The 72,089-nt window shown below is 40.4% G+C and overlaps 1 protein-coding gene and 1 pseudogene across 1 annotated transcript; both read left to right on the plus strand.

The window, feature by feature from the left end:
* The first annotated feature begins 10,752 nt into the window (after nucleotides 1-10,752).
* LOC110221476 (RAD9, HUS1, RAD1-interacting nuclear orphan protein 1 pseudogene) lies at nucleotides 10,753-11,519 on the plus strand (annotated as a pseudogene).
* A 7,167-nt stretch (nucleotides 11,520-18,686) lies between these two features.
* BMS1 (BMS1 ribosome biogenesis factor) lies at nucleotides 18,687-55,929 on the plus strand. The gene is given in 24 exon segments (XM_021006128.2): nucleotides 18,687-18,825; nucleotides 22,791-22,992; nucleotides 23,605-23,795; nucleotides 28,291-28,370; nucleotides 30,049-30,237; nucleotides 30,781-30,923; nucleotides 31,747-31,868; nucleotides 32,230-32,426; nucleotides 32,816-32,955; nucleotides 33,830-34,314; nucleotides 34,317-34,622; nucleotides 34,781-34,882; nucleotides 35,446-35,603; nucleotides 38,518-38,599; nucleotides 39,820-39,914; nucleotides 46,162-46,320; nucleotides 48,844-49,032; nucleotides 50,519-50,699; nucleotides 51,146-51,204; nucleotides 51,932-52,054; nucleotides 53,167-53,314; nucleotides 53,830-54,005; nucleotides 54,439-54,600; nucleotides 55,401-55,929. Coding segments are annotated over 23 exon segments (3,903 nt in total). The 5' UTR covers nucleotides 18,687-18,825; nucleotides 22,791-22,816; the 3' UTR covers nucleotides 55,641-55,929.
* Nucleotides 55,930-72,089: the final 16,160 nt, after the last annotated feature.

The raw sequence follows: 72,089 nt of genomic DNA on the forward strand, positions 1-72,089 counted from the left end.
TTCACAGCCGTCTGGTGTTTTTTGGCAGATTCTAGAGGGGTTTGCCATTTCCTTCTCAAGCTCATTTTACAGATGAGGAAACTGAGGCAAACAGGGTTGAGTGTGACTTGCCCAAGGCCACACAGCTAGTAAGTGTTTGAGGCCAGATTTGAATCCAGAAAAATGAGTCTTCCTGACTCCAGGTCCTGCCCTCTATCCATTTGGCCATCCAGCTGCCCCAAGTCAACTTCCCTTCTTAGCAAATCTTGTTTCAGTTGTTGGGTGGGGGGGCCACAACCAAAGTCCAAGTTAACACCTACTTTTCTTGAGTACTTAGATAAGAGGTCCCGCCCTTCCATGCCTACCTTGGTTTGGTCTACCTATAGACTTAGTCCTTTGTAGGAAGTACTTATTCCTACAGAAAATAAAAGGAGGCAGGGCTCTTGGTTTCCTCTGGGTTGGATCTTGAAGAGACAGTATAAACCTCCCAAGCCTCAGTGCTCCTCCATTACTTCTTACCATTTGGATCTGCTCTTTTGACTCTCCAAGGAAGATGGCCGACAACCCACCACCAGAGGAGAAGAAGCTGGATTCCTTCAGTAAGTAACATGCTTTGTCCTCAAAGTCTGGCTGAAATTCACTTAGTTTTCAACAGGGATGATGAGAAAGCTTCTGTATGGTATAACTATGATTTGAATGAATTTTGCACATCATTCCTTCAATTGAGGGGATAGTTTTAGGGTTAGTTTTAAAAGACTTTTGCTAGTTCAAATTTCCCCTCAGCTTCTGCTCTAGTTTACAGTACCATGTTCTTGGTCCTTGGAAAAAGGGCCATTGAATGAATGGATGAGCTGTCTCTTGCTAAGTTTATTGTACAGTTAATTGTGAAACAGTATATTGAGATTCACTATAAACTGGAATCAATCTCTCCCCTCTCTTCTGCTTTATTAATACCCTCTCCCTTCTCAAAATTACACAGGACATGCTTACCAATATGCATATCACATCCCCTAAGGAGAATGCAGACCCCTAAAAGAAAGAGCTGGTTAAGGTTAGGGAGAGATTGGGGGCAGGAGGGAGGGGGCTTTCTTCCCCTTAGGGTTGAGCTCAGTGTCTTGAAGTTGGCAATAAATTCATTATTAAAGGAACATAAATGTTTGGAAACATTTAAAAAAGATTGTTAAAGCAGTCATTATTGATGAGAGACTAGACCTGAGGGATTTTCTTTTCCTGGTGGCTTGAAAGAGTTATATCCTGTTACTCCAGTTTAGTGGAATACTTTTCTGCAATCTTGTGGGATGGGTTGACATTGTTTTTCAGAGATTTTATAACAGATTAGGACAGTAATGGAACACATTGATCTCCCCAGAGGAAGGGGGAACAGAAGGCCTCAGTGGACATAGAGCTGATTCCAGGGCTAGGAAGACCTGAGTTAATTAAAACCTGCCTCTAAAATACATGGTCTGGGGTAGAGAAAGTACCAACCTCAAACATCAAGGTGGCACAGTGAAAAGTGCTAAATTTGGGAAGATCTGAGTTGCCACTTTGTCCCTAACATTCAACTTTTGTTTTGTGACTCTAGGCAAGTGACTTTACTTCAGTCTGCCATTTGTAAAATGAGGATAATAATAGCACCCAAGATTTTGGTGAAAGTAAACTGAGGTATTATTTACAAAGTACTTTGCAAATCTTTAGCTAACTATGGAAATGCTAGATATTATAATGTTTTTTTTATTATTATTGATAGAGAGATTTTCCTCAGGAGTTTTCTACCACACCAATGTAGTCACAGGGACTTTAGGACACTGGCTATGTGTGCTTAATAATGGAGTAGTTTGTTAAGGAGAAATTTCAAAGTTTCCTTAAGTGGCTTAAATATACCAAATTTGTATTGATCTGTATTCCACCATGACCTAACACAATGTAGTGGGTACTTAAGAAATGTGGAATTTAGAAGCTAGTTCAAATGTTGAGAGGCAAGCCTGGCGTCATGAGTAAAGAGCTGCCCTGGGAGTCCTAAGACCTGGGTTCTAGTTCTGCCTGTGACATAGCCCAGCTGTGTGACCCTGAGCCAGTCTTTGAAGCTCTCAGAGCTCTAGGAAAATCAGCCTCGGTCTCCTGGGAGGAGTCCTTTGATTGGCTGTTGTTTTTAAGTTGGCCTTGTGATTTAATCAGTGGAGGGATCTGCCCACTCAGCCCAGAGAAGAAAGGAAGAGTGAGGGGCAGGATCTAAATCCCCATCTTCCCACCTCCAGGGGCAGCTGCCTCCCAGCATCTGTACCAGCCTTTTCAATTCTGTAGCTTCTTCTTAGGCACCTCCACCTCTTGGCTAAGTTGCAGGTGGGACACAGATAAATACAACATGGAGCTACCTAATGCCTATTCAGTTCAATAAGTATCATGGACAAGTTCTCCACAAGGTACTTTGCTAGGTAATCTGTAAACTAAAACAAAATATCCCTCCCCTTAAGGAGCCTGTAGGTTCCCAGTGTAAAACACAGGCTTATACATTTAAGCAGAAGGGATGTGACAAGCCATTGAGGGCACTGCCCTCATTTGATCAAGGAGGAAACTGAGGCCTCAGAGAGAGGAAGCCACCCAGGTAGGAAGTATCATAGTCTGGTCTGCACCTGAGCTCCTCTGATTCCAGAACCAGGTTGTACTCCGTGGGGCCATGCTTCCAGGACATAGAGAGGTAAACACAAAGTCATGTCAAGAGGTAGAGTATAACCAGTGTGATAGTATGGCTGTATGGCAGCAGAGGTCTTGAGGAAGAGATATGGTACCTAAGCTGTCTTTGGAAAGAAGCCAGGGAGTCTAGGAAGCAGAGATGAAAGGGGACTGTAACTCATACCTAGGGGAAAACTTGACTGAGGGAAAGGAGGCAGAAGGTATAACACATGGAAACAAACTCAATATGAACTAGGATTGGGAGCTAGAAGAGACCTTAATGGTCACTCAGGCCAATCCCACCATGTTAGAAATGAGGGAACCTATGCTATAACTGATAACTGATAAAACATGGTATAAATATGGCATAACCAAAGGGGGGGGGAAATGAGGCCTGAGTAAGTGAAAATCATTGCCAATCAGGAGTGGGATGGGGGAGAAGGCAGTCATCACGGAGGAGACAGAAAATGAGGCAGGATGTCAAACCCCAATCCAGGAAGGAGGGGATTTCATGTATAGGGAATTCCTAAGCAAAGTCATGAGACTGGTTATTCAACTTGAGAATGCAGGAGAAAACTGGAAAGGTAGGTTGGTTTGAAGATGTTTAGAGCTTTGGTGAAGAAACTTGGTGAGAACATCATCATAGATGGAGAGATGGAAAGAACTTTGGAGGTCAGCTAATCCTACTCCTTTCTACAAAAGAAGAAACTGAGGGCACAGCAGTAAAGTGATTTGCTACCAGGTTTGGAGGCCATTTGACTCCAGATGCACTACGATTCCTTTCCTCCCTTTTCTCTGCAGGCAATGAGGGATGAAATGTTCCTAGAATTTTTTTTGGAGGGGTGGGGAAGGAAAAGGGAAGACTTAATTAAATTCTACTCTGACAGTGTCAAGCAGGGTATACTGGATAAATGTGGAGGCAGGGTATCTATGTAGGAGGGTCTTGTAATAGGAAAGTCAGAAGTAATGAAAAACTGGAATGACCTGGAAGTAGCAGGAATAGAAAAGAGGGAACAGACGCCAGGAACATTGTAGAAACTTGAGGACAGACTACTGCACAGAGTGCAGGATGAAGAAAAGGTAGAAGCAATGGGCAAAGGTAGGGAGAAAACCATGTTAGGGAAACCAAGGCAGGGTCGATTGAAAAAGGCTCAGTTGTGTCCATGTTTGCAAAGAGGCTGATTTGAAGGTTTAGTCACTTATTCCAAATCTGATCTAGTAAGGGACGAAAATGCTCCTGGTTCTATAATCTAACTCTCCAATTCTTTTCCTCCTTTGCCCTTAGATCACAATTCTGAGTCAACAACAAGAAGAAAAAGAACAGTGTTTACTAAAGAACAAATATATATTCTAAAGAACTATTATCAAAAGAACCCCTATCCTGGAATTGAAGAGAGAGAGGAACTTTCCAGCTTGACTAACATTCCTGAGGCTCGAATACATGCAAGTTGAGAATTAATGTCTACATGTTTTCTGATGTGTTTGTTGTGCTGTGTTCTGTGGAGTGCTTTGGAGGAGGGGGTCACGAGTCAAAGATTTCTTTTCTATAGAGTAAGGAAAGACAGGAGAACGGGGATGCTTTCAGGAAGAGTATGGAGTGCAGTGGGATCAAGCAGGTTGGGGTGGGGTGGGGATGCGGCCCTTGAGAAATGAAGTGCTTTTTTTTTTTAAGTTTATGTCTCCTGGAGGCTTTATTTTAATCAGATAAAGAAATCTGCCAAAAAGAGAAATGTTTCACCAACTTGTCCTACCAACCTGCCCTCAAGTTAAGAGTGATACTATTTTAAAGAAACCAAAACTTACCCCCTTTTTATGACAAGGTAAAAATATAATTGAAAGGGGCAGCTAGTGGCTCAGTGGATAGAGCACCGACCCTGGAGTCAAGAGGACCTGAGTTCAAATTCAGCCTTAGACACATAACACTTACTAGCTGTGTGACCTTGGGCAAGTCACTTAACCCCAATTGCCTCATTAATATGTGTGTATATATATGATTGAAGTCAGATTAGTGGACATCATTACATTTTTTCTTCTCCCGCTCAGGTATGGTTTCAAAATAGAAGAGCCAGACTATCTGCGCAACAAAAAAAGCTGGCACCTGGGGTTTCCACCACCTTAAGACAGGTGTGCCTGGAAGATGTTTCTTTAGGTACATTTCTGGAAGAGAACTCTGAACAAGAACTTGCAGCACCCAATGCCTCCAGGTGCCCTTCCTGGGCAGGTGAGCCTAGTCAGAAACCTAGCCCAAGGAGTAGCTGCTCCTTTGAAAGGAGGAGGGCAGCTTCAACCACTGAGGATGCTTGTTTATATGGACATGGAATTTCCCAAAGTCATCGCTTTGGCCCCTCCCAAACCATGGAACCATCAACTGAACTTCACCCTTGTGCCCTCCCCAGGCCAATGTCCCAGGGAAGCCCCAGCCAGTGGACATCTTCCTGGGCCCCACAGGGAACCCAAGGGCCAGAGAACTATAATACACAAACTTCCTTTTATGGACAAGTGAAGCCACCACTGCAAAGTGAAGAGCAAGACTGGACAGTGGAACAGCTATACTCCAATCACCCACTGCCTTTTGAGTGTGCAGAGGAGGCCCCACATCAGTTGCAGCAGCCACATCCCCAACAAAACTGCCCCCAACAACCCCACCCTCAGCAGAACTATTCCCACCAGCCATCAGCCCTGCAGCCCTTGGTGCCCCAGACCCCCAGGTTTCAGGTACAACCGCTGGCCTCATCTCAACCTCAGCCGCAGGAGCTTCAAGACCAGACACTGCCACTACCATGGGCGAAGGAGGAAGAGCATTCATGTGAATCATTCTCTTCTTTTAGCCAAGAACTACATTGCACAGATGTATCCAAGGGAACTGTTGGGCTTGGATCCACACTGCTTCTTCCTGATGGACATCCAGTTGTCCCCAAGGGAACTTGTGCTCCCCAGGAACATCTTCCTGCCCCACAGGGACATCTGGCTGACCCCCTGGGAAATCAGGCTGACCACCAGAGACACCTGACTGACACCCAGGGACAGTTCTGCCCCTCCAGGGCCATCTGGCTGATCCCCATGGACACCTAGATGACACCATCAGCAACCTAGCTGACATCCTGGGTGTTCTGACTGAGACACCCAATGCCAGATCCAAGAATCTGAGGTTTCTAGACACCTGATTGTCTGACCTGACTGTCAGAAAAACCTGGAAAGACTTGAATGAACTAATGCTGCTTAGTGAAGTGAGCAGAACCAGGAGAACATAACACACAGTAACAGCCACATTGTGCAATGACTAACTTTGATAGACTTAGCTCTTCTCAGAGATTCATGATGGAAAATGCTATCCACATCTAGAGAAAGAACTATTGAGTCCAAATGCTGATTGAAGCATACTATTTTTTGTATTTTTTTTCTTTCTCATGGTTTTCCCCTTTGGTTGTAATTCTTTGCAATATGACTAATGTAGAAATATATTTTAATATGATTGTACATGTATGGCCTATATCAGATTGCATGCTCTCTTGGCAAGGGGGAGGAAGGGAGGGGAAGAAAATTTAAAACTCAAAATCTTATAAAAGTGAATGTTAAACTAAAAATAACTAAGTAGATTTAAATATATATATATATATATATATATATATAGTTATATATTATATTTATATTACATATATATAAATAATTAAAAAGGAAAAAAAATGGCATTTGTGTTGGCCAGACTGGGGGCTACCAACAGGCTCCACTAACCCAGCCCTCAAAAAGAAGACCTGATCTCTGACATGGACTATCTGTGTGACCCTGGCCAAGTCATCTCTCATGACTGAACAATAATATAAATAGGAAACTTGGGGGTGAGAAGGTAAGGGAAGTGCCAGCTTGTGTTGCTAGAGGGAGCTTCCTCACCCAGGAGTTCCTGATACCAGTGAAGTCACAGGTCTCATCTCCAACATTAGGTTGAAGGTGAGCTCCTTCAGCAACAAAGATCATTCCTTCAAGGCAAAACTTACTCTCTGCACTCCCAGTAGTTAGCCCAGGGCCTGGCACACAGGGAGCTCTTTCCTAAATGATTATTGACTGACTGCTATGTGCCTACACTAGGTTAGGGGGAATCCAGCACAAAACTAAAGTCTCCCTCCTCTAATTGCTTATATACGTTGCATTACTTGCATGGAAGTTTTCTCTTGACTGATTCCAATAGAATGGAACCACCTGAAGGATATGAAATTTAATTTGTGGGCACACAGAAAAGTCCCTTAACCTTGTAAATCCTGATGAAGCAGTTAAGCTTCTGCACTTAAGCACTGCCCAAAGCTTCTTGTACTGGGGGCCAGGGGCCTGGTCACTGGCTTTCTACTCTGGGGCCTGAGGTGCTGGCAGTTTGCCCACTGAGCTGGGGTGGCCTGGCCTAGTTGCCCCTGTTGTGCCCTGGGTTTTGGGGTTGGTGTGCTGTGCCACTAGCCTGCTGAGCCAGGACCTCCATGGTCCTGGATGCAATTAGCATAAATAATAGTAATGCTTTGATTTCATTAATATTGCAACAAACTATTTATCCTGGCACCCAAAAGTATTGTACAAACCTCATACTTACTTCAAGGTCACGCTATGACCTATCACCAAGAAAAAATGCTGAGCAAAATTATTTGAAAATTTAAAGTTAAGTTTAACAACTAAAGCTTCCACAAAATAGAATGGGCTTCTTAGGAAGGCTGTAGGTTTCCCATCATTGGAGTTTTCCAAGCAGAGGTTCTGTGACTATTTATCACGTCTATTGAAGTGTGACAGGTTAAGAATAAACACTGACATATTACTTTAAAGTTTGTAGAGCACTTTGTATACCTAACACCTTTGAGGGGTACTCCATAACTCTCCCTTGCAGTTTTTCAGATTGGTTTCCCAGGGGAAGCATCTGCCCTAGCTTCTAGAGGTATCCCAGAGGTATCCCATCTAAAACCATTGAGCCCCAACAGATGTCCTCATAAACAATCAGCCCGTAGACATAATGAGATTTTAGTAAAAGTATTTATAAAGATGAAATGGTAAGAACAAAAGATGCCTCACATGAAACTGGGTTGCACCCTCATATACATACAAACAACATCTTTGGGAAGAACGGGCTCAAAAATAAAGTACAAGGATAGGGAGGCATACATATATGAAAGACTTGTAGCAAAGGAAGAGTCAGAACACTTAGTTCTGAAGAACCTGGAATTCCTTTCTCTCTTCAATGAATCCTCACACACTTTCCCTCGGGGGTAGTGTCACTACAGAGGCAGTTGCTTAGCTGGGATTCCAGGGTCTTTTCTTCTGCAAAGCTTGCCTGGATTGCCAGAGTTTTCTTTCTCTTGAGTCAATAGCTTACTCTCTTCTATGCTTCCACGGATCCCGTTTGTTATCCCTAGGACTTAACACTATGTCACAGGAGGCTTAAAGAAAGGGTCAGTCACCCTTTGCCTGAAACTTCCTCCCAGCACTGGCAGCACATTGCATTTTTGAGGAGCTCTAATTGTCGCAAAGCTTACCCTGAAACTGAACTAAAACTGGCTTCCTTGTATTTGCCACCCATATAACAACTCTTCAAATAATGTAAATCAGTGTAAAACCAAATTTCATCTGCCTTCTTACTGAGCCAAGAATTCTGCATCTCTCTATGCTTTGCTTGCACTTTACTTTTGATGGAATTAAACACATACATTGTTAGAGACAGACAAACTATCTTGCTGGTAAACCCTACAGAGTTCTCCTTTTTTTTTTTTTTCATTTAGTAGCTTCTGAATTTCCCCATCATTCTCAACAAACCAGTCCTGATGTTTGTGAGTGGTCTGGCCCAGCTCAGTAAATGTGGTGTTATACACCATATCTCTGAAAGCTACCCACTCTTTTTCTGCTCCCTATGAAAGAACTATGCTACATAGAGATTTCTTCCTTGGTCACGATAGGAATTTTCAGGGAAAAATGTTTTTTTAAAAGAAACACTTTTGAGGAAATTTTTTACCTCTGAAGAAACATATTTGCTGCTTTATGACTTCAGGAATACTTTCTTCCCTTTTGCAAAAGCAGAAGCAAAGGGAGAAACTTCTTTCTCCAAAGTGTTTGATAGGCCTTTTAGAATAGGCAATCTTAACCTGGATATCTTACCTTGGAGAGGTTTCAGGTGGGTTCAGGAATTTAAATGGGGAGGAGGTGACATTTTCCTTTTCACTAACTTTTAGTTTTCTTTGTAATCCTATGTATTTTATCTTATGCATTTCAAAAACATTAGTCTGAGAAATGGTCCATTGGCTTCACCAGGATGCCAAAGGGGTTCTTGAAAGGGTAAAACTTAAGAACCTTGATTTAGATGAAAGGATAAAACACTTTAAGAATTGGGAGTAGGCAGAGGTTGAGCAGAAATCGAAGAAAAGAAGACTCTCCCTGAAAATAACAAAATCACACATCTCATAAAGTTATTCTAGCAATGCTCATTGTTTCTGGAGGTTTTCAATGGATAGAGATTACCTTAGATTGACAGGGCATTGGCAAATGCTCAACTGGTCAGAGATTGTACGCTGGATTAATGCAGAACCCCCTGAAGTAGTTTATTGAGGGAGGTCTCAATGCTTGCTATCTTGCTAAAGCCTTTGCTGACCTCCCTACCATTCCTCGAGTCCTGCCGATGAAGCACTTTGAGTATCTCATGCCTGTATTTTCATGTGTCTAGTTTTTTGTTTATAGCTCCAGCATGTTGTAGTGATTGCACTGATTTCCTGATTCCTCCACTCTTTCTTCCTCCAGAAAGTCCTAGTTATAATCTTGTAAAGGCACTGTGTTGACTATTTAAGTACAAATACACGTATCTCTGTCTCCCAAGTAGAATGGAAACTTCTAGAGGACAGAGTTTCCTCTTGGTTTTTATATCCCCCCTGTCTAGTATAGGGCCTTGGGAGTCACTTCATGTTCCCTGTTTTTGATCTCCTGTTTCACTCTGCTCTTGGGGGACAGAGGCTTAACTCATTTGTAAAATGAGGTTAATAGTCCTTTCTTACCTATTGTACTAAGTTGTTTGGAGGAAAACTCTTTGTAAAACTTAGAGAACTGCATAAATGTGAGCTGGCATGGCTAGTCTGTATGCTCCCTGCAGGCCCTTCTCTGTGTGTTTTCCTAACGGACTGCTTTGTGCTAGGTAAGCTTTTAAAAAATATTTCCCTGCATCACAGACTTAAGGACCAGATGGGACCCTAGTGATCATCATAAGTTCTTCAGTATAATCTTGGATAACTGTATTGCTGAGAAAAGCTAAGTCAGTCATAGTTCATTATTGCATAATGTTGCTGTTGCTGTCTATAACATTCTCCTGATCCTGCTCATTTCCTCTTTGCATCAGTTCATAGAAGGCTTCCCAGGTTTTTCTGAAACTATCCTGCTCATCATTTCTTATAGCACGATAATATTCCATCACAATCATATACCACAACTTGTTCAGCCATTCCCCAACTGATGGGCATCCCCTCAATTTCACCTTTCTTAGCATCTTTTCTTAGCTACCTATGTTTTAATCAATCAACCAATCAACAACCATTTATGAACCTCCTATTATATACCAGACACCATGCAGGCTTCTACTACCTTTAAGTACAGACTAGCCATACCAGCTCACATTTACCTACCACCTGCTTCAAAAGTCCAATGTCCCTCACAAGACTGCAAGATTCTGCCAGACCCGCTTTTTTTGTATCCTCTTTTGTATAAACCACACAGCAGTGGTTTAGTTAAAACTTATGGTAGCAACTCTCATAGCAGTCCTAGGCTCCCAGCCACTTTTCTTAACATTTGAATTACGATAGTCTGTGGTTGGGAGAACTGTTGAAGGTCTTTTAAAAAGTTTAGCTGCGGGCGGATTTCCGGGGGCTGGCTGAAGGGGCAGGGGCGCAGTGAGGCAGTGTGCCAGGTGTCCGGGTTCCTCTGTCCGAGTCCCGCTTCCCAGGATCCCCCTTATTCATGCGCGAGTTTTCATTCCAGGTACTTTCTTCATTGGAGAAGTTGCACTCACCCAGTGCATGGGTGAGGATCGTTGCCAGTCTCCTCGACGTATTACCCCAGGCAACACGAGGCTACTCATTGTCCTTCCCTCTTCCTCTGTTGATGCCTCCCAGGAAAAAACGCAAAAGCCAGTCCCGGAATCCCAACTGGCATTCCGAGAAGGGCCTGTGGAGGGACCCAAGCATCCCTATGGATACCCGCAGCCAGCTGCAGCCCTCCCAAGGCATGCTCCAGTCACACCAATAGACCACAAGACCATCATTTCTTGGATGTCTCCTCAGTTTGAGAATACAGGAGGCTGGTTGCCAGTCTACCAGAAAACAAAACCAAAACCAAAACCAAAACAAAACAAAACAAATCAAGAGCCTTACAATCTTTGGAATCTGCCAAAAAGTCGAAAAGCGACTAAGAATAGATTTCCACCTCTGTCCTTTGAGAGTTCAGTGTCTTCTTCCTGTGAAGCCGCTTTGGACAATCTCTCAGTTACGGACTTTCCTATGCAGTGTCCAAAGGACACTGCCAGAAGGTTCTTGATCCCTCTATTCAGTCCCCAAGGCTGTGGGAAATTGTCCTCTCATGACCTTCAAAATTCAGGTTACGTGGTTATCCCACCTGATATCCAGACCCCAGAATAGTCCCCTGTGAGGGATAGTAAGCATATTCCCACACACCAGAAGCAGCATATGAGAAGGAGGTGCCCTCTCCTAATGGATCCTCCTAAGAGCCCAGACCCTGGACTTATAGTGCTTTCAGGCACACCAGAGGAGAAATATGGGCTGAAGATAACTTGGAGATGATGATATCAACTTCTTACTTACCTCAGAGAGAAGGGAAAATCGAAAATGAGCCAGTTTCTTGGGAAGACATGAGAGGAACCTTGAAATATTTATCTCTTTTTACCAATAACTTGGGTCCAGAAGGGCAGAAATTTACATTGTCCCATGGATGGTTTTATGGTGCTGCTAATCCAATTTCTGGCCTTGAAGAGATCAAATCAACAGACTCAAGTATCATTTAGGACCCTTGTGGTCCTTCCTGTTGATTTAATAGGGAACCACAAGCCCCAGAATCATTATGTGAACTAAAGCTGAAGTTCCCTAGTATGTTTTTTGGTATTGCTAATTAGTGGCACAGCATACGCAGACCATTCTTTTTTATATTTTTCCTCCTGTTATTTATCCAGTTTAAAGGTAATTCATAGCAGTTAGAGGGGAAATAGTTACACAATATTTTCAACAAATTGTAAATATGCACTTAAGGGTGGGAAGACAACTTTTAGAAAATATTAAAAATGTTTACAAATAAATGCAGAAAACTATTAGTGAAAAAAGTTTAATTAGTTTCATTGGTTTTGTTGTTTAATTTAAAAATTAAATTTTACTTTTTTTAACAAGCAAAAATCCATTTCTCTCCCTCCTCCTTTCTTCCAGTTTTGAAAGAAAGAAAAACAAAACCACAGTTATAAATATGTATGATCAAGAAAAATACATTTCCGCATTGGTCACGTTAAAAAAAAGTTCTTCATTTTGTCCTCTGATTTTTTTACTTCTCTTATCAGTGGATGAACAGTATATTTTATTATTAATCTTTTAGAATTGTAGTTAGTTATCATACTGATTAGAGTTGCTAAATCTTTCAAAGTTGACTGATTGTACAATATTGTCTTTGTATAAATTGATCTTCTGGTTCTGTTTTCTTTACTCTGTATAAGTTTATACAAGTCTTCTCAGGTTTCTTTGAAACCATCCCCTCCCTTATTTTTTAATAGCATCATAATATTCCATTACATTTATGTATTATAACTTGTTCAGCCATTTTCCACTGAGAAAAAGTTCTATTCCTTTCTATTTCCATTCAGTTCTCTCCAGACATCAATCATATCTGGCTTATCTAAAATTGTATTCACTTCCTTAACTTCTTTCTTATTTATTTTTTGGTTAGATTTGTCTAATTCTGAGAGGGGAAGGTTAAAGACCCTCATTATTATAGTATTGCTTCTAATCACTACCTCCCTATTCCACACCTTTTTAAAGAATCTCTCTTTCATATTCTCTTCTATTTTTTCATTCTTTTTATCTTATTATTTCTTGGTCTCTTATAATGTCATTGGCTTCCCCTTGCCCAATTCTAGCTTTCAAGGAGTTGTTTCCTTCCTTAAGATTCTGTATCTCCTTTTCCAGTTGGTTGATTTTCTTTTCATAATCTTCTTGGTTTTCTTGGATTGTTCTTATTTTTTTTTCTAGTTTTTCCTCAATCTCTCTTATTTGATTATTAAAGTCTTTTTTAAGCTCTTCTAAGAATTCTTTTTGAATAGGCGACCATTTGACATTATTCTTCAGGGTAGGAGAGGCTTTTTTTTGCTTCAGTACCCTCCTCTGAAGATCAACCCCAATTTTCCTTTTCCCATAGTAGCTGTCCATGGTTGGGTTCCTTCTCTTTTGCTTGCTCATTTTTATTTTTATTTTTAAAATTTGTAATAGCTTATTCTTATAATCACTTCTAGTCCTGGGATATGAGGGATGGTGCCTCTGGCCTCAGGTGCTTCTTACTGTTATTTCTTGAGCTTTGTCCAGGTCCCAACCTCTTCACTCCTTTAACCCTTCAAGCCACAGCTAGGGTCCTCAGGTACACTATGCCAGAAATGCTCTTGCTCCCTGAGGACCCTCCAGTGGTTCTAACCTTCACTTCTCCCCTGTGACCTAGAACTGAAACCAAGAACTCAACTTTCTTGTAAGTGCCCACAGCCAGCATCTTCTCCACCCCACTGTTTCTGCACTCACCCTTTGGTCATGTGCTGGTTTCTTCTTACCTTCCACCACAGCCTGGGACTACTATCTCGGCAGCTAAGGTTCCTTCAATCTTCACTTGCTCAGATGTCTGACCCCTGACACTGTCTGTGAGGTGAGAATTCCTGTGGCTGAGGCTGAGGTTACTTCTCAACCTAGCTTCCCCAGGGCTTGTCTTATCGTTTCAGCAGAGATAGCCTGGAAGTGTTTGCACTTCATTCAGGCCAAATCTCAGTCCTGGGGTCTTTCCCCAAGTTTTCTCTAGTTGTTTCAGGAGGACTACTGCTCTGCCCCAACTCTTGTTTATTTTTACAGCTCTTCCTTCATCCTGAGGCAATGTTTTATCTTGTTTGTGGAGGAAATCTGGAGAGTTTGGGATTTTCCAAGTACTCTGACATCTTCACAGAATTCTCTCCCATTTTTCAATTTATGGGTACCCCCTTAGTTTTCAATTCTTTGCCACCTCAAAAAGAGCTATGAATATTTTTGTACATTCTTAATCAGAGGTTTTTGTGTTTGTTTTTGCATAGGATCAATCCCTTTTTTAATCTATCTTCCCTCTGATTCCCTATCCTACCTTATTTCTTTCCCCCCCCATTTCCATGTACTTCTGTACAGTCAAAATTAAAGTAGAGCAAGGCACAAAGTTCTGGGCATGATCAATTTATTAGCAAATGTGAATTTACCAATAAGTAAGATCTCAGCTTCCTCAGCAAAACTAAAACCCTGAGTGAAGGGGACAGTCTTCTTTTATAGTTTTAGGGAGCACAGAAAATAGAAAGGTTGTCATCATAGTTGCACAAGAATATAATTATTTGGAAATTGGGAATGAGGGCTAGCAACTACCCCGTCTTTCCCTCCTGTCACTAAGAAATGTTCAAAAAGACTCCAGCTTTTGGGATAAGAAATCACTATTTAGCAGAAACTGCTGGGAAAACTGGAAAAATGTATGGCAGGAACTAGGCATAGACCAACATCTTATACCCTATACCAAGGTAAAGTTAAAATAGATACATGATTTAGATATAAAGACTGTGACTATAAACAAACTAGAAGAGCAAGGAATAGTCTACCTTTCAGATCTGTGGGGAAATAAAAAAAATTATGACCAAACAAGAGATAGAGAACATTGTGAAATGCAAAATTGACAATTTTGATTACATTAAATTGAAAATTTTTTGCACAAATAAAGCCAATGCATCCAAGATTAGGAGGGAAGCAGAAAACTGGGAATGAATTTTTACAACCAGTGTCTCTGATAAAGGCCTCATTTCTAAAATTTATAGAGAAATGAGTTAAATTTATAAGAATACAAGTCATTCCTCAATTAATAAATGGTCAAAGGATATGAACAAGCAGTTCTCAGAGGAAGAAACTAAAGCCATCTACAGTCATACAAAAAAATACTCTAAATCACTATTGATTAGAGAAATGAAAATCAAAGCAACTTTGAGGTACCACATCAAACCTATCAGATTGGCTAACATGACAAAACAGGATAATGATAAATGTTGGAGAAGACGTGGGAAAATTGGAACACTAACACATTGTTGGTGAAGTTGTAAAATGATCCAACCATTTTTTTGGGGGGGGGAGGTTAGGCAATGGGATTAAGTGACTTGTCCAGGGTCACATAGCTAGTAAGTGCTATGAGTCTGAGACTGGATTAGAACTCAGGTACTCCTGAATCCAAGGCCTGTGCTCTATCACTGAGCCATTTAGCTGCCCCATGATCCAACCATTTCGGAGAGCAATCTGGAGCTATGCCCAAAGGGCTATAAAATTGTGCAGATTGTAAGCCATGGGGGGGGGAAGAAGAAGTGGGAGGGGTAGAAAATTTAAAACTCAAAATCTTATGGAAGTGAATGTTGAAAACTAAAAATAAATAAATTAAATTTTTTAAAAAAGAAATATTCATTGTTTGAGTCTAGCTGCATTTGCAAGATAGAGAGAGTAATCCAGACTTCTTTGGATAAGAAACCAGCTATCTTGAAGGACAGCTTCATGTTGTCAAGATACTAGATCAGACTTTCTGGTGTCTACCTGCCTCCTTCAAGGATAAAAGATTTCCTTGATATAAAAACAGAACAGTGATTAACAGGAGAACTGGATTTCTAAACCTAACTCATTATAGCACAGCTGAATTTCTGAACTAAGTACAGAGACAAAAAATCATGAGTTAGGCAGTTACAGGACAAAATCAATTAATTGTGGGGGCAGCTAGGAGGTGCAGTGGATAGAGTATTGGCTCTGGATTCAGGAGGATCTGAGCTCAAATCCAGCCTCAGGCACATAACACTTACTAGCTGTGTGACCCTGGGCAAGTCACTTAACCCCATTGCCTAGCCAAAAACAAAACAAAAATAAAAGAATCAATTAATTGTAAATAGGATCAATTAAAAAAGATACAGAATTGATCTGATTATTTCAATAGCCAATTATGTCTGTGTTTGTGCACATGTGTTTTTACAGACTTCTGCTTGAACACCCCAATTATATGAAACATTTTCCCTTAATATTCCCCTCTGTTCCCCTAGCTTATTCTTTTTCCTCTCCCTCTATTAACATAATCAAGGCATTAACAATCCACTTCTAGGCTTCAGTCTAATTAGGCTCCCTCTATGACCCCTAATGACAATAGGGTTTAGAGGAGACATGTGTATCATTTCCCTATATTAGAATGTAAACAATTTATCCTTGTTTAGTCCCTTAATATAGTTCATGCATATTTATCTTTTTATGTTTCTCTTAACTCCTGATTTGTACTTCAAAGTTTCCATACAGCTCTGGTCTTTTCATCAGAAATGCTTGGAAGTCCTTTACATCATTTAAAAGTCCTCTCTCTCCTTCTCCCTCCCATTAGAATATTCATTTTTGCTGAGTAAATTATTTTTGGCTGTAAGCCTACATCCTTTGCCTCTTGGAATACTGGCTTCCAAGCTCTGTGCTCCTTTAAAGTGGAGGCTGCTAAATTGTGTGTGATCCTGACTTTGGCTCCTTAGTACTTGAATTCTTTTTTTTTTTCTGACTGCTTGAAGTATATTTTTATTTGACCTGGAAGCTCTGGATTTTCTTAATTGTTTAAAGCTAATTCCATAATACATTATTTATTCTAAGAATATAATTTATAGATTGGCTGATAGAGTAGTTGGGAGTGAATGGACCTAGAGTTAAGAAGTCATGAGTTGAATTCAGCCTCAGACATTAACTATCTGGGTAACACTGGGCATATCTCTTAACTTGCTTGCGTCAGTTTCCTTATCTGTAAAATGGGGACATTACGCAATAGCATCTAACTCCCAGGGTTGTTGTGAAGATAAAGTAATATTTGCAAAGCGTTTAGGACAGCTCCTGCCACACAGTAAAGATCATATAAATGTTAGGTAGGAATAGTAGTAGTAGAATTAGTAGCAGTAGCAATAGTAGCAGTAACAATAGTAGTTAAATGCGTATAATAATAGCACCTACCTCCCAAGGTTGTTGAGAGGATAAAAAGAGATAATTGTAAAGTGGTCTATAAACTTTAAAATGTACCAATGGCAGCAATTATATTTATGGGAGGCATCATGGTGAAATAGAAGTAATGCTGGATTTGGACTCAGTGGAATTATGTCACCTTGGGCAAATTGCTTCACTTTTCTGGGTCTCAGTTTCCCCATCCATTTGAGGGGGTTAGAAAAGATGATCTTTAAGATTTCATCCAGCTCTGTCCCTCTGTAAGTGCCAAGTAAGTAGAAAGTGCTATATGGTTCCTACACTGTGGTCTGAGTACCCTTGGGGTTCTATGTATACCAAACATTTCCATTTTGCATTTTCTCAATCAATGGGGTTCTTAATCACATGGGGTTGTACTGTTGTGGTTTTATATACACATATATGGTTATATACACAAATATGTGAGCAGATAGGTGGCACAGTGGATAGAGTACTGGGCCTGGAGTCAGGAAGACCTGAGTTTAAATTTGACCTCAGACATTTATTGGCTGTATGACACTGGACAAGTCAATTAACCGTTTGCCTCAGTTTCCTCATCTGTAAAATGAGGAGCAGGAAATGGCAAACCACTCCAGTACCTTTGTCAAGAAAACCCCAGAGTCATGAAGAGTTGGACATGAGTATAAGTGAATAGTGACAAACACATATATGTATGTGATTATATACATATATCATTATATGTACATGTTATTTTATGTATACATATAGACACGGTTATATAGACATCATACACACACACACAAATATGTGTGTGTGTGTGTGTATGTATTGCTGTACTACCATGTGGGGTCCTCAAATGTTTTGCTATTAAGTGCAATTGATGGGGTGCTTGGGTGCTTGTACTTGGACCCCAATTTCTCCCTAGTCTCAGAAACACCCTCTCTGACAATTTCTCCCCAGTCCAAGGACACTGTGCCTACCAGTTACTCATGAGTGGACCCCAGCAAGACCCTTCTCTCTCTTCCTGGTGCAGCTACACCAAGCTGGGTGAAACAGGGCTGGGCTGCTCAGGCCCCAGCCTCCCAGTTCCTTAGTAAGCTCCTGTCTTGTGAGAAAACTTTCTCTTGTTGCACAGCATTCTCTAATCAGGACAGAGAAACGGGTGTCTCGTCTGGCCCAAGGAGCTCTGTCTTTGGCTGGCCCAGGGACGCTTCCTCCTGCCAAACTCCCAAGATCCGAGCCTCTGACATCTCCCTCCCTGTCTGCTATAGTCCCTCACTTTCCCATCCATAGCTCCTATAGACACCTGGACCTTTGGATTACCTAATCCGTATCCCTGGCATTCCTTTCCCATGCCCTTTTCCATATAAGCCCAGCTCCATCAATCTCTGGCAGGTTCCCTAAGAATCCTTGCCCGCTGAAAAGTGTAAGAATAAACTTTTTGCCGCCTTGACTTGACGAATGCTTGAGTCTGTAAATTCATTCCAGACGACCCCGCCCCGTACTACAGGCTTTGAGTGGTCTCAACCTCTCAGGCCGCAACAGAATCCCTCTGGTCAAAGGTTAGAAAAGATCTCATCCAAGGCTTCCTCCGTGGGTAAATGTATGACCCCCATGCCACACTTCAATGAGCCTCCTAAGACCCTTCGCTACCCCTTCTGATATCTCTGGAATCTGGTCTGACCACGCATGCACGCTCCTGACAGTGCGCATGCGTGCTCCGGCTCCGGCGCCAACCAATCAAATGCGTCTCAATCTCTGCGTCTCGGAAAAAGCCCTCCCTTCCTTTTTCTCCGGGCACTTGTTTCGAGGCCTTGGGGGAGGCGGGGAGGAAAGCGCAGAACAAGCGCAGAACGTACTTCCGCTTCCGGCGGTGTCCATGCGGAGAGGAGGTCGGTGATCACTGTGGGTGCCAGTAACGGCCGCTGGCGGACAGAAGAGAAGAGGAGGGAAGGTAGTTACAGGGCGAGGGAGAGTGGGAGGCCGACCAAGAGCGGCCGGGGGGCGGCGGCTGACTAGCCCGGGTCGCGGGCCGTGGAGAGTCCGACGGCCTCCTGGGGGCCATCGGGCCCCGGGGGCTGCCCGGCCGGATACCCCGGCCCTCCTGCTTTGCCCCTCCCCGCCCCTCCTTAGCCCACCCCGTCCTCGTGTCCGGCGCGGAAGTCTCTCCTCTTCCCCCAGCCTCGGGAGGGCTAACGGACGGATTCGGGTCCTCGGGTTCTAGGAAGTGGGAAGGGGAGTCGTCTGGGAATCGCTCCAGTTTAGTTCGCCCCTCGTGTGGCTCCTGCTCCCTAAGCGATTTACAGACGGGGAAACTGAGGGATAGGCTTCCCCGAGTAGTGCTGGTGCTGATGTTTGGGCCTCCAGGGCCTCTGTACGTCCTTCCTTTGCGTGCTGTGGGCTAAATCTCCACTGATCCATCCCTTTTTGGTTGGTAATCCGTTTTTAGTCGTGTCTGACTCTTCCGTGACCCCATTTGGGTTTTTTGTTTGTGATTTTGTTGTTTTTTTGGCAAAGACACTGAAGTGGTTCGCCGTTTCTTTCTCCAGCTCATTTTTTCAGATGAGGCAACTGAGGCAAACAGGCATAAGTGACTTGTCCGGGGTCACACAGCTAATAAGTGTCTGAGGCCAGATTTGAGCTCAGGAAGATGAGTCTTCCTGATTCCAAACTGAGTGCTTTTATCTGCTGCCATGCCTAGCTTCCTTGATCCTTCCCTGGACAAAGATAAATGGAGACCCTCCTGAATGCACTGGAGCTGGCTGTGGGACCTGGAAAATGCTGTGTTCTACAGGAAGCCTTCCTCAGTCCCTCTTAATTCCCATGCCTTCCCTCTGATTATCATCTCTTATTTATCCTGTATATATCTTGCTTTGAATATATTTGTTGGCATGTTGTATTCTGCCCCCCCCCCCCATATTGTAAGCTCTTTGAGGGTAGGGACTGTCTTTTCCTCTTTTCCCCAGGGCTTAGGGTGCCTGGCTTGTAGTAAGCACTTAATAAATGTTTATTGATTGATACTTATCAAAGATGCTTGATCCTCAAATTATGATTTGGATTGTGGAAATGATGAAGATTTGGAGAATCTGTGATTCTGGAGGGAGGGTACTTTCCCAATTCTCTTTCTCTTGTGACAGGACGTCTTGTCTCTAATTTCCATCTCTATTCTTACTCTTACTGGTTTGTTTTTCTGAACCTTTGCTGCCAAACAACTGGAAATGAAAAGTCAAGTACACTTTCTCTTCTTTGCCTTTGTTTGTGTCATATTTATTATACAGGGTTTCCATAGAGTCTTAGTGCCTTTTAAGACTTTTGGGATATCTTGTATTTACAGATGACAGAAGCAAAGAAGGGTAGTTCATGCACTGGAAAACAGACTCAGAATTTAGAAAACAATTTCAATTGGCCATAATGTTGGGCTGAATTGAATACCATAAAATTTAGTAGGGATAGATGTAAAGTTTTCTATTTGGTTTGAAAAAAATTGACTTCACAAGCATGAGTTTGGGATGGGAGTGGGCTGGGGCCAGGTGGGGAGAGGCTAAGGAACAGACCAAAAAGATTGAGGATTTTAGTGAATTTCAAATTTAATGTGGGTCAGTAGTGTGATGTGGCAATTTAGCAAGCTAATGAGATTTTAGACTGCCTAACAGAGTATATAATAGGTGATGCTGCTGCTGCACTTCTGCTTTGGGCACTCAGCTGGAGTATTCTGTTCAATTCTGGCTACTACTTTAAAAAAAAATATTGATAAGCCAAAGAATGCCCACAGGAATGTGACCAGGATGATAAAAATCCTTAAAATAATGCTTTATGACAATCATTTGATAGAAAAGGGATTTTTAGGTTTAAGAATAGGCTTAGGAGGTAAATGATAGCTATATTCAAGTATTTTGAAAGGTGCTTATGTGGAAGGAGGAGATTTTCTGTGCTCATTACAAAATGGTTGATCCAGAAACACTAGAATAGAAGCAGTTGCAAAGAGGAAGTCTTTTCTAACTCTGAAATTCTTTTTTTTGAACTATTTTTTCCAATTGCATGTAAAAACAATTTTTAAAATTCACTTTTAAATTTTTGAGTTCCAGGTTCTCTCCCTTCTGTTCTAATTTTACTCAGTTTTTTTATATATTTGGGAAATGAGGCCTTTATCAGAGAAATACAAAATTTCTCCCCAGTTTTCTGCTTTCCCTCTAATCTTTTTGTATTTGTTTTGATTGTACAGAAACTTTTAAATTTAATATAATAAAAATTAACCATTTTACATTCCATCATGCTCTCTATCTCTTGTTTGGTCATAAATTCTTCCCTTATTTATAGGTCTGACAGGTAGACTATTCCATGCTCCCCTAATTTGCTTATGGTATCACCCTTTATGTCCATTTATGTACCCATTTTGACCTTATCTTGATATATGGCATGCAATGTTGATCTGCTTTCCAGTTTTCCCAACAGTTTTTGTCAGATAGTGAGTTCTTGTCCTACAAGCTGGGATCTTTGCATTTATCAAATACTAGATTGCTATGTTCATTACCTACTGTATGTTGTCAAACTACCCAGTCTCTTCCACTGATCTGCCACTGTATTTCTTAGCCATGATCAGACTGTTTTGTTGATTACTGCCTTATAGTATAGGTTAAGATCTTGTACAGCTAGGCTACCTTCTTTCCCTTTTTTTTCCCATTAATTCCCTTGATATGCTTGACCTTTTGTTCTTCCAGATGAATTTTGATAATCATTTTTGCTAGCTCTGTAAAATAATTTTTGGTAGTTTGATTGGCATGGCACTGAATAAGTAAATTAATTTAGTTAGGATTGTCAGTTTTTTTATATTGGCCTACCCTTGAGCAATTAATATTTTTCCAGTTGTTTAGATCTTACTTTATTGTGAAAAGTGTTATGTAATTGTGTTCATATGGTTTCTGGGTTTGTCTTGGCAGATAGACTACCAAATATTTTATATTGTCTACAGTTATTTTAAATGGAATTTCTCTTTTCCTTTGTTGCTGCTAGACTAACTCCAAAATTATTGATTCTGTGATTCTGTTAGTTTTCCTACCCTCTGTTGTCATTTTCAGAACAGGAAATGAAAAATTTTGGCACCATCACTTTTGTCACGACTTATGGCATCTTTTTACCCGAAGCATCCTTTGCCATATATGTAGTCCTTACTCTCAAGACTAATTGTGATAGTGCTCCCTAAGGATTGTTGTCCTTTTAGGGGGCGTTCAGATTCATGCCTTAGGGGTCTGACTCTAGTTTCTGGAAGGAATGAGTATTACACAGGCCTCTTAGTTCTTTGGGGGCAAGTATGTTGGGTTTGTTCTGAAGAAAGCAGTAGTCTGTATGAGCTTGATGAATCAATGAGTGTGCTGTTTAGAGCATTCATTGAACTGAGTGAAGATTTTTGTTTTCTTTTTAGCTTATTTCCAAGTGCATGACATGCTTCCTTTGTCTTCACTGTTTTGCTGAGATATTTGTAGCATAATTATAAATGAAGGGACAATTTTCTGTTCTCAGTAGACCGTGATTTCATGGAATTATAGGATTTAGGAGTCTAAATGATGCTTATTTCTTTATGTCTTAAATAGTTATTTAGCTATTAAAGTGTGGGATGTAGAGTCAGGGAGTGGTCTTAATTCAAATTCTGCCTCTGACATTTATTAGCTTTGTGACCAGGGGAAAGTTATTTAACTTTTCTAACCCTTAGTTTCTTTATTTTTAAAATTGGAGGATTGGACCAGACCTTTTATGTAGACTTTATGGGAGAGTAAAGTTGGGAATAATTTTTAGTACCTCTTTTCTGTCCTTGTTAAATGATCAAACACATTATCTTTGCATACAGATAGGGTTTTTTCCCCACTGGTTGGTTGGTCACATCCAGAATGGTGAAAAATGATTGCTAATTGTCTTTTGATATAGGTGATAGCTGATTGCTAAAAATCACCATGGAGGACAAGGATCAGAAAAGACATAGGAAGAAAAACAGTGGGCCAAAAGCAGAGAAGAAAAAGAAACGTCACCTGAAGGATCTAGGACTTGGAGATGAGGAAGATGCTTGGAAGAGGAACCCACGGGCCTTTGCTGTACAGTCAGCTGTTCGGATGGCACGGTCCTTCCACAGGTATGGGCAACTTTTTTTTTTAGTCTTGTGGCTTTCTTGTTTTACGTAGTGAACACCATGGGATGGGATAATTTAATTTTAGAGCTGTAAAAGACCTGGAATTGGTTTTATTTTGAGTGAAATAATGTCCCCCATGTAATTATGGAGCATTACTTTATTTAACACATGGAAAGGCTTTATCCTTGTCACTTAACAATAACATTATAGGAGACTTTCATTATGATGCAAACTTTGAATTGTCCTTTGGCATTTAATGATCTCTTTCCAAAATATTGATTCCATCTACTACAGGTAAGGGTTTTGTGCTTTTCTTTTCACCTATGTGCACATCTTTTGTTTTTCATTAAACATTTATAATGAATCCAGAAATATAAGTTTTAAAGTTTTTTAGTCTTATCTACATGACCAGTTGATAATACTACAGTTGATAATACTATTAACAGAAGACCATTACTTCTTGATCAAAAGGAAACAAGCAGGGCTTTGAGGTAGACTTGTCTACCTTAGAATAGAGCAGTCATCAGGTTTTCTTTTTATTTGTGATTATGTATGTATTTATGTATGTTTGTATGTATATGTATGAATTTCTTATTCTTACTCCTTTACATATAGAACTCAGGACTTGAAGACCAAAAAACATCACATTCCAGTGGTTGATCGAACTCCCATGGAACCTCCACCAGTGGTGGTTGTGGTAATGGGTCCTCCAAAAGTTGGGAAGAGCACTTTAATTCAGTGCCTTATTCGGAATTTCACAAGACAGAAACTGACAGAAATTAGGGGTCCTGTAACAATTGTGTCAGGTATGAATAGTGCTGATATGTTCTCACGTGTGCCTATTTCTTTGTTATGTTTTCTTATAGACATTGGATTTTAGATATAAGATATTATACTTCGTTTAATCTGGAAATGATGCAATTTGCGTGGAACTGAATTGTTTTGTGGTAGGGAAGATGATTTTAAACTGTTTGGAATAGGGTAAACTGTGTCACCTTTTACTACTTAGTAATTTTTAGAAATCACCACTTTGACATAAAACGAATCACTGTGCTTAGACTTTCACCTACCGATGAGAGTTTTATTTAGTAGTAGAATGTTAGAGTTGGAAGGGAACTGGGAGGTCCTCTAGTCTAACACCTACCACAAGTGGTCATCCAGTCTTTGCTTGAAGGCCTCCAGAGTTGGGAGAGCCCACTGCCCAGAGGCAGTTGTTTTGATTGCTCTGATTGTTAAAAAGTTTCTTCTTTGCCTCTTTACAACTTGTATCCATTGTTCTGCTTTCTCCTTCTGGATCCAAATTGAAGGCATCTTATCTACCTTCCACAGGGCAGCTCTTCAGATGCTTTGAGACAGCTCTGATGTACTTCTCACATTGCCTTCAGTCTGAACATCCCTCGTTTCTTCAACTGATTCTCTTCTGAATGGAGGCTTTTTCCCTGTGGTTTCCCTCCTAAAACATAGCCAGATACAGTACGTATCAGGCAGGGTCTGAAAAGGGTCAGGGACAGCTCTGCCACTTCTGGTTCTGGAAACTGCCTTTTCTTGCAGCTTACGATCTCATTAATTCTCTTTCCTACCACATCATACCTTTGTCACAGCAAGGTGATTTGACAGTCTACTAAAATTACCAGTCAGTCAGCCCTAAGTGTCAGACCCTATGTGAAAACAGTGGGCATACAAATGCAAAGAACAGAACAACCCTTTTGTTGGAGGAGTTTACATTTAGACAAGGAAGATAGCAAGTCCATCTTTAAGTTTGTACAGAAAGTGTTTAGATTCAAGGGTAGGGAGGACACTATTGGTTGGGGAGATTAGGAAAGGCTTTATGGACAGTGTGGTTCCTGATCTGTATTTTGGGTTGGGGTTCTGTGGGGTGAGGAACAGAGAAAGCCAGTTTGGTTGGATCACAGAGTAAAGTACTGGGAGTAATGTACAAGAAGACTGGAAAGCTAGGTTGAGGGCAGATTGTGAAGGGCTTTATAAGCTATACAGAGGACTTTATGTTTTATTCTGGGGCAACATGGGGTCACTGGAATTTGAGTGGGAACATGACATGTTCATGTCTGCACTTAAAATCATTTTAGCAATTGTAGAAACGTTGTACTCAAGTGTGTAGAGATTTGCATCAAGGAGAGACCATATAGAAAGCTGTCCCAATAATTATAGAAGAGTCAGTGAATTAAAGATGTTTGAATAGAGGGAAGGGAATGGATAGGAGAGTTGTGAAGATAGAAGTGGCAGGATCTGGCAGATGATTTCATATTTGTGGTGAAGTAGAGTGAGAATCTTTTTCAGACAAGATGCTATCTAACTATGTCTTCCTATTTTGCATTTTTGACGTTTTTTTTTAAGCCAAAATCTAAAATTTGACATTATCCCAATTAAATTTCATTTTATTCAGCCAAGTTTTCTAGCTGGTTATGGTGTTTCTGTGTCCTAAATTTGTCAGTCAGTTTGTTAACTTTGTATTATTCCAGCTTTATGTCACCTGAAAATTTATTGAAGATGATTGAAAAATATTAAACATCACAAAGCCAGTGCCAGATTTCTGGGTCACCCCAATGAAGACCTTATTACAAACTGACATACATCATTAAAGACTGTTCTTGAGTCTAGCCATTCAGCCAATTCTGAATACACCTAGTTTTCCTACTGTCCCATATTTATCTATAAGATCTTATAAACCAACGTAGGCTTTGGCTTCCATTTCATTTTGTTGCTTGCTGAAGAGGTTTCCAGTTTCTTTTGGTCTCTTCTTTGTGTTGACTGACATCAGAGAAATTTTGTTAGGAAATGATGAGTCTCAGTTGGTGTTGTTCCTACCTCTACAATATCTCTCCCATCTGTTTCCTCCTCTCTACTCACAGAACCACCATTCTTACCACATCTTGCCTAGACTGTTGAAATAGCCTTCTAGTTGATGTCTCTTATTCAGCCACACAGTTCTCAATGTCATTTTCTTAAGTGCATAAGTTCCTCTCTTTGGCTTTCAAATTGCTTCGTAACCTGGATCCAGTTTACCTCTCCAGCATCTTCAATCACGTGTTACTCTAACCCCTTCCTGAACAGTAAGAATTGTACATGATTCTCCCATCTTCTGCCTCTTTGCGAAGGATGTCATTCCCACGTCTTGTCCACCTCTTGGAATTCCTCATTTCCTTCATCGTTCTGCTCACTTCTCACCTTAAGTCTGAGACCTCTTGAGATCCCCTTAGCTACTTAGTGTCTTCGGTCCAATGTATTTTGAATCTTTTGGTATGTTTTGTAATACTTATTTATGCCTTTTGTTATCTCTTCTGATAGACTTTTGTGAGCTCGTTGAGAGCAGGAGCCATTTAATTTTTATCTTTATGTCTCCAGTGCATCACATATAATAGATACCTGATTACTGTCTTTTCTTTTGTCTGTTTCCTTTGGTGTTGTTATCAAAAGCTGGTTGAAATAGGTCGGGTTGGAGTTTCTTCAGAGTCAGATCTTCTGATTTTTATTCTTCTAGTTTGTTGTTGTTCAGTCTTTTAGGTCATGGTCAACTCTTCACGGTCTCTTTTTGGGGAGTTTTCTTGGCAAAGATACCAGAGTAGTTTGCCATTTCCTTCTCTGGCTCATTTTACAGATTAGCAACTGAGGCAAACAGGATTAAGTGACTTGCACAGGATCATACAGCTGTTAAGGGTCTGAGGCCAAATTTAAATGCAGGAAGATTCATCTTCTGACCCCAGGCCCAGCCCTCTATTTTCTGTACTACCTCCTTGCCTCCAGCTTGTTGCTGATTTTTATCCTTGCTCCAAAAAATTGATGATCCAGCCACATAGAAAGTTCATTTGGAAATGATTTTCCATAGTAACTAACCACTTCCTTTTGTGTTAGAAGATTATCAGTCACTTTTTGTGAATTTTTTTGGTGCTCGGGGTGTTCAGCACCTCTCGAGTCTCTTCCTGAAGAAAATATTCATGACTTGTAGTTATGAGATTTCTATATACTATACAAGCCTTTGATTCATTTTATTTCTTAATCCTGAACCATATTTTCAACATGCTTTTCACTGTCATCCCCTAGTTGCATTGAAGTCACCAAGTGTTAAAATTTAACTTAAAAGGCTGTCATAGGACTTACCATCTGTATCAGCAGTCGGTATATAGGCTGTCATTCTCTTCGTGATGTTCTCTGCAGGTAGTTGTCATGGCATGGCAGTGTGAGATGACCAGCTATCTAATAAAGTGATGTGTTTCTGGTTGCCTTTGGATACAAGATAAAACCAGCTCTGCCAACTTTATTTGCCTCTCCAAGGAGAATGTGTGATAGTTCTTTCCTTTAGTGGCAAAATTTTCTCCTGGGGAGTGGAGAGAGGAACAATCATTATTGAGTGTCAGTGTGCTATGCTAAGTGCTCTATGAATTTTATCTCATTACCTAAATATATGTATATCAAGATAGTCAATATAGTTATGTTTCACTTTTCTTATGGTATACTTATTTGTTACTGGACAGCGATCTCTTATTTAGTGTACCAGTAGCTAATGTTTATAGATGTTCCTATGGTTAATATATTTTATTTTTAACAGTTCTTTCCTAGAAAAACTTTGTTACAGACCATTGTATGTCAGTCTTTAAGAATACGTAGGTATTTGACGTTTTCCTCCATATTATTTCAATTATGCCATGGTATTTGAATATTTTTGTTAGATACATGTTTTTAAATTTTCAGTGATGCCTTTTGTTTACACATTATAGTTAAATACCTGGAAGTTCCCCTTATGTATCCCCCTTTTCCCACACCATTGAACATTACTTGGAATAAAAATAAAGAGTTAAGAAAAACCAATTGATGTAGCATCCATGGCCATAGATGCCCACCTTTTGATTGAGAAGAGGAAGCCGAGTCACTTATTCTTCAGAACTGAGATTGGTCATATTTAATGACTGCTATTTAGTGATGATTTCATTTACATTATTATAGTAGTTGTATATTTTGTTTTCTTGGTGTTCATTTAAAAACACGCTACTGTGTACATATCTATCCATATTTCTCTGAATTTATCACATTCACTTTTTCTAACAGTGCAATAAAATTCCATGAGACTCACATACCACAATTCCAGCCATCCCATTCAGTGGCCTCTCACTTGGTTTCTAAGTTTTTGCTGTCAACGGCCCCTCCCCCCAAAAAATAAAAAGAAACACCCCAGAAAAGAGCACTGTATTTTGGTAGACACTGTAGAAATATTTGAGTAAACCAGTTTACAAGGTAAATTATTTTAGGTGTTTTTAAAATGTAAGTTTTCTACATCTTTATTCTCAGGTAAAAAACGACGGCTCACCATCATTGAATGTGGATGTGACATTAACACAATGATTGATTTGGCAAAAGTGGCTGATTTGGTAAGTTATCAGGGAAAGCTTCAGTCTTTTTTGGACTCTGACATATCTAAAATAGAGTAATTCATTATCTTCTCCCCACTCAACTACCATCCAGACCCCAGTTTCAAAACTTCACAGTCATCCTTGACTCTTCACTCTCCTCATATATCCAGTCAGTTGCCAAATCTTGTGGTTTCTACTGCTACATCTCTTATACCTGTCCTTTCCCCTCTACTCCCATGGTCACCACCCTGGTGCAGACCTTCATCTCCTCTCACTTCTGTTGTTGAAATGGCTTATTAATTGTTCACCCTGCCTGAAGTATCTCCCCTTTTCGGTCTCTCTTCCACACAACAGACAAAGAGATTTTCCTCCAACAGACAAAGAGATTTTCCTCTTTACACCCAATACTCATCTTCTTTCTCCATGCCTTTGTAATAACTGGAATGCACTTTGTCTTCACTATTGCCTCGTAGAATTCCTAGTTTCTTTCGAAGATCAACTCTATTGCTACCTTCTACTTGAAGGCTTTCCTAGCCCTATCCTAGTGTTTTTTCAATACCCAAATAAAACGGGTTACCTTGTATGTGTTTATTTTTGAATGTGTGATCTCTCTCGATATAATGTAAGTTCATTGAAGGCATCGGCTATTTCATTTCTGGTAGCCAGGTGGTGTAATTCATAGAGCCTTGGACTTGGAGTCAGGAAGACCTAAGTTTGAGTGTGTTAACACTTGACCCTGGGAAAATTAGTTAATCTGAGTCTTCCTCTGTAAATTGGAGATAACACCTACCTCACAGGGATTTTATGAAGGTCAGCTGAGATAACATATAGGCAGTGCTTTGAAAATCTTAAAACACTAGATAAATGTTAGCTGCTCTTTATCTCTTCAGTTTCTGACACAGGGCCTACTAATTACTTGGTTAATCCTTATTGATTGAGACTTTATACTTTTATTGTATTCAGATGTATCTTGTTTTTGCTAACATTTAAAAGAAGAATGTAAAATGCATTTTAGTAATTTCCATTGTATCTTAAAAAGGTAGAGGATTTTGATATTTAAAGGACTCCTATATCCTCCATATAGGCGAAGAGCCCTTTTAAATCACCTCCAACATGTATCTGTATTGTAAATTTGAATGTGTTTGTATGTGTGGTGTGTTTTTGTAAAGAGGACCACCTGTATAAATTTTCAGTCTAATTTCTATGCTTTTTCAGATTACTTCCTGGGCCAGCTCTAATGGAACAGTTCTTAAACAGCTGGATGGGAAGTTATGGGAAGTCTGATAAGATAATTTCTTTAACAAAATTTGTTTCCCTCAAAGTGAGGTTGGAAAAAGGCATTTGGTTCTACATAGGATTCTGCATTCTATTAGTATTTTTTTTGATTGCCATTCTAGGTTGAATGGAAGGATGACTGCTTAGAGACCTATAGTTTATAAGTACTTTATAAAGGAATTGATTTTCTTAAAAGTAAAGAATCCTGGGAAGCTTCTGTTTTTATCTGTTTTTTCCTAATACATTCAGACTCTTGAGGTGAAAGATTGTGGCCCTTAGTTGATAACTGAGGTCCTTTGATAGCAAAACCAAAGTGTTTTCCTTGTCAGTGTGAGGCTCTAAGGAGAAACTTGAGTCAGAGGCTCGATTCCCTCGCTGGCTGATCAATTCCAAGGTAATTGGCTGCTGTTTTCTGTTTTAGGTTCTTATGCTTATTGATGCCAGCTTTGGGTTTGAAATGGAAACATTTGAATTTTTGAACATCTGTCAAGTACACGGATTCCCTAAAATCATGGGTATCCTCACACACCTCGACACCTTCAAGAATAACAAGCAGCTAAAGAAGACCAAGAAGAGATTAAAGCACAGGTTTTGGACAGAAGTCTATCCAGTAGGTGTCAAAGTCAAAATTTGGTGCCGATGTCACATATCTCTTTGAGCATCTTGACCCTTGTTCTTTCTAATTTCTCGAGGCTTTAGGACTCTTCCTTGTAAAATGAGGGAACTGGACTAGGTGACTTCTGAAATCTTAGCGTAGTGTCTGGCACAAGGTAGGCCTTTAGGAAATGCTTATTGTGGGGCAGCTAGGTGGTGCAGTGGATAAAGCACCGGTCCTGGAGTCAGGAGGACCTGAGTTCAAATGTGGCCTCAGACACTTGACACTTACTAGCTGTGTGACCCTGGGCAAGGTCAATTGCCCATTGCCTAGCCGAAAAAAAAAATGTTGATTGACTGACTTTTGACTCTACATATGTTATCTTGTATCCTTTTGAAGGAAAGCAGGCTCTAGTGCTGGAAGGACCTTTGAAATCATTTAGTCCATCCTCTTGTTTTACAGATGAGCAAGCTGGGGCCTAAAGAGTTAGCTCCGATGTCCTCATTTTAGCAGTTTGGGAAAGAGTGAAATACCATATCATGCCTTTGGTTTTTACAGGGTGCCAAGCTATTCTACCTCTCTGGAATGGTCCATGGTGAATATCAAAATCAGGAAATTCACAATCTGGGACGCTTTATCACAGTTATGAAGTTTCGGCCTCTCACGTGGCAAACCTCTCATCCTTATGTCTTAGCAGACAGGTAAAGGTACTTTTCAGTTAATCCATTTTGTCAGAAAGCAGGAACAATAACTAGCTTTGCTTGGTAAACAGTATAATTTAAAGGGAGATTGGTTAGAACCAGACTGTGATAATGATAATAGCTAGCTATTGTTTATGCATAAAGTTTTTTAAGGTTTAAAAAGTACTTTCTATGTGTTAGCTCATTTGATGTTTACAACAACCTTGTGAGTTCAGTGCTGTTATTCCCATTTTATAAATGAAAAAACTGAGGCTTAGAGAAGTTGTGGCTACCCCAGGATCACATAGCAAGTAAGTGTCTGAAGCTGGATTTGAATTCACATCTTCCTGACCGTCAGGTCCAGCCTTCTGTCCTCTGTGCCACCCAGCTGTCCAGATGTTTTATGCGCACTGATCTGTGAAGGAGAAATGGAACAGTGGGATCATAACTAGCGGGAATTCATTTTCATTTCCTATAGTACTGTTTAAAAGCATTTTGCCCTAGGTTTCTGGTGGGTAGAGAAAGAGCTCAGTCACTCTATTGTGGAAGCACTTGACAAAGGAGATTGGTGAAAGGTGGCACAATGCTTTGACCCCTTAGGAGCAGAAGGCTTGAAAGCAAAGAGCACCACAGAATTTGGAGTCAGATGTTTCTTTGAGAATGTCTAATATACCCTCTTCTCTCTGCAGAGAAGGACACTGCGGACTGTAGAGAAATTGATTAGCCCAAGGTAGTAAATAGGAGAACTAGGTTTAAGGTCTTTGACTGCCAAATTCTGTGCTCTTCCTATAACATCACTATACTCAGAAGAGGCATCCTAATCTTAATTTTTTTTCCCTCCCAGGATGGAAGATTTGACTAATCCAGAAGATATTCGAATGAATATCAAGTGTGACAGAAAGGTGTCTATTTATGGTTATTTAAGAGGAGCACACCTGAAAAATAAAAGCCAAATTCATATGCCAGGTACCCTGTCTTGCTCTATTGTAGTATTACTTTGAGAACACTTTGGGGCAAAATAATTTCTTAGGAAAACTAAAGATAATGATAAATAAATATCCCAAAACATAATGGGTGCTTAAAAACATTTGTTGAATTAGAATAGTCTTTCTGATGTTTGAAGAAAAAAATAATCTTAATTCAATGAAACTTTTTCTTCTGTACTTAATGACAGGCGGACCCTTTAACCTAGAAAAGGTTTTTTTCCTAGTGGTATTTATTACAATTGTTTTATCTGTTTGGCTTTTTAAAAGCACTTAAGTTTTGAGTGTAGACTGATTATTTTTTGTGTAAATGCTGGTGTCTTTCCTTTTGCTTTGTATCATAGGTGTAGGAGATTTTAATGTGAGTGATGTCAGTTTTTTGCCAGACCCTTGTGCTCTTCCAGACCACCAAAAAAAACGAGGTTTAAATGAGAAAGAGAAGTTGGTTTATGCACCTCTATCTGGAGTTGGTGGTGTGTTGTATGATAAGGATGCTGTTTATGTTGATCTTGGGGGCAGTCATGCTTTTCAGGATGAAGAGGTAAGGAAGGACTTTTGCTTTGAGTTTTTCCTCATTCTTTCAGGTGCCATTTTTAAGCAAAGTTTTGTGTTGTTTTGTTTTTAAGGAATTTCATATTTATCTTTTACTGTCTCAAGATGGAATTGTCTTTTTAGCTATTGCTCCTCCTTTGTTAAGCTTTCTTTATAGTTTTGAGGGGTAAAAGTTCTTTTTTTTTACTGCCCTTCCATTTTTTTTTTATCCTGGCTGAGGGGGAAATTAGGTTATGTATTATTTATTAGACAATAAACTTTTTGTGATTCAGTCATTTCTCATGTAATTCAAAAAGTTCTTTTAAACCAACAGAATTTTCTTTGTGATCACATGTGCTTTTTATAAAAGTAGTCTTCTGTTCTTGGTTTTATTGACAGGAGGAGTTGAGGCCAACTCACGAGCTGGTCCAGAGCCTTATTTCCACACATTCTACCATTGATGCCAAAATGGCTTCAAGTAAAGTGTCACTTTTCTCAGATTCCAAACCCTTAGGGTTAGAGGAAGTAGAAAACCAGGGGTAAGCTTTCCTTCTGTTTCTTTAGGAGATATATTCTTCTTGTGGCCAGAATAATTGTCAAAGTCTGATTGATTGAACTGTTGCATGATCCCATAAATTTTCTCAAACTTTCTGACCTTGTAGTTCTGTGATAATCAATTGGTGGTGTCGCAATACTTCCTGTGTGTGAATTTAGACACAGAGAATCAATGTGGCCTCGGACCCAAGAAGATCTTGGGTTCAGGTCCTTTCTCTGATATACACTGATTGTGTGTCACTCTGCAAGTGACTTAACTTCTCAGTGGGCTGGGCAGCTCTAGACAGGGGTTCTGAATGAGAGCCATGAACTTGCTTTTTTGTTGTTAATGTTTTTATAAGTTGTATTTCACTATAAATGAAGTAGTTTCTAATCCTATGTATTTTATTTTATGCATTTAAACATGTTATTCTGAGGAGTCCATGTGCTTCACCAAATTCTCAAAGTCCATGACACAGAAAATATTCAGAACCCCTGCTCTGATACTTTTACTTTTAGAGAATGTGCCAGCTGGCATTGGTAGAGTAAGTTTCTTCATTCAGGAGTTCCCTCTATGAATGAAATCCTAGGTCCAGGCCCTATCCTCTATCTCCTATCCCTATCCTGTGGATTTCAACTGTTGTGTTTCTTGTGAGAATCTGTGTTCATGGAGAGTTCAAAGTTTATTCTATTTGTGGAAGTTACTAGCTAAGTACAAGTCTATTGGCCTTAAGCCGATCATAAATCATTTTTATGTAGAAAGTGATGCATGATGTGGACTCACTAGTGCTGTTTATGCATGTTCATGGAAAGTGTTAACAGTTCCTATCTAACTAGTTCTGTGCAAATAAGTTGCTGTACACTTGCTTGGGAATACAGGTTTCTGATGCCAGAAGAAGAGAGACAAATAGACCCTCAAACTGGTCGAGTTCGTCGGAAAGCAATCTTTGGAGGTGAGGAAAATGAGGATGAAGATAGTGATGGCGATGATGATGATGATGGTGATGGTGAAGATGAAGAAATGCCTGAGGAGGAAACAGTGGGAAATGATTCTAGTGATGATGAAGAAAATGAGGAGGAATCTGATAATGAATTTCCCGGTAAAGAACAGACCATTAGGAGAATCAAACGTCCCAAGCTAGAGGAGATGGAAGAAGATGTGCAGATGGATCTGCCTGCATTTGCTGATAGTGATGATGACCTTGAGAGGAGCTCAGGTGAGGAAGGGGAATCTCAGGAAGCTGATGAAAGCAGTCAAGAAGAGGAGTCATCTGAAGAAGTAGAGAGTGATGAGGAACTCTCTGAGTCAAAGGCTGTCAGAGAGGCTGCTGATAAACTGTCCCCAGAAAGTCCCCAACTAACCAGAGTCTGGAGAAGGCTTCAGTTGTGAAAGCAGCCCTCACCACTACGGACTCCGGTCATTGTACAGCTGAAGAGGCATTTGCATCAGATGCAGAATCTGAAGAAGAGTCTTCTCTTGATTCACTGGAAGAAGGTTCAGGAACAGAACAAGGCGCTAAGAAAAGGCTTCTGAAGTGCCAGCATCGCCAAGGTGAGGGCGTTCACCAGATGGAGTCCAAGGACTTAAAAGATGAGAGTGTTGAGGTGGAAGATTTGTTGAAAGAAGAGGAAGAATATAATGAGGAGGTTGACTTTTCCACAGAAACTGCAGGTATGTTTGAGAAGTTTTTAATACTGAGCTTCCTTGTCTCATCTAATCAAATGAGAACTGGCTTTTGCTGGCCTTGTTGAGGATGAAAAGATGATGATCATACAAGCTTGGAGAGCCGAAGGCTGAAAGGACATTGACGGTTGTGTTTGTGCTTCTAGGTGCTCTCAAGTGGAAGGAAGATCTTTCCAGAAAGGCCGCTGAGGCCTTTTTGAGGCAACAGCAGGCAACTCCCAACCTTCGAAAGCTTATTTATGGGACAGGTACGGCAAAAAACCAAACAGCTGGTCAAGAGCCAGCAGTCTGTTAGCTTACTAGCATGTTGGCTTCCCAAAGTGGTGATGAGAAATGAGGCTGGAGTTTTGTTTTGGGGAGGGGTAGTTCATAACCATAGATACTGACTACTGGGTAAATTAGTGGCTTTTCATGATCTTTTTTCTGGTGTTTCATATTTGATAAATGGGTTAAAATGATTGCTGTCTTTTGTTTTCATACCACTTGCATTTCAGAATAGCCATTTCTCCTGCCACACACACACTTAGAATAGAAAAGAAGGGGAGAAGGAAAGCCCTTTTTTTATTTTTAAGTATTTTATAATCAACTCATAAGAATTATTTTTAGTGACATGAGATAGCATTTTCCAGGTGGCAGTTTTGAAGCAAAGAAAAAGTGAATGACTGGCTTGGATTTTAGGGCTGAAAATTCCCGGGAAAAATTAGAACTCAGAGCTTCTGGGTGTTTCACTTTTGTCTTACCTGTGGTAAGTTCTTGCCCTTGAAGGTGGTGACTATGGAGATGTAATGCTCTTCATACCTTTCCCCTTTAGTGGCCGAGGAGGATGATGATGAAGAAGGTGAGGAGAGTGAAGAGCTTGGAGGCTTGTTCCGTGTCAGCCGGCCAGACAAAGAGTCCAAGCGAAAGGCTGACTCTTTGGACTGTTCCAAGTTTCCCGTGGAAGCACCACAAGATTGGGATTTAGAGGAGGTAAGGCATATAGGAGGGCAGACCAGTCTCCGTACTTTGTTGTTGGAGACACCTGGCTCTTCCTGGAAATTGATTGGTTTGTACTCTGCTTAGTTGAACATGGATCCTTCTTATCTATGGAGGGTTCAGTGAATATTGAGTATAATATTGTTGCAGGTTGAACCATTATGCCTGTGGATATACCACTCATCCTTAAAGGGGAGGTGTTTTGTTAACTTTGTGGGGGGTGCCAGGAATTCTCTTTAGGACCACTGATTCTGATTCCTAACCTTTTGGGTCATGTGTCAGTTTTGCAAGGATCAGCCTGACTCTCATTTAGGGAGGCTCACTCCCAGTTTGGCATTGATGTGATGAATTGTTTAATCAAGGCAACTCTCAAAACCCATCTGCCAAGCTCTAAGGGGTTGTGATCTCTGTTAGTGGAAGCCATAGCTTTGTGAAAAGTATACATTTGACACCATTTCATTTTCCCATTTTTCAATTATACGTGGAGATCTGTGGAATATTGAGTTAGAATGGACCTTAGTAATCAGATAATCCATCTGCCTCATTTTATAGCTACGGAAACTGAGGACCAGAGAATTTAAGTGAATCTTAATAGCCAGCAGGGCAAAAAATGAAAAAAACCTGCCTGTAAAATTGAGAAGGGTGGGCTAGAAATTCTTAAGGTCTAGCTTTTTTTTTTTTCTTTTTAGGCAGTTGGGGTTAAGTGACTTGCCCAGGGTCACACAGCTAGTAAGTGTCAAGTGTTTGGTCCGAGGCCAGATTTGAACTCAGGTCCTTCTGACTTCAGAGCCGGTGCTCTATTCACTGTGCCGCCTAACTGCCCCCTAGGCCCAGCTTTAAAATTTATGATTCTGTAATTCTTGAGTTTTCTAGATAGATGACTATCTAGATAGATAGACTATCCCTCTCTGACTTTAGTTTGAATATCTCTGAATGGAAATTGTCTGTGTTGTAAAGATCTGTGTTTTTACCTTAAAGTTTTCTTGTCTGTGCAACTTTTTTTGGCCATGAACATTTAAAAGAAGTTTGTCTAATATTTACTACAAAATGTGAATAGCAGCAGTGTAGCTCTTAATATCTGCAATTAATACAAATTGACAGGAAAATCAGTAGCGTGCCCCCAGTGTAGTTAAGACTCATATGCACCTTTGGTTGACTGTGCATATATAAAGATGGTGGGCCCTTCCTAGATGGAAATGTGAGGATACTGGACAAAATGTATTAATGGCATTCTCTAGGCTGGCTGCTTTGATATGTAGTTTAGCAAGAAAATAAGAGATTAGAATTCTTAATTTCTGTTGTAAATAAAGTAATTACAAGTAGTAATGAAACCTGTTGACTGTAGAGTTTGATTGGACCCAAGTTTGAACCTTCTTTTAAAACAGTATCAGCAGAGTTACTTTCTCTAATTTGGAAAGCCTCTATTTAAATTTTCTCTCCTATACACCTATAGCTTCATTGTTGGAAATAACAGCTTAGGCTCTGATTAATGCTGTTGTTTTCCCTGTTATTAATCTTTAATTAATTATTATCCCTATTATTAAGCTTTTCAGTTAGGTGAAGTGTAGTAATTGTGGTTAGAACCTGGGCTTGGTGGCATTGGAATCTCCTCAGTCTGGGGGAGCTTAACCAGGAGTTCAAACAGACCCAAAGGATTAAACAGACTTTGGTGGCTTGAACATGGGAACATGACCAGCATTTGGTTATTTTAGAGAACTAAGGAAGAAAAGTCTGAAGGTTGGCTCAGAACTTGGAGGTGAAAGAATCCATGGGAGAAAGGATGAGTGAGATGTAGATTCCAAACCAAGTCCGTGATTCTCTCTAGGAATGGGCAGGACAGGCAAACAGCAGAGTTGAGCTGGTTAATACTGGCGTTGTGTTGTAGTAGAGCTAGTCATAGGGATGCTAAGGTTTAGAGATAGGAAATTCAATCCCCGTGGTACCCAGTAGGGAAGTTAAGGAGCAGCCCAGTTTCTGGGGGACTGAGCTGGAAGGGAAGGGACAAAATCACAGGCTAACCAAGGGGGAACCTAATTACTTGGGCTCGAGGTAGGGCTTCAGTCAACTGTAAAATTAACCCTGAAATTTTAAGTTGCAGTTATAAGAACAAGCTAGTTTCTGAGGTACAGCTGGACTTAAAGGTAACAGTTAATTGGGCTGTTTTGTTTAGAATAGGAGTTTGTGTTCATGACTTAAAATCCTTCCCCCCCAATAATTCCATTTCACTATGAATTTTTGTTTGTTTAGTTTTGTTTTGTGTTTCTGTGATTCTGTGATTTTGTTTGGTTTTGGTTTTTAATGTATTTAAAAACTTTTTGAGTAAGAGTCCATAATAGTCTTCATCACACTGCCTTGGGGGAACTGGGATACACAAAAAAGACTAAGAGCCCCTGGTTTAAAGGAATGCTGGAGCAGGTGTGAAAAATGCCTTTGCAAATTTTCCTTGTTGAAATTAAATGAGAATAAGAAAAATATGGGAGGAAAAGTTTCAAAATTTATTATCAAGCTCTTAATGATTGGGATTTGAAGTGTAGCAAGGACACTTTTCTTTGTGTTGTCTGTGTGACACTGTGATCTTGGAGAAATTGAGGGAATGATAGCATTACCATACTCTGATGCCAGCTTGAGTAAGTCATTTAACATCCCTCTGCCTCAGTTTCCTCCATTCAGTGGGCTAGCTTCTTCCCTCCTTGCTGTCTAGGGTCACTGGCTCCCTATTGAGCTCTGTGCTTGAGGCAGTCATCAAAGAGAAACAGCCTTTAAGACAAATGGGAGTAGATGTCAGATTGCTTGGGAAAGTAAGAGCCAGAGGCAGATGTAAACCATACTACTGTTTGGTAGGTAGAAAGTTTATGTGAAATGTTAGGCACCCATGTTCTAAATACTGATTTTTGTTTTTTCATGTGAGGTGATGAACAATATTCGAGATTGCTTTGTGACTGGAAAATGGGAAGCAGATAAAGATGCACAGAAACTTTTGGATGACGATGGTAAGTAAGCAAATACCTACTTCTGTTTGGGGTGTTGACATCTAGAAAATGTTTTCATGCAGTTATCTCACTTGAAAAGTCAGTGACTTTGCAAAACTGCTTCTCTATCGTATTTTAAATCATTGACAGTCTGAAATTTCTTGTCTATGCCTCTACTGAGCTCTGAGCCCAGTGACCAGGACTGATTTGGCTCTTTCGTTAATCAGTCATTCTAGCATCTATTGAGCACCTACCTCTTCAGTACCAGGTACTGGGCTGAGCTGAAAAGATACAGAGATAAGAAAGGAACATTCCCTGCTTTCATGAAGCTTACGTTCCAATGAAGGAGACAACATGTATGCATGTACTGCAGATGCATACAGTCAAATACAAGATAATCTTGGAGGGGAAAGCCAGCAAAAGACATTCCTGAAGTGCAGGTTGGACCATGTCACACCACACATATCCTACCTCCTAACTAGAACAACTCAGTTACCCTTAGGATCAATTATAAACTCCCTTGCTTGGCATTATTTAATGTTCTTTACAACCTGGTCCCTTCATACTTTTCCAGTATACTTGCTAGTGATTTCTTGCTGCCAAAGCTGGTGGCGTTTTTTCAGGCCTTCTCCTTTACCCCTTACCACTCTCAGTATTATTGACTTCTTCTCAATGCACTCTTTCCTTTTTCTTTGTAAAACCTTCTTTACACCTCTTAGTGCAAAGGTTCTTAATGTGGAGTCTGTGTCTGTGAACATTTAAAAAAAATTTCATAATCTATTCCAGTATACTTGAGTTTTCTTTATAATCCCCTCTGTTTTATTTTATGCATAAAAAACCATTCTAAACGGGTCCATAGGCTTCACCAGACTCTAGAAGGGACCATGACACACGAAAAGCGGAGATCCCTGCCTTAGTTGGCAGTGTTTTTTGCCCCCCCATGAATTGCTTTCTCTGTGTGCCAGTTATATTCCTCCTGTCAAATGACTGTAAACTCTTTGAGGAGAAGGACGGCTGTATTTTTGTCTTCTTGTTCATGGTGGGTGCTTAATAGATGGTGACTTGTAGTTGTTGAAGAAGGCAGAGAATGCAGAACTCTGTCTGGCAAATGAAAGAGGAAAAATGGGGCATGTTTCTATATAGTGGCTCTTGAGAGAAAAGTGTCAGGTGGCAGGGGCTTAGTCTGAAGTATGTGGAATTGTGGGTTTCACAATAGTCCTTCGATGGTTCTTTTTTTACAGAAGAGCTCTATGGTGACTTTGAAGACCTGGAGACTGGGGATGTGCACAGGGGAAAATCTGCTGAGCCAAAGGAGGAAGACAAGGAAGAGGAGAAGGTATGCTTTGATCACTTTTCAGATGTGGCCCACTCCCTAGCACACAAACCCCTCATGTAGAAAAAAGATTTACTGTCTCTGTGGCCAGGGGAGAGGCAGGGTGCCAGATTGGACCTTCCCCTGTTTACTAAAAAAATGGGGGTTAAAGCGGGAATTTTCTGAACATTTTTTTTTCGGTGTTTTATTTTTTATTTTTCCCTAGTTACATGTAAAAACAATTTTCAACATTGGTTTTTAAAACTTTGAGCTCCAAATCTTCTCCTTCCTTTCCTCCCCACTCCCCACTCCTGTTGAAAAGGCAAGGAATTCGATATAGGTTATACATGCATAGTGATGCAAAATATATCCATAATACTTATGTTGTGAAAGAAAACAGACAAAAAACTCAAGAAAAATAAAGTAAAAAAAGTATGCTTCAATCTGTGTTCACACATCATTAGTTCTTTCTTTGGGAATGGATAGCATTTTTCATCATTAAGTCCTTCAGAATTGTCTTGGATTGTTGTGTTGCTGAGAAAAGCTAAGTAAGTTATTCATAGCTGACCATCTTACAATATCGCTGTTACTTTGTACACAGTATATTTCATTTTGCATCAGCCTGTGCAAAACTTTCCAGGTTTTTCTGAGGGCATGTTATAGTACAATAGTATTCCATCATAATCACATACCACAACTTGTTCAGCTGTTTCCCAGTTGATGGGCATCCCTTCAACGTCTAATTCTTTGCCCCCAGAAATGAGCTGCTATAAATATTTTTGTATCTGTAGGTCCTTTCCCTTTTTTTTTTTCATCTCTTTTGGAATACATACCTAATGGTGGTATTGCCAGGTCAAAGGGTATGACTGGTTTTATAGCCCTTTGGGCATAGTTCCAAATTTCTCTCTAAAATGATTAAATCCGTTCACAGCTCCACCAACAATGCATTGTCTCATTTTTCCCACATCCTTGCCAAGATTTGTCATTTACCTTTTGTGTCCTGTTAGCCAATTTGATAGGTATGAGGTAGTACCTGAGAATTGTTTTAATTTGCATTTCTCCAGTCAGTAGTGAGAGTATTTTTTCATATGGCTATAGATAGCTTTGATTACTTCATGTGAAAACTGATCATATCTTTTGATCATTTATCAACTGAGGAATGGCTCTTATTTTTATAAATTGAACTTAGTTCTCTATATGTTTGAGAAATGAGGGCTTTATCAGAGAAACTTGCTTCAAAACTTTTTTTAGTTACTATTACTAACTGTATTTCCCTCTATCCTATCCCCCCGTTCATTCTATTCTTTCTCTCCTTTCACCCTGTCTGTCCTCAAAAAGGTTTTGCCCCACCCTTCTCTTATCCCCTTCCCCTCCTTTCCTGTAAAGATAGATTTCTGTACCCAGTTGAGTGTGTATGTTATTCTCTCTTTGAGCCAGTTTTGAAGAAAGTAAGGTTCACTCACTCCCTCTTGCTTCTCCCCTCTTCAATTCCAAAAGCTTTTTCATGCCTCTTTTTTTTCCCCCACCCTTTTAAAAAAATTTATTTAAATATTTATTTTTAGTTTTCAGCATTCACTTCTACAAGATTTTGAGTTACAAAATTTCTCCCCATCTCACCCCTCTTCTCACCCCAAGATGGTGTGCATTCTGAATACCCCTTCCCCTAATCTGCACTTCCTTCTATCACCCCTGCACCCCTGGCTTTCTCCTATCTCCTTCCCCTTCTATTTTCCTGTAGGGCAGGATAGATTTGTATACCCCATTGCCTGTATATTTTATTTCCCAGTTGCATGTGAAAACAGTTTTTAACATTTATTTTTAAAATTTTGGGTTCCAAATTCTTTCCCTTCCTCCTCCCCACCCACCCTCATTGAGAAACCAAGCAACTTGATACAGGTTATACATGTGTAGTCATATAAAACACTTCCGTAGTAGTCATGTTGTGGAAAACTATTTCCCTTCATCCTGTCCTGCCTCCTGTTTATTCTCTTCTCTCTTTTGACCCTGTCTGTCCTGAGAAGTGTTTGCTTCTGATTCCCCTTTCCCCGAATCTGCCCTCCCCTCTGTCGTGTTCCAAACCCTCCGGTCCCTTATGTAGAAGCTGCTAAATCTTGTGTTATCCTGATTGTGTTTCCACAGTACTTGATTTGTTTCTTTCTGGCTGCTTGCAGTAGTTTCTCCTTGACCTGCAAACTCTGGAATTTGGCTACAATATTCCTAGGAGTTTTCCTTTGGGGATCTCTTTTAGGAGGTGATTGGTGGATTCTTTGAGTTCTATTTTGCCCTCTGATTCTAGAATATCTAGAACAGTTTTCCTTGATAATTTCTTGGAAGATGATGTCTAGGCTCTTTTTTTGATCATGGCTTTCAGATAGTCCAGTAATTTTTAAATTCTCTCTCCTGGATCTGTTATCCAGGTCAGTTGTTTCTCCAGTGAGATACTTCACATTCTCTTCTCTTTTTTTATTCTTTTGGTTTTGCTTTACAATGTATTGGTTTCTCATAAAAGTCACTATCTTCCAATTGCTCTATTCTAATTTTTAAGGAATATTTTCCTCAGTAAGCTTTTGGACTTCCTTTTCCATTTGGTCAATTTTGCTTTTTAAGGTTTTCTTCTCATTGGCTTTTTGGACCTCTTTTGTCATTTGGGTTAGGCTATTTTTTAAGGTGTTATTTTCTTCAGTATTTTTTTGGGTCTCCTTTAGCAAGCTGTTGATTTGTTTTTCATGATTTTCTTGCATCACTCTCATTTCTCTTCTCAGTTTTTCCTCTGCTTCTCTTACTTGTTCTCAAAATCCTTTTTGAGCTTTTCCATGGCCTGGGAGGGATTCATATTTTTCTTGGAGGCTTTGGATGTAGGAGCTTTGACTTTGTTGTCTTCTTCTGGTTGTGTCTTTTGATCTTCTTTGTCACCAAAGGAAGATTCTATGGTCTGACTTTTTGCGAAGTTTTGCTCATGTTCCCAGGTAATTACTTGACTTTTAAACTCTTTGTTAAGGTAGAGGTCTGCTTCCAATGCGGAGAATGTACTGTCCCAAGCTTTGGGGTTTTGTACAGTTGTTTTCAGAGATACTTCTAGGGACTTGTAAATTTTCAGTTCTTTCAAGGTGGTATGATGAGGGGTGAGGTGTTTACTCCTTTTCTGGCCTGTGCTCTGGTCTGTGGGTGACCACAAGCACTCCTTTCTGTCCTGGAACTGTGAGGAGGATTCGCTGTGCACTGCCACTACAAGCTCCACCATGCCAGTGCTCCTTCTCACCCCAGGAGATGCTACCCAGAACCGTGACCCAGGTCCAAGCACAGGCAAAGCAAGATATTCCTGCCTCAGCACCAGCAAAGAGATCCCTGAAATCCCTCTCTGATCAACCACTCGATTCCTCCTCCCTTTAGAGAGCTCCAGAAGCAGCCACCGTCCTGGGGCAGCACTGGGACTGGGGCTGGGACTAAGTCTCTTTCTCACCACGCTCAGAGACTTTTCCTATTGATCTTCTAAGTTGTCTTTGGTGTTTGTGATTCAGTCCTCTGAGGCCTGTTCCAGGTTTGCTGAGCCCTGGTCTTTGCCTGCTCGCCCACACAGAACTGAGCTCCTCTCCCAGTCAGGCGGGATAAACTTTTCCAGGCAACCATCCAGACTGTCTTGGGCTGGAAATTTGTTCCACTTTGTCTTTTTGTGGGTTCTGCTGCTCTAGAATTTGTTTAGAGCCATTTTTTACAGGTATGTGGAGGGGTTTGGGCGAGAGCTCAAGCAAGTCACTGCTTTTACTCTGCCATCTTGGGTCCGCCCCTCCTGAACATTCTTGTTGGTTGCTATTACCCTCCATCACTAGGAATTTTTGAATTTATTTTCCTTCATTTGAAGGGAATCAGCCAAAATTACACAGGCAAGAGCCACAAAGTTGATTGTCCTTTAGTCTGATCATTGCTCCTTCTTTTAGTAACTGATTAAATAGCTTAGTCTGGATGAGCTGGTCAGTGGAATGTCGTGAGACTACCCTAACCCCTCTTTGTTTAACATTTTTATAGCAATGTGAAGGAGAAACACAAATGCTACGTTTAACAAATTCATTATGGATGTTAAGGGCATAACAAATCTTGATAGCCTGGAATTAGGAATCACATTCAATAAAATGAAATTTAATGAGATCAAGGCCTTCATTTTCTCATCTATAAAAATGGAGATATTGGATTAGTTGATTTTGAAGGTGTTTTTTAGGTTTGACAGTCCAGGATTCTGAATGTAAAGTCCTATACTTAAGAAAATCAGATATACTACTTTAGACTGTGGGATCTGTAGCTAGGCCTCAGGATTTTTTTAGTTGACTGCAAGCTTAAAATGTCAGTGTGTTGTGTCTGCCAGAAAGCTATTATAGCCTCAGCCTCAGCTTTTGTGATTTCTGAGTGAAGTCTGCCTGCCCTCTCTGTTCTGTGGAAGTCAAACATGCCAGGTCTGGAGCCTTAGTTTAGTTTTACCTTCCACACTTAGAAAAGACGTTGCCAAGTTGAAGCATGCCCAGAGAAGGCGACCTGGAGGATTAAGGGCCTGGGAGCCATGTCATGGGAGGAGGACTTATTAAAGTAATTAGGAATAGGTTAGAGAAGACTGAAGATTGACGTAATAATTGTCTTCAGTTATTTGACAAGCTGTTACATGGGTAGATGTTACAGGGAAGCACATTTTGACTCAGTTTAAGGGAACACTTTGTAACAATTAGAACTTATCAAAAATGGAATGTGTTGCCAGTGCTGGGAGGAAGTGTTGAGGCAGAGGGTGATTGAGCCCGTGTTTGGAGAGTTGCTGCTTGTCTCTGAACCATAGCTCTTTGGACTCCCAAGATGCTCTGTTTCTAGGGAGCTTCTCAGGAGGGGGGAAATAACCAATCTTAGGTTAGATGTAAATTTCTTTAAAAAAAGAAATCCTCACAAGCAGGTAAGTGAAACAGCATGAAGGAAGAACTGGGGCTTCTGCCTGTGTGTGTCTAGCTGGCTACACACAGGTGTTTTCCAGTCTTTCTGGAGGGTTGGCAGCCATTTTCCATTTGAATTTTGTTCAGTGTCAGAGCTGAATTCACTTAATGCAGATTTTGTAAATCGCATTTAGGCTTTTTTGCCTTGTTCTCTGTCTGCCATTTGATACAGGTTTTCCTCTATTTCTTTGACATTTTCATTGTTTCCTTTAGTAGACTGATATTCCATTGTAGTCACGTACCACTGGTTACTTAGCCATTCCCCAGTAGTAAGACATGAAGTATCCTTTATTTTGATTTATTTGTTTTGCTGTTACAGATATTCCTGCTGCAAATACCTCTTTACAGATAGATCTTTTCTTGTTATTGGTATCTTCTTTGGGGATATTTAAACCCAAAAGTAGGATTGTTCTGAGCAAACAGTTTTATAACTAGCATGATTCTCAATTAGTTTTCCAGCATGATTGCGCCAGTAGCAAATACATATTTTTTTCTGTACCCCTGTCAACTATGAACTTGTCTGTTTTATCATCTTTGCTCATTAGATAGTGTGGGGCAACCTATTGGTTGTTTTAATTTGCATTTCTCTAGTTACTAGTGATTTTAAGTTCTTGAACTTTCTTTTGAGAGCTGTTTATTCACATCCTTTGACCATTTTATCTTTTGGTGAATAGTTTTAATCCTCAAAATTTGTGTTAATTTCCTTTAGATTTTAGAAAGCAGACTTTGATTATAAGAGCTGTTTTGTGCCAAGATTTATTTCTTATTTCAAGAAAGCAGCTTATGTGAGAAATTCTCAAGTCTTTAACTTAAAACCTTTATTTAGCATTGTAAAATTGAAATCCAAGGGAGAATCAGGGCAAGGGGTTGTGATAGAAAAGGAGAAGGAAAAAGGCATTTGGTGAATCCCTGGAGCAGAGGTTATTGGAGACAGGGGGTGCTGCTGAGGGGTTTGCAAATACTGTGCTTAAGAAAAAAGGGAGAAAGAAGCAGCAATGACCAATTATGCCTTCAGGTAAGTAGTGGTTATCTTACGTTCTTGAAAGATAGTGGGTCAAAAGCTGTCCTGCTCCATGTGCCAGGAAGCTTCGTGCAGTGAGAGACACAGATGTCCGATTTATTAGTTTTTGGAGAATTCAGAAGGGCGCAGGTTTGAGTTGAACCATTTTCACTTCTGCGTTTTTTTCCCTTAGACAGGTAATGTTGTATGGTTGTAAAACCCTGTAATCTGATTTAAGATGAAAACAATCCTAAAGCCTTTTTTAGTTTGGGATTGAGGGTGTTGTTTTTTTTTTCCTTTTTGCCAGGAAGTAGAGGAGGAAGAAGTGCCTAAGGTAGAGGAAGATGCAAAGAAAAAGCGTCTGGAGAAAAAGCGGAAATTGAAAGAATTATTTGATAATGAGTATGATGAAGGAGAAACCACATATTTTGATGATCTGAAGGGTGAAATGCAGAAACAGGCTCAGGTAACCTGTCAGAGTATGTCAGCCCCAGTTATGGATTATAAAGTTCGCAGTTTTTGGAACCAAACTCGTTGTTCCCCCTTTTTCCCCTTTTCAATCCGCCTTGCCCCTTTATCTCTTTTCCTTTGCCTCTGCTTTGTGAATAGGTAAATAGGACTCTGTACAATAGGACTTTAAGTGATCCACTAGGGTGGGCAGGTGATAGAGCTGTGAGTTTGGAAGCAGGAGGCCCTGAGTTCAAATTTGGCCCCAAACACTTGCTAGCTGTGTGACCCTGGGCAAGTCACTTCACCTCTATCTGCCACAGTTACCTTATCTGTAAAATGCGGATAATTAACAACACCTACCTCTCAGGGTTATTATCAGGCTCTAGTAAGATAATGTTTGTAAAGTACTCAGCACAGTGCCTGGCACATAGTAAACACTAAATAAATGTTATTTTGCTTCATCATCATTATTTAAAAAAAACAAAACAACAAAATACATTGTAAGTCATTGGGAGGCTTCGGGATCGAACCCTCCTGTTAGCACACCATTTGCAATAAGTTTCTGGCTCACTCTGGAATTGAGTTTCCTTACATGTAACAGAAGTGTAAGCCAGCTGATCTCTAAGCACTCACCTAGCTCCAACCTGTGATTAGAAGAAGTAATGGAAAACAAGCTCTTCAGAGAGGAAGGACCAGAAGTGGAGGAGGCGCAATGTGGAAGGGGATGTCAGGGATAAAGATTGCTGTCTGCCCAAGAAGTCCGATGGAGGGGCTAAAGCAGATGGTGATAAGTTGTGATGGAGCCACGCACACACAGACAGCTCGGGGCAAGGCCTGCAAACATCTGTAGCTTGAAGGGGGCTTAGTCATGGCTTGCCATTGAGAAGTGTTGTAAGCTTTGGGGTGAGAAGTTAGTCTAAAATCTAGCTCTGAACATTGTTTAATTCACCAAATTCATTAAACATTTATTGAGTATCTTGTCTAGAATCCAGTGCTTGGTACTGGGGGAAAGCAGGTCAGGTCAAGTAGTCACTCAGCAAGCATTTATTAATGGCCAAGGTAAAAGTGCAAAGAATGAAATAATCCCTACTCTGAGTTTGGGTGAGATGGCCTGTCTTCATGGAGCGGAAGTAGAGTGAACTTCCTTTGGTGGCACGCATCTTCTCAGTGAAGTCATCTTCATTAAATTCATTAAGCAGCTGCATTAAATATCTTGTCCTATGTGTGGGAAGATTGCCAGTTTATTTACGTAAATGCAGAGTCAGGAAGAGGCTCATTCTAACCTCTGCCTTGATCTAATCTCCCAGAAGTCTTGTTTGAGCCGTTATGGTGGTCACCAGGCTGTATCAATTAGCCTTTGACATCCATGACAACCACCACAGAATCCTGGGCTAACGTGTTCTTGTGACAGAACATTTGCCGTGTAAATAACTGCCTCCCACTAAGTGGCGAACAAGAGGGTAAACAAGAACAGCAAAACCAAACCTGACAGTTTGACTTGAAACTGTTTATTAAAGCCTGCGTTGCACGAGGTGCACAAGGGCACAGAAACACAAAAGTGGGGAAACCTCAATTCTGTGTCAACAGAAAAGTCAGTGAATAGAAGCTAATTTGAGGAGGGATCGAGGTGGTCCCTGGGCAGAGGCAGGAGGAAGAGTGTGTCAGGCAGCCTGTGTAAAGGCATAGGAACAAGCTTCATCTAAGAGTGGCTGGGTGGGTGGGTTAGTCAGCCAGATTCCAAGAGCTTCAGGAGGGAGGAGGCAATTCAGTACGGACAGTTACTTCTAGGAATTTGGCAGTCATAGGGAAGAGATACATAGTGTGGAAGTTTCAGGGCTTGATGTCATCCAGTGAAGGTTTTTAAAGATAGCGTGGACCTGAGCACATCTTTCATTAGGGAATGGGGATGAGGAGATTGAAAATGTGAGAGGCCATGGTTGATGGGGGTGCTGCAGGCTGGAAATGGGGTAGGAAGGGTAGGGTCGAGAATAGATGGGTTAATGCTGCAAAGAGGACCAGCTGCCCCTTCATGAGAGACTAGAGTAAAAGACAAGAACAAGAGATGATATGGTGGGGAATGAGGCATGGAATGGAGGAGAAAAGGCTAGCACAGATTTTCTCGGTAAGGTAGGAGGGATCATTTTTACTTAGGAGCTAATCTTGAACACATCTATTCTGTGAGTACTTGGCTTGGCAGAGTCACAGAGGGAAAAGAAAGTGCTTCAGAAAGAGTGGAGGCTTTTAGGTAGTTAATAAGACATACTAGAACCACGTTAAAATTTTATACTGAAGAGTGAGAAGAAATATAGATAGTCCCTTTTTAGTCATCCAGATTAGCTGGTCCTTGAAGACCCAAAGACAGCACCCAGATTGTGCTTTGAGGAAAGACATGTATATCACTGTGAGAATACAGTTCTTTTTGGCATTAGGAATAGCACTTGAAGAATTGTGCATGGTTCTTGAATTTCAAAATTACTGATATAGTTTTCACATTTTAAAAATAAAGATAACAGTGTTATGTTCTTTGTCTCACATGTAGCTTAACCGGGCAGAATTTGAGGATCAGGATGATGAGGCCAGAGTTCAGTATGAAGGCTTCCGACCTGGGATGTACATCCGGATTGAGATAGAAAATGTCCCTTGCGAGTTTGTGCTTAACTTTGACCCCCACTACCCAATTGTTCTGGGTGGCTTGGGTAACAGTGAAGGCAACGTGGGCTACGTACAGGTGGGTGTTCTTAGTTCCATGTATTTTTGTCAGTTAAAGCTGCTTGCAGTCTGGCTCCAACCTGCCTTTTTTCCCTTATTTCACATCAGTCCCTTTCATGTGTTCCATATTCTAGCTGTACCAGACTTGAGTCTTGTCTTGAAGTCTCTGTGCATTCCTGTGGGCCATCTCTAGTGCCTGGAACCTACTCCTTCCTCAGTTTCATCCATCAGAATCCTCTTTTGTGGCCATTCAGATTCTGCTACCTCTTCCAAGAAACTGCCTCTAATTCTCTCATTTGAAAGTGATCTTACTTGCTTTAAATTTTCTTTTTAAAATTCCTTTTTTCTCAAAAATTATTCATTTATTTTTATAAGCTTTTATAATATCTTTTCTTTTTCTTTTCTGCCCTCCCTACTCCCCTACTTCTTCCCCCCTCCCCAGTTTGAACAGCTAAAGAAAATAAAAACAAAACCCTCAAAACCAAATATTCACAACCTAGCAAAACAAATCCCCACATCAGCCATGTCCAAAAATCCATGTCTCATTCTGGATTTTAATTCCCAGCACCTCTAGCCAGTGGGTGAGTGTTGTCATTCATCTTCTTGCGGCTTGTGATTATATTAATCCGAGTTCTGAAGGCTTTAAAATCTGTTTTTCTCTGGAATTTTGTCATTGTGTGCATTGTTCTCTGAGTTCTGCTCGCTTCACTCTGCATCAGATCCTAGAGGTCTTCCTAGTTTCTTCTGAAACCATCCATTTTGTCATTTCTTATGGCACAATAATATTCTAGGACAGTCTAGACTAATGTGTTCAGCTATTTATTTCTCAGTAGGTGGGTACCCCTTCCTAGTTTCTGGCTACTGTGAGAAAAGCTACAATAAATATGTTTGTACATATGAGTTCTTTTCCTCTTTCTTTCATCTCTGGAGTGTAGGCCTAATGGTGGTATAGATGAATCAAAATGTATACATGTCTTGATGACTTTTTGATCATAGTTCCAAATTGCTTTCCGGAATGACTGGACAAATTCATGGCTCCTCCAGCAGTGCACTGGTGTGCCTGTTTTTCCGTCTTTTGTTATATTTGCCAGTGTGATAGATACGTAGTAGAACCTCCGAGTTACTTTAATTTGTATTTCTCTAATAATTAGTGATTTGAAACATTTTTTCATGTGGTTATTGGTATATTAGGTTTCTTCTTTTGATAACTTCTTCATATGCACTGATGATTTATCTTTGGGGGAATGGCCTCTTTGTACTTAATATTATACCTATTTTATGTTTATGTTGAAAGATTCCCCTTTCACAGATTCAAAACTCTTTGAGGGCAGGGACTTCATTTTTTATCTCTGTCTTCTTGGTATCAGGTGTAATGCCGTGTATAGAGCAGGTGCATCTTTAAAGTTGAAGTATATTGAATGAAGCTTTAATATATGGAAATTGAAGACTGAGTGGGTTTTTAATTTTTAATGATCCTGATGAATAATTTTTTCTCTTTAATTTAGATGCGTCTGAAGAAGCACCGTTGGTATAAGAAAATTCTTAAGTCTCGGGATCCTTTAATTTTCTCTCTTGGATGGAGGAGGTTTCAAACTATCCCGTTATATCACATTGAAGACCATAATGGGCGACAGAGGCTTCTTAAATACACCCCACAACATATGCATTGTGGAGCAACCTTTTGGGGTAAAATGGTTAGAGTGATTAATCCTCTAGTTAATTTAAACCTTTCAGGTATTAATGTTAGTTTTTCTTCCCCTTTTCTTCCCTTTAAAATTTCATGACACACAACCCTCCATAAGTAATCCTGATTGAAAATTTTATGGGATATGGGAAATATCTAAATGTTTGAAATGACTATAGATTGAGAGAAAAGAATTTGAAGACCCTTTGTTGAGAGCTTAGGAGGATGATTTTACCATCTGAGAGTATGTAGAAGCACTTCTTTCCCTGAGTATGTGGCTTACCTGTCAATTCCTCGGAGGGACAGTGTATGATGAACTGGTTATTGGGGACCTTAGTTGTGCCTCTTGACTGCTGGAGGCATCATGAAATTCCTGACGTCTTCCATGTCTTCTCCCTTCCCCTTTTTGGTTCATGGTTTTTCTTTTCTTTTTTTCATTTACTTTTAGGTCCTATCACCCCACAGGGAACTGGCTTTTTGGCAGTTCAGTCTGTCAGTGGCACAATGGTAAACTCTGAGTCTTACTTGTGTTTGGGAAGCATCTTTAACATGTGGGGTTAATTATAGATTTGGAAAAAAGCTTCTTCAGTGAGGTTTTTTTTACTACATGTGATTTGCCATGCTGTCTTCTCTTATTTCCATTTGCGGGGGTGGGGAGAGATGTAATAAAACTGCATTTCTCTAAAAAAGCAAATAAAGTATACTTTTCATCAGAAATTCTTTTATTTCTTCTGAATAGCTCATTATTAGGTTCTTTCTTAACCATTTTTGTGTCCCCTTTGACACTGGTGAACCCTTTTTAGAATAATGCTTTTAAATGCATTACAAACTATATTAAAATACAGTAATCAAAATAATTTTTAGAAAGCCATGGGCCCAGGGCAGCTAGGTGGCACAGTGGATAGAGCACCAGCCCTGAAGTCAGGAGTACCTGAGTTCAAATCCTGCCTCAGACCAAACACTCGACACTTACTAGCTGTGTGACCCTGGGCAAGTCACTTAACCCCAATTGCCCTTAAAAAAAAAGCCATGGGCCCCCCGAAATTTCTCTCTTGATGGATCTTGGTGGACTTTTTAAAGACTGCTTTAGAAGGAACCCTAAACTTCTTTATTGGCTTAATTTTAGTTCACTGGAGTCTGAGTACCTAATCTTTCCTAGTGATGGTAAATGAAACACAATTCTGTAATAAAACATCAGACCACAAATACTCATTTTTGTTGTTGTCTTTTTTAGACTGATTTCCGGATAGCTGCCACAGGAGTTGTCCTTGACTTGGACAAATCTATAACAATTGTGAAGAAATTGAAGCTAACAGGTTTTCCCTTTAAAATCTTCAAGAACACTTCGTTTATTAAGGTTTGTATGTTCAAGCTAAAGCAAAAATGAAAACGTGCTAAGCAATTCAGTACTGAATGTGAACCAGAAAAGTGATCCTATTTACATTTAAACTTTACAAAGCATTTTAAATTTGTTTGTGCCTGCAAGCATTGTTAGAAGTCTTAAAGGAGTGAATGGAATAGGAAAGAAATAGATTCAAAAAAGTTTGTGTTCTAATCCTGGCCTACTCGATGACTTTTTCACCTTGGACAAGTTCATAGGAACAAAGATTGAGAACTAAAGGAACCTTAGGGGGTCAGTTCTGAGGCCCAGGGAGATTTATCTTTAGGTAAGTAGCCTAACTTTAGGAAGTAGAAAGTACAGTATGTGAATCCAGGGCCTCTGATTCCGACTTCAGTCCTCTTCCTCTTCTACCACACTCATTACTTAGAGTTACTTAGCCTGCCTACACCCCAGATTCTTCATTTGTAAAATTCAGATAATAATATCTGTGTTACTTATGGGAAAGAATTGTGAAAAATCTGATAAATCCGTAGGGGCTCTGCAAATAACCAGAAATTTGAATGTTGGTAGTACATTGCAAGTACATCATGACTTAAAAATGTAGCTAAAGTGAGATGATTATACAAGTTAGAGCCATAAACTGCAGGCTGAAAGTCATCAGCTAATTGGGTGTAGAAGTACAACAGGATCCTCTAGTTTTTATTCATTGGTAAATTTTCGTTCTCAAACGAACTGTGGATTGGGAAGTAGTAAAGAACAAACCTGTGCAATAAATGCCCCTGTTTATTCTTATCTATTAAGTAGATCTTTTTCCTCTCCAGGGTTATCATTTTATAGGACTTTTAATTCTTTGACAGGGACATCTCTTCTTCAGAGGTCTATGCTGTAATGAAGCACAGTAGAATCCCAAGTAGATTAATGAGCACACACACTGTCCTGGTTGCCTACCACTTACCCTAAATATTTCTTTTTTCTTTTGTCAGTTTTATGTTGACTGTGGATTTTGGTTATTTGCATTTTATTCATGTTAAAAAAAAAAACCAACAACAACCTTCTCAATCATTGATTTAAAAGTCTTAGCTAAAGAAGTAGAGGGCATGATTAGTTTTCGATAAAATCACCCACAGGGAATGTTCAACTCTGCCCTGGAAGTTGCCAAGTTTGAAGGTGCTGCAATCCGAACCGTCAGTGGGATAAGGGGGCAGATTAAGAAGGCTCTTCGAGCCCCAGAAGGTGCCTTCAGAGCTACCTTTGAGGACAAGTTGTTGATGAGTGGTAAGTAATTCTCTTCGGGTAATTTACTTTTTATCAATATTCGCTAATTCATGGTAGTTGAGGCCATTATTCAGAAGAGATTTTTAGGGGGCCACTGTGGTTTGAATATGTCATGTTGTATTTTTGCTGTTGATAGGTACAGACTGTGTGGATTCTCTTTGGTTCAAATTATGGTGTCAGTCTTTTAAAATAAAATTTAATAGGGGTTTAATGAGCAGGAATGTTTGATTTATTTTAGTTACACTTCCTGTCTTCTCACAAATTAATTATTCATTAAAATCACAGAGTTATTATGTAAATTATTAGTGCTTTTGCTTCTAGAATATACTGATGGATAGAGGACATATTAATTATTAGATGGTTATGGGGAAGAGACTGTGCCTCACCTCCTTCGTATTCCCTAAAACTCCTGGCATTGTGCCTTGGACCTCGTAAGCTCTGAATAAATGTTTTTTGAGAGAATGAATGAATTTGAGTTTCTTTCATAGATTTAAATAAGAATTTTTCTTTTCTAGATATTGTCTTCATGCGAACCTGGTATCCTGTTTCCATCCCGACCTTCTATAATCCAGTAACATCTTTGTTGAAACCAGTGGGTGAAAAAGATAGTTGGACGGGAATGAGAACAACGGGCCAACTTCGCCTTGCACATGGCATCCGTCTGAAGCAAAGCAAGGATTCTCTGTATAAGGTAATTCATTGCACTTAGAGAATAAAGGTACCAGCAAGCAGTTTGTAATCATTTGTTCTCTTACTTCTTTTCCTCAAATTTTTCAAAGCATTTACATGCCAATATGGTATAAATATTACTATGAACTCTTCCTTAGGGATCCTGATAAATGTTTATTTAAGTTAATTGCTAATAATAATAGAGCATAATCAAAAAATGTCTGCTTCACAAGATTGTGTCTTTGTACTGTCCGTGCTGCCTAATGAAATGTGTGCACATAAGAGATACTCCATAAAAATGGTACACAGATTACTCTTCACTTTATCTGAAGGTGAAATTTAGTGCTTCCCTTAGTAAGGGAAATCCTTTAAGGAGGTTTAAGTGCCAAAGTTTGAAAAAAAACATATTAAACCTGATTTGAAAATATTGTACTGTGTGGCTTTATTTTTTTCAGCCAATAGTGAGGCAGAAGAAGCATTTTAATTCACTGCACATCCCCAAAGCCCTACAGAAGGCCTTGCCTTTTAAGAGCAAGCCGAAAAACCAGGAGAAGGCTGCCAAGGTGCCAAGGGATCGAGTGAGGCCAGCCGTCATCAGAGAGCCTCATGAAAAAAAGGTAGGATGTTGTTATGGTGTACGGTGCATAGCATTCTGATGTTATTTCATGAGGCATTACTTATATTTCCAATGCATCCCCATTTGTGTCTGGGGAAAATCTAGCTTTCTCAGAATTGGGTGAGGAAGATCATCTCTTGCCTCAGAGCAGAGAAAGCTTCCTTGATCTCTTCTAGTCATGTCTGTTATATATGATTCATCAAGGGAAAGAAAGGAGTTTCCAAGATTAAAACAGACTCCTTCTCATTTGGGGATAAAAAGGCAAAAGTATTTCTGTATTTGTAACATCTATGCAAAAAGGGTTCATTCATGCAAATGTGTAGTATTCCTAGGATTCATGAATGTGAGCAGACTGGACTGTTTCATGGTTAGGTGATGTAATTAAGACATTGGATAGAAACCACAGAGATCATTTTTGTTTTGTTTTTTTACCCTTCTATGACTTAGCTTTCCTTAAAGGCAAGAGTTTTGTCTCTTGCTTTAGTTTTATTTCAGGACTAGTTCTAATGGTGCTGACTTATAGTGGTCCAAAGAGTCAAAAGTATTTAGGGAAGCACATACAAGTAAGTACTCTTCATCAGTGTTGTCAGAAAGAGCTACAGAATGCAAAGGAAGTTATAGGAGGTTGTACTTTACCATCGCTTTGTACTTGGTAAAGGTTGACAGTTCAGTTTACTCCCATCTGAACTCTAACTCTAATACACTCGGGTTTGATATCTTGGCTTCTCTGAAACTAAGAGATTGCAAAATGTTCTGAATAAAACGCTGCATTCTGATGGCTTGGGTCTCTCTCTAAATCAGATCTGCTCCCTGCTCACCGCTCTGGGCACAGTGCACAGCTACAAGATGAAGAAGGCCAAGGACAAGCATCGCCAGCAGCATAAAGAGCACATCAAAATGAAGCAGAAGGAGGAGGAGGAGAAACTCAAGCGGCAGAAGGAGGCCAGGAAAAAACTCTTCCGAATTAGGGGCCAGAAGGAGCAAAAGAATGTGAGGTCAAGCCTGAAGGGGGCCGGGGCACTGGAGCAGGTGGCCTTCTGAAGGCTCTGGGCATAGGACCCCTTTTAAGTAGTGGCAGGCTTGAAGACAGCAGGCCAAAGAAAGGCCTGGCTTCCAAGCCAGACTTCTTCCTGGAACTGCCCACAGATCACGTCCAGGAGCAGAGGTGCTGATAGCGTGGTGCGCACTTGGAGCACTTGGAACACGTACAGATAGAAATTGAGATAATTTATGCTTTTGTGAATTGTTTCCTACAATACTTGAGGTATCGCCGTGTAGTCGGGCTCACAGGGCCCACTACATAAAATTATTAAAAGTATGTTCCTGTGAATTGTGGTATAGTCGTCCTCATTGTGGGCAGATGCCTCAGACATTTGGTTTTGAGTAACTGTGTGCCGACCTTGTTTTCTTGACGTGTCCACTACAAGGGAACATCAGCAGCCTTTTTTCCTCTCAAATCCTTGTATTCTGCCAGCCCTTCGGACAGTCTCATTTAGTCCTGCCACGCGGCGTTCTTGACATGAAGCCGTGAAGAAGGCTTGTACCTCAGTGGTTTTAGCGTTCGTGGTGTGCTAGGTGGCATCTGCTAGTGTTAGAGTCTGCTTGTTCAGCTGGGTGGTATCCTCTGGGGAGGCCTGTCTTTCAGAACCAAGAAGCTGAGGGGCGTTGTGGGCAAAGCCACAGAAAGTGAAAGCTTTTCGTCTTAGTGCATTTCTTTTGGAATGATGCCAGCAGCTTACCGTTAAATTCATAGGATGTCCTTAGAAATAACCTGACTGGCACACCCCAAGTCAGGGAAGGAGTTTTGTCTTCTCCTAAGCTTATGATGATAAAACAGGGTGATCTCGGGAGCTAGGCGGAATGTGGGGAGCCAGCGGAGGCGTTCTTGTCTTCTCTCCTCTGCCCAGTTTGCTCGGATAGGGCTGTGTGTGCCCGCTTCCTTTTCATTTCCCGTTGTTTCGTCTACATGGATATCTTCATTTTACCTGAAATGAACACGGAGAATGGTGCTGAATGAGTGCTGTGCCAACAAGCTTCTTTGATGTGATTTGGGGGGTCTGTAGATTACACTGCTCTTTATGTTGGAGGTGAACTTCAGAGCCTTGCCTGTCTGCTTTCTAGTCAATTTGATGTTTACTTTTAACTAGGTCAGACTCCTTAGATTTTATTTCTGACACAATATTTATGTATTTTTTTTTTAGGCAGTTGGGGTTAAGTGACTTGCCCAGGGTCACACAGCTAGTAAGCGTCAAGTGTTTGCTCTGATGCCAGATTTAAACTCAGGTCCTCCTGACTTCAGGGCTGGTGCTCTATCCACTGCACCACCTAGCTGCCCCCTCTGACATAATATTTTAACCAAAATTGGGAGATCCAGGTAGTCTGCAATAGAACAATTATCCAACTTTCCAGATTCTTGAGGAAATTGAGAGGTGTAATAACTGTCTACAACAAGTAGAGGCTGACAGGACCCTCTCTCTAAAACAGGGGGAACCTGGAGACAGCAGTAGCAATTGCACCTGCTAAGCACCAAAGGAAGACTTACCAATCCCTGATATTCATCTTTGTCTGGCTCACCTTCAGCTGATGTGTTCGGGAGTATCTGGGGTCTGCATGTCCTTGAGGGGTGACCGAGTCCCCTTTTTTTCCCACTGAATATTAAACGGTGTGCCATCCTGGCAGAACTCCTCGGTGCTGTGGTATGTCTCAGGACAAAAGGGATTGGGCACATGTCAGACTGGTAGATGCCCTGGTAGCCTTTGTTTTGATATCGTTAAATATAAGTAGTTAAGGGTCCCATCCATGTGAGCTTAAATCCAGAAAAGGATTGTTTCAGGCCTAATCCTTTAGTGCAGGAGTTATCAACTTTTTTTTGTTGTTTTATGGACCCCTTCCTTTAGCAGTCTGCTGAAACTTATGGTCTTCACAGAAAAATGTTTTTAAATGCATAAAATAAAAAATATATAGGATTACAAAAGGAAACCAGTTGTGTTGAAATATAGTTAATCAAAATGTTCACATAAATCCAGGTTCACAGACCTCTTGGTAAGGATCCCTGCTGTAATGATTGAGGCCTTCTTAATTAAGATACAAGCAGATTCCAAAAGTTAGTGAATAAAGGGGACTAGATTTTCAGCTATAAAAAACCCAAATGATTTGAAAAGTAGGCAGCCGTTTTACAAGTGGAGATAGAAACATCTCACTAAATTCAGATTTTTCCTTTTCCACATCTGGTAAATGGAAAGGAATCTGCTCATAGTCAACATTCAGTAAATATTTATTGAGTACATGCTGTACGCAAGTCTTGCTGTGCTAAGTGCTTAGATAGTGTACAAAGAGGTCATTGGTAAGTGTATTTCTCTTCAAAGGCATCATCAGTATCAGGCTGGATGCTAAAATGGGAGTTCTCTAGAACAATTCATGTGGGTGGGGGGTGGAGGAAGACATTATTTGGGAAGTAAAGAGCTGAGTAAGAAGTTACTGTCTGAGAATTGGGTTCGGATTTGTGGTCAATGCTTAGAATATCTGAATGAAAAACCTTTGGCCAGGGATGGAGTGCTCCTAACAAAGGCTTGTAAAAATGTTCTTTCCTGTTGTATTGAAAATCTGATGAAAACGGTACAGGAGGAAAAAAGTTGTTCATGTATGATCTACCAGGTAAGCAGCTGAGACAAAATTCATGTGACAAAATCCCAAAAAGGAACTACACAGCAGGGGAGCTGTAGGAAGTCTTAAGAGGAAAGTTAGTCAATAAATAATGAACACCAGCTATGTGTCAGGCGTGCTAAGCACAGGGTACACAGAGGAAGACAAAAAACAGTCCCTGATTTTAAGGAGCACACATTCCAATGGGAGAGACATGATAACATTTGTGTGCAGATAAGATATATACAGGATGAATAAATTGGAGATAGTCAACAAAGGGAAGGCACTAGAATTAAGAAGGCTTGGAGAAAAAATCCTGTAGAAGGAGGGATTTGAGCTGATACTTGAAAGTAGCAAGGGAAGCCAGGATGCAGAGATGACAAGGGATATTTTAGGCACAGGGGACAGCTATGAAAATGTCTTGTGTTGGGAGATGGAGGGTCTTGTCCAAGGAACGGCAAGGAGGACAGTGTCAAATCACTGTATAGAAGAGTTCATAGCAGGGAAGAAGATGTAAGAAAACTATGCATAGAAAAGAATATAAATAAACATATATAAGTAAATTTGTTTTTATATACACTTATAATCTCTTTCCTACTCCCCCCCCCAATTCCATAACAAAAAATGAAAAACCGATGTCCTCGTAAACACACATTATCCAGAAAAACTGCTTCACACATTAGCCGTGTCTGAAAATCTGTCTCTGCATCTTGAGTTCATTGTCTCAGGAAATGAATAGCATGTTCCATCTTCAGCCTTCTGAACTTATGGTTTATTATTGCATTGATCAGAGTTTTGAAGTCTCCATAAAGTCTTGTTTTTCTCTACAATGTTATTGTCATCATATAAATTGTTCTAGTTCTACTCACTTCACCCAGCATCAGTTCAGAGAGGTCTTTCCAGGCTCCCCTGAAACTATCCAAGTTGTCATTTCTTATTCCACAACAATATTCCATAACATTTATATACTATGCGTTGTTTAGCCATTTACCAATAGAAGGAAAAATTTCCAAATTTTTTTCTACTACAAAAAGTTGATACGAATGTGTGTATGTATGTGTGTGTATATACATATATATATATATATATGTATGTATATACACACACACATCTATACATATAATATGTATATACATATATCTATATATACATGCATATATATATATATACATATAGAGATATAGATATATGTCTTTTCCCTCTTTCTCATTAGGGTATAAACCTATTGCTGAATCAAAGTGTAAATCATATATCTAGGTATTGCTGTGTTTACATCTAAGTCACATATTCATTGGGGCCCCTAGGTGGCACAGTGGGGAGATTGCCAGGCCTGGAGTCAGGAAGACTCATCTTCCTGAGTTCAAATCTGGCGTCAGATTTGTGTGATCCTAGGCAAGTCACTTAACCCTGTTTGCCTCAGTTTCTTATCTGTGAAATGAGCTGGAGAAGGAAATGGCAAATCACTCCAGTATCTTTGCCAATACCCCCCTCCCCCAAAAAAAAGGGGGTCATGGAGAGTTGGACGCAACTGAAATGACTGAACAAACAACAATACATATTCAGTGCCTAATATCACGTATCCATATGTCTAAGTCAGGTGTCCATTGAAGCTTATTTTCATATACAGTTGTGATTTTGGTTTATACTTCATTTCTGCCAGACTTTCTCTTCGTTTTTTCCAGCATATACCAAATAAGTTCCAAATGGATAACCACAGATAAAAGGTAATATCATAAACAATTAGAGGAGAAAGATTAATGGACAAGGAAGAGTACATGACTAAAAAGAGATGAGGCTCACACAGTATAAAATGGACAGTTTTGGTTATATAAGATTAACAGGATTTTATAACCAAATTTGATATAGTTAAAATTAGAATGACAAATGCTCCAAGCTGTTAATTGGGGAAATATAAATTAAAGCAAGTGTGAAGTTCACACCAGACTGGCAAATATGACAGAGGAGAAAAATGACAAATGTTGGAGGGGCTGTGGGGAAAGAGGCATATTAATGCACTCTTGGAGCTGTGATTGGTCCAGCCATTTGATTGAGGGCTGTGCTACCAAAGTTACTAAATTATACATATCCTTTGACCAAGCTATTAGGTCTAACCCTATTGACAAATAGAGTATAAGAGGGAAAGAACTCACAAGTTAAAAAAAAAAACTAGCAGCTCTTTTTGTGGTGGCAAAGAACTGGAAACTGAGGAAGTGCCCATTAATTGAGGAATGTTGGAACAAGTACATGAATGTGATAGAATAGTATTTCCTATAGAGGAAATGAAGGAGATGATTTCAGAGAAACTGGGAAGACGTATATGAACTATTGGAGAATAAAGTGAGAACCAAGAAAACAATTTATACAATAACCATAATACTATAAAGCCAAACAATGTTGAAAGAATCAAGAATGTTAAAAGATCTGACCAATGCAATGACCAGCCATGATTACAGAGGACTCCCAATAAAACATGCCACTGACAAGCTAAAAGAGAGGTGATGGACTCAGGGCAGATTGAACCAGTTTTAGTTTTTTTTCCTTTTTTTTTTTTTTTTGATGTAGCCAATGTGAGAATTTGTTTGGCTTGACTACTCATATTTGTTGTAAGCGCATTGTTTTTCTTTCTTTTTCACTGGGGAAGTGGTGAGAGGAAGGGGAGAGGGTGACTTTTGGTTAACTGAGAAAAGCTTAATTTTTAAAAAATGACTTGGAAAGCCTTAAGAACCCTGATTAACACAATGACCAATCTTGATTGTAGAAGTGTAGATTCTAATTCTGATGATTAAGCATTAATCCACCTCCTGAGAAAGCTATGATGGACTAATGGACTGAGAGTACTGAAATTATTGTTTGACATGGCCAGTGTGAGAATTTGTTTTGCTTGTCTATGCGAATTTGTTACTCCCTCCTCACCTTTATAAATAGTGGGGCAGTGGGCTGGGAAGGGAAGCCAAGAAAATAATTTTTTAATTTTTAATAAAAAAATCTAACAAAAATAAAATGCATTTGTCTTGTGCTTAGAGATTTTAGTGAGGAGAATCTCAGAGTTGAAAGGGACCTCAGAATCCCTAGAGCAACCTGAAACTGAACTCGAATCCCTCCACAATATACCCAGCTCCTGCCAGATCCTTGTCAATGTGATTGGATTTGGTTCATTCGAGAGAATTTCCCCCTTCACCCTTGAAGATATGTACTTATTTGCCTGTCACATCATCAGAAATTCCACCATTAGAGTTATTGGCTTTTTTCTATGTTCCCCAATGATGGCCCCTAGGGAGAACACTGAGTCCTTAACTTAGTTGGAAAAAAAGTACATGAGATCCCTGGTAGCACCCAAAAACAGAAAAACAATCTTTAGGAGATCGAGGAAGGGAAATGCATACCAGAAGTGCACATAGATGGGATTTGGAAACTTCATAGGAAACAAACTTTGCTCCTTAGCTAAAGGCCAGCTCTTTATAGCACATTGAATGTGTACCAGAGTGGGCAGGAGATGGGATCTCTCCATTCTGCTCTCTGTAGCTTCTTTAGATCTTGCCATATACTGTCCAAAAAATTAATGAGACCATGAGGGTGGAAATCAATCACTGCCTTTCCCAGTTTAAGCCTGCCAGCCCTCCAGGAACGAGAAATAATGGTAGGTCAAGTGTAACATCTTTCTTATCCTTCCTCTTTCTTAGTAACGCTTTCCTTCTCTCTCCTTCTCTGTCCTTTTTCCTTTCAGTAAGACACTGACTGTCTCCCTTGCCTGGAATGATCCCTATCTTCTCTACCACGTAGCTTGCCTTCCTTCAGGTCTCAACTCAAATCCTCCTTTTTGTCTCCCTGAGTCAAAGTTGCAAATAGATATTGAGATACTTTATACCTTTCTCTTGGAACCGACTCACCAGCCAACCAAACTTCTTCCCCACCTATCTGTTCACAAAAATCTCTTCTCACAAGATCAACTGGGAGTCTGGGATGGCTTTTCCTCTGTCTCCCTGGAAGGTCCAGACACCCAGATTTCTTGGAAATCAGCAATGATCTGACTTCCTTGGAATTAAGACAGGAAGATTCTGCCTAGGTGGATGACCAATGAACGCTCTGCTGGCCACATGGTAGTCACTCAGCAAATATGGCAAATTTGATTCAATGAACATTAATTGCCTATTATAATAATAATCATAACCCGCATTTATATAAAGATTTAAGAATTGTAAAGCACTTTAAATATGTTATCTCATTTGATCCTCATGAACTCTGTTTTACAAATGAGGAAACCAAGGCATTTAGAGGCTAAGCAACTTACCCAGGGTGATACAGCTAGTAAGTGTGTGAGGGAGGATTTGAACTCAGGTCTTCCTTACTCCAAGTATTCTGTCTACTATACCTGCCCTGATTATATTAGAGGCAGCATGGCAGAGTGGATAGGGAGCCATCCTTACAGCCAGGAAGACTTGAGTTCAAGTTCCCGCCTCTGAGCCATGCAAAGTAGTCATCTCTGTAAGCTTCAGTGTCCACAAACTGTAACATGGGGATAATAATACTTCCTGGGATCCGTGGAGGGAAAGTGCTTTGTCAGTCCTTGAGTGCTATCAAAATGTGATGGGTTTTTTTGGTAGTCTGGTGATGGACTTTGGAGGCGACCATTTGATTCCCTTAATGAATGGAAAATTATTTGCTGATCCATAGCTACTGCATCTTTTCCTTTCTTAATAAAACATGATCTTTAGCTTTCCCAAAATAAAGTCATTAAATTCTCTGAACTCTGTTCCCGGATCAGTGAAAGGGGCAAAGTTTTATAACCACACCTCCTGGAGAAGATGGGGCTGAAAATGAACTTGGTCTTCTGGCTCTTTGCTGTTGTGGGTTGCACTTGGAGTGCTGGTGAAGGTGAGGAAGCAATCAAGGGTCTCTGATCTCTGGGAGCCCCATCTAAATATGGCCAGAGGAAAAAACTATGGTTCAGAAAATAGTGTCTTGATAGGATTGTTCCTGCTACTCATCTAGGTGACTTTGGCTCCTAATCAGTTACCAATTATTGAGCTACTCACTTTTTACGCAAAGTGAGTAGCTGAATAATTGGAGACACTTGTGGCTTTTCTCTTATGATTCTAGTGTTGTTTGTGCTTTTATGGTTTGGAAATGAATTTTTTTTTCAACAGCATATAAAGACCCCCAGAGTAGGCACTAAGTAAATATTAAGCCACACAGCCAGCTTGTCATTCTCTCTTTGACTCTAGTCTCAAGTCCTTGAGAGCTATTTCTTAGCCCTTTAAGCTTTGTGGGTCGGCCTGAGGATAAAGTCGGATAGTCAGAACCTGAGACTCCCAGCTGCAGATCAGTTTAGAAAGGATCACATCTTCAGTAGTCAAGCCAGGCCTGGAGAAGGATCGAGAAAGTGCACCTCTTTCCTTTCTATGCAGAGTGTGTGTGTGTGTGTGTGTGTGTGTGTATGTATGTGTGTGTGTGTACCAATGGATGTAGAATACTGCATATATTTCCACATAGGCTTGATGTCTTGGTATATTTTGAAGAACTGCTATTCCCACCCCCCCCCCCCCACCTCTTTGGTGCAAGGGATGGCTTTCTAGGTAAGGGGATGAGGAAGAAATATATTCATATATGAAGGTGCTACTAAAACAAAAGATATCAATAAGTTTTAAAAAATTCTTTAATTCTGGGCCAAAATGAAAGCGTTTCTTTCTCTTCACTGGATGAATATTATTATTGGGGAAAAGCTGGGGAAGTCATCACCTCAGTGTTAAATCCACATCCCTTGACCTTAGAAAGAGAACATGAGGTCTGAAGAAATCGCTCACTGACTATCTAAATATTACTAACTCTAACAATTTTTTTTGGCTAAACCTGTGATTTCATTGGTCAAATGGCAATAATAATATGGATATATAAGGTCAATGATGATATTTTCCAATTGTTTGCAGAGTGCTTTACAGATAAAAATGTACTGTCATGTGTAGTAACCTCACTTGATCTTTGCAACAACCCTTCAAGGGAGGGAGAAGGTGCATATTATTCCCCTCATTTTATAGTGGCAGAAACCAAGATCCAGAGGGTAGGAATCACTTGTCCAATGTCAGAAAGCAAGTTTGTGGGATAAGGAGGATTAGGATCTCAGTCCTAGCCCACTGCCCCGTCTGTAGACCAACCTGCCCTTAGTTTTGAACCAAGTATATTAGCACTGTCTTTTCCAACTCTAAAGTCTCAGGGGAGGCAGTATGATGCAGGGGATTTGGATTCCTGGGTACAAATTCTGGTTTCTGTCATGGACAACCCACGTGAAGTCAAGGAAGTTCTTTCTTTAATCCTTTTCCAATCCCTTTTTCTCACTCATAAAAAGAAACGGGTGGGAAGGGAGCTGTAGAACAGGAAATCTGGAGAGTTGCCTCTAGCTCTGACTTTCAGGGATTACATAAATGAGCAATGACTTAGGTGAAATGCATAAAGGAGCAAATGTCTCGCTAGAATTCCCTCCTAGAAAGTAAGCTCCCTGAGGACAGGGAATTTCAGTGTTATCTTTGTATCATCAGGATCTAGCACAAGGTAGGTGCTGAATAAACACTTGTTGAATTGAATCACATTGCACTGATTTGTGAAATTTCCTCTATACCTTGACTGCATAATCACTCTGTACTCTGCACCCAAGATTTGAGGAATGATTCTTTTAGTCTGGCTTTATGATGTGGACACACCCACCTAATGCCCGGTTTAATTTATGAACCCGGTGTTTACATGGAGGGAAGAGAAGGGAAGGAGAGTTCAGGGGTGCATTATTTTTATCTTTGGATAATGCAGCTTCATCTGCAATGTGCATGCAATTATAATGACTAGTATCTTTTATACACACCTAATACACACATTTTGTGCACATGATTTGATTGAAAAGATGGATGAGCATTTCTGATTGACAGTAACGATCTGCATTGGTTCACCCCAGCCTTTCTAGATCTGTGCTTGTCTTTTAAATTCAAATAGAGTATAGCTTTTTAGCTAGTAATAGCCAACTATTAAGCATTACCTAACACCCCCTCCCCCCACATGTGGGCTTGTAGACAGAGACAGAGACAGAGGCAGAGTGCCTCTGGGAGCCATCTGGCTTAGTGTTGTTGGTTGACGCTCTTCTGTGTTGTGTGTTTGTGCTAGGTGTTGGACTTGCATTGGACCAGGCCCTGCTCACCCTATACAATCACCTCCCTCAAGAAGGCCAGCTGTTCTATGTCTCAGCATGTTGCTACACGGTAGAAAATACCTAAGGGTTGCAACCCTTTTTTTTTCCTGGTCCAGGCTGGTCTAAGCTTCCATTCTGTGGTAGAAGTCGCACCCCTAAAGCCCATCACCTTGCATTATGGGAAGGAAAAATACCGAGATGGTGACACCTCCCTTTTTAGCAGTGTTTCAAAGGCTCCTTTGCCCTTCAGTTTCTCCAATGCAATGATCTCACCTCCTTCATCTCCCTGGACCCGGGAGGGTTGGTGTCTGTCACCTGAGAGATGAACTATCCTTAGTGTGGATCAGTGTTCCTTGTCTCTGCCTCCTTCCTTCTCTTGTTGCTGCTGGAGTCTGAGCCACGTCCCCTCTCCCTTTGTCTCTATTCCATTTCTCTTTCTAAAATACAGTCCCCTGACTGATCCTTTGCATTTATCTATCTATCTATCTATCTATCTATCTATCTATCTATCTATCTATCTATCTATCTATCTATCTATCTATCTATCTATCTATCTATCCATCCATCCATCCATTCATCTATCTATCTATCTATCTATCTATCTATCTATCTATCTATCTATCTATCTATCTATCTATCTATCTATTTGCCAGCCTTGCAATTTTATTGCTACAGGAAACTCACAGTTCCTCTTAACCAATACATATTGGCATCTGCTTTATAACTATTAGTCATAGGATTTACTTAGTACTCTGAGAAGCAAAATGTCCAGGGTCTGGTCCAGTTTGAGAAAAGAAAAGCATCTTGGGACAGAGGGGAATGTGGAACCTTGAATTGGGCCTTAACAGATGAGCAGGATTTGGATTGGAAGAGGGCATGAGAGATGGTAGAAGGAATAGAATTAACTGGGAATAAGATTGTGTGTTTGTGTTGATATGTGTGTGTGTGTGTGTGTGAGAGAGAGAGAGAGGGAGAGAGACAGAGAGAGAGAGAGAGACAGAGACAGAGAAAGACAGAGAGACAGAGAAAGAGACAGAGAAAGTGAGAGTGAGTGAATGAGAGAGAAAGAGAGTAAGACAGAAACAGAGAGACAGAGAGAAAGAGAGAGGGGGAGAGAGACGGAGACAGAGAGAATGAGGAGACTAGCTACAAGTCTGCTTCATCATTGTGCTTTGTAAACAGTGCCACAGGGTGATGGTGATTATGAACCTGAAGTTTACAGGGGGGAGGGGGTAGATTCGGGAGTGCATTATGTTTGTCTTCAGATAATGCAGTTTCATCTGTAATGTGCATGCAATTATAATGACTAGTAGCTTTTATACACTTTTATTGTCACTAGTCCTTATTCAACACATATCAAAATCATCAGTTAATTTTGCTTTCTCATTCGCACTTGCCACGTATCATTATTGGGCCATCCCAAAGGCATCCCACTTTGTCTCCCTTTCCCTCCCTTCTTGTGAACCTTTGGGAAGCAACAAAGGAAACCTAGTTTGTATTTCCTGACTTTTCACCAATGTATAGATAATGCTGGGCCCTCTTCCATCTTTCCTAAGATTGACTAAGAGCACTTCTCAGCATCCCTTTAGCTTTTAGAATTGGCCAAACATCTGAAAAGTGCTCTTTATCCATGATTGCTTCTTCCTTCAAGTTCATGTGTCTGTGAGTGGGTGCCACTTCTGTGCCAAAACCCAGTCTCAGGTAAGACCTAAGCTCTAGGACTTTTTTTGGCTGGATGGAGGAAGATATAGTCACAGAGGGTCCAAGGTCTTGTTGGCATTCTTGGGGAGGAATCCTTGTTGTCATTGTTATTGTTTGTCCTTCCTTCTCAAAGAGGAGCCCAGCCACCCCCAGATAACAGCTATCGGGCCACAAGATGACGACCCGTAAGATTGTGCTTACGGATGCTGACTTCCTAATGTCTGGCTGGCACAGCAGTGGTGTCTCAGGAACAGACTGAGCACTCCAGAGAACTGATAGATAAAAACCGCCTTTGCCAAGAATGGCTCAGGAAGTACCTGAGATTGGATGAATTTTTAAGCAGCCAGTTTTAGAAATGGACCCTGGCAAGTAGCCAAGGCAATATTATATGGATACTAATAAGAAAATGAAAAATTATATTAGCTTTTCTATCTACCAGGCTTTATAAGGAATTAGAGGTGTCTTATCCAAGGAGAAGAAATCCTTTGTAAATCATCCAAATATAAAATATTTAGCCCAGGGAATTGAGATGAGGGGTTCATCCCAACAAGGGACCCCAGATCTCAGCTCACTCAGACCATTTTCATGCCCTGGGGGAGTATGACCCCCAAAGAGAGGGTCATTCTCTTCTTCTACTGTCTGGCTCATTGAATCAATGATACCCCAGAGCAAGGGTGGGGAACCTGCAACCTCGAGGCCACAGGTAGCCTTCAGGGTCTTCAAGTGTGGCCGTTTGGGTTCCATCAAAGAGCCACACTTGAGGACTTAGAGGGACACACTTGAGGACCCGGAGGGGCCACATGTGGCCTTGAGACTACAGGTTCCCCACCCCCACCCCAGAGGCTCAGAGGGAAGTCTCTTAAAGCTTAGATTTGTCTCATGTTTAGGGTCCCCTCAAAAAAGATTAACAGGTCCCTTGCAGAAATGTATTCAATGTACAAAGCAGAGCAACTGTTTTTATTTTCTCCATTATAGAAGAAATGTTTTAAAAACTGCACAAGAAATCATCCATTAATAAATTCTTAAAACCTGATATAATATAATACTCCTGTTATATGCTCCTGAGAGGTTGGTATCCTCAAAGTCCATACCTTCTGCCAGGCTAGAACTTAGCTTGGGCTCATTCTCCGGTGGTGATCATCTTTTCCTTCAAGGAGCTGTTCCAGAGGGCACCTCCTACAGAACAGTCAGCATCGAGACCCAGGAACTCTTGACCTCTCAAACTTGGAGTTACCCCCAAAGACTATATTATATCTATCCCAGGAATGTTGTTACTTAAGGAAAACACCAGTCTTAGTTTCCGTATGTAAGGCAGGGCTGTCCTCAATATTATTTAAGGAAGCACTTTTGGGGGAAATGTTTCATTGATGAGCCTTTTGGGTACTGATATTATTTTTATTTTTAAATTTAATTTTTTTGTTTTTGGTGAGGCAATTGGGGTTAAGTGGCTTGCCCAGAGTCACACAGCTAGTTGTGTTATGTGTCTGAGGTCAGATTTGAACTCAGGTCCTCCTGACTCCAAGGTCGGTGCTCTATCCACTGCACCACCTCCCTACCTCTTGGTGTTATTTCTTGATCGATCTGTGTGTCTCTGTGTCTCTTTCTGCCTCTGCCTCTATCTCTGTCTCTCTGTCTCTCTTTGTCTCTCTCCCCTCACATCTCCAATGCCCCTCAGCAGCATCACAGGGCCATCTTTTGTAGGACCTATCATCCCATTTAGTTCTATCCAAAAGTATAATGAGAGATAGTGGGATGTCCCCAATTGGAGAGCTGTAAGAAAAGCAGGAAGATCACTCAACGTCTGTGCCAGGTATGTTGTAGTGGAGATTGCTTATTTTTCTGACGTGGGTTGGATTAGATGGCTATGGAAAGGTCCCTTCCAGCTCTGAAATTCTGTGATTCTTTTAGGAGAGAAGAAGAAGGATTCAGAAAAGGTCTGAACACATGGCCACTGAATTTCCTTAAAACAACCCCCATCATAGAATTTTTTTATTTCATAAAGACTCCCTATGTTTCAAATAGCTCCCTTTACACTTGGAAATTAGAAAGAAAAAAAAATGTCTCCTTTGCCAAGAAACACTTAAGAGAACTAATTTTCTGTTCTTTGCCCTTGCTATTGACCTCATTCAGGGAGATGAAAGGAGAGAAAACAATTAGTTTCCCAAGAAATTCTATTATGTGGGAGGGATGTGGACACTTGATCAATACTCTAGGGTTATGGGCCCAGCTGGCAGAGGGAGATCTGTCTTTCAGATTGACTGATGTCCATTAGTTCCAACAGTCTTTGCAAAGGATGTGTAAGGGATGGTACCTTTTCCCTTCTCCCTTTTAATATAAGTTAGCGTTCCAACCTTTTGCTGTATAAAACCATAAATAAAACATTTCATCTGAGAGAAGCTTGAGGGAAGCAATTTAAAATGATTCAAGAAGATTTTAAAAGACCAAATCTGCCCAGATGTCCATTTGCTTTTCTGGGCTAGCAACAGTAACCTGGCACCTTTCATCCTTGGAAGGTTAAAGCCTCTCTGGACATTATTTATTCCAATTCATTCATGCTTTAGGTATCTCTCATAAGACAAGTCGGGGCAGGGGTTGGGGGGGGAGTGGATCAATTCATTTTTCTCCCTCTTTTCCTGAAGTTAAAAAGGCCCAGAGGAGCCCAGACAGACCAGAAAGAGAAGTTTGGGCCCTCATCCTTTGATAACCCTGATACCTGCAGTTCCTAACACTGAGTCAGGTAGGGGCCAAGTCCTAAGATAAAGTTTCTTGTTTCCCTAGTGCCAATCCCAATTACTGCTCACTGTAGGCCTTGGTTCTCCTGACTCACCCTCCAATGCCAGCATGTCTCTTAGCACCCACTGAATCCTCAACTTGGAACTCTTTGTGGCAGGAGGAAACAGCTGCAGGTAAGATGACCATAAAGAAAACGGGAATGAATGGGAAAACAAAACAAAACAAAACAAAAAAACATTTATTAAGTGCTTACTAAATGCTAACTACTATGCTAAGCTCTGGAGAATGTAGTTTGCATTCCCGAGGGACACTTTAGTGTCTCTATAATGTTACTGGCATGGAGAGTGGGCCTTTGGAAGTAGATTAATGTACCCAATCCAGGAACAATGGCAGATTTGATTTGATCTCTATGGCTGGGGTGTTAAGGGGGGGCAAGAAGGGGAGTATCCAGGTTTTGGTGAAATTGTCAAGATGGTAGAAGGAGTAGGGAGTAAAGTGAAGCATGACTGGAGTCTGCCTGAAATAATAGGCCGTTGAGGTAGTCATCAAATAGGACAGGAAGTAAGTAGCAGAGACATCATGATTTCACCCTCTTGGATAGGGTGGTAGTTGGAAAGAAAGAGACTAATGTACTCATATAATAGGGACAGGAAATCCTGTTTCAAATCTAAGCTTCTGCTTGGCTTAAATTTTAAAAAATTAATGTATTTTATTTTAATATTGTCTTTATTTTTGAATGTATATGTGTATATATATATATATTTATATTTAAAACACAATCATCTTTTATAATAAAGCATATAACAAGAAAGAAAAAAATATCATTGACTTTCAAGACCTCCTAAAATTTGGCCCCACCATATCCATGCCCATTCAGTAATCTAAAAACTCAATCTGCTCCTGACAAGATACCATGGTTTTTTTTTTCATTTGTTTTGTTTTGTTTTGGGGAGAACTGATTTCATTGCCTTCTCCTTTCCCCATTCCCAAACAATTACACTAATTTCTAACTCTTTTTCTTTAAGATATGTCATTCCTCTTAATCTGGAATGATTCTTCTGATGCAGTTTTGGGAGGTTCAGGAACTCCCCACCAAGGATCGAAATACATGATAGGGTCATATGGAATGAATTCATGGACTCAAGCCCTAGACTTTCCCACATGATCAAATCTCTGGCCTGAGGCTATAATCTTGTCAAGTTGGCAAAGGTTTATTAAAACACTAATTTGTCGGGCAGAGCTCCTTAAGGTATTCTGCTATGGCGGGCAGAGCTCCTTAAGGTATTCTGCTATGGCGGGCAGAGCTCCTTAAGGTATTCTGCTATGGTGGGCAGAGCTCCTTAGGGAACTTGCAGCAGTGGGCAGAGTTTCCTAGGGAATTCTGCCACCTAACAGAAATGATGCTAGAGCTTATAGGAAAAGTAGTGGATTATGTAGCAAGTATACTAATTAGGTGACAACATACAACCTTAGTCACAGGCATCATCCACTACTGAAAACTAGAAGGGAAGTTTCTATGGGTTATAGGAGTCTGTTTTTGGTCTGTCATGTCTGTAACAAGGTAGCTTCGGGAGTTGATGTCTACAGCTTGACCTCTGGATCATATATGATAACTGTGGGAATCAGTACATGATAGTTTTGTTGATACAAGAGAATACAAGGGAAATTCTACAGAGGTCTGCTTGTTCTCGTAACAGGGAGAGATAGTGAGATGGTTTACCACACTGTGCCCACTCCTGAGTCATTGCCAGAGATAGGGTCTTTGGGCTGGGGAGCAAACTGTCAGAGATAGTGTTTTGAGGCTAGGGAGAAATATGGTCTTGGAACTGGGGTGCAAGCACAGGCACCCAAGCACCCCATCAGTATCATCTTGACTTCTCACTCTCTCACTCCCTTCCCGCATGTCCATTTTGCTCCTAACCCTCACCCTAACATCTCTTTTCTCTGACATTACCACCACCCTGATGCAAGCCCTCATCACCTCATACCTAGGCTACTGCAGCAGCCTTCTGGCTCTTCTCCTTGCTTCAAGTTTCTCCCACGCCAATCTCCGTTTAGCTATCAAACTGATTTTTCTTAAGTATGGGGCTGCCCATATCACTATCCTATCACTATTAGTCATATCATATCATATGATCATATCACTATTAATAAATTGATAGATTTATTATTGATAAATTCATAAATTCCCTATCATCTTTGGAATCAAATAAAATCCTCTGTTTCACTTTATAGCCCTTCATAAA

The sequence above is a fragment of the Phascolarctos cinereus genome, unplaced genomic scaffold, assembly GCF_003287225.1.
Source record: "Phascolarctos cinereus isolate Bilbo 61053 unplaced genomic scaffold, phaCin_HiC Scaffold_3;HRSCAF=262, whole genome shotgun sequence".
NCBI classification, from domain to species: domain Eukaryota; kingdom Metazoa; phylum Chordata; class Mammalia; order Diprotodontia; family Phascolarctidae; genus Phascolarctos; species Phascolarctos cinereus.